The following is a 67,417-nucleotide window of genomic DNA, read 5'->3' on the forward strand; positions in this document are numbered from 1 at the left end:
TTCCCTCTCTCCTCTCCCTCTCCAGGTTCCCTGGTCCAGGCAGCGCTGACTCAGCCAGCCTCGAAGTTGGTGAACCTGGGAGGCACCGTGCAGATCACCTGCTCCGGGGGTAGTGGCAACTATGGCTGGTTCCAACAGAAGACCCCTGGCAGTGCCCCTGTCACCGTGATCTACTACAACGACAGGAGACCCTCGAGCATCCTTTCATGATTCTCTGCTTCCAAATCTGGCTCCACAGCCACGTTAACCATCACTGGGGTCCAAGCTGCGGATGAGGCTGTCTATGGCTCTGGAAGGCACGACAGCAGTGCTGGTGCTGGTATAGTGACACAGACTCCTCTCTCTCTTCAGGTTCCCTGGTCCAGGCAGCGATTATCCAGATGTTCTCGAAGTCAGTAAATCCGGGACACAATGTGGAGATCACCTGCTGCAAGGGTAGCGCTGTAAGTGATGGAAAATATTATTATGCCTGGTACCAGCAGAAGACCCCTGGCAGTGCCCCTGTCACTGTGATCTATAGAAACGACAAGAGACCCTCGGGCATCCCTTCACGATTCTCTGGTTCCTTGTCTGGCTCCACAAACACGTTAACCATCACTGGGGTCCAAGCCGAGGACGAGGCCGTCTATTACTGTGGGAGCAGGGACAGCAGTGCTGGTGGTTCAGTGACAGAGGGAGATGTGGAAGTGAGCAACAGACTGTTGCTATAGACAAAGTTTTTCTGCCCTCTTCCCTCAAGGGGGCAGCTGTGGACTCTTCTCTTCCAGAGATGTTGATCCCTTTCTTAGTACATGAAGGTTTTATGTGCAGGGCACTCACTGAGCCCCGTTTTCTCCTCTCTCTCCTCTCCCTCTCCAGGTTCCCTGGTCCAGGCAGTGCTGACTCAATTGGACCCAAAGTCGGTGAACCCTGGAGACACCGTGCAGATCAGCTGCTCCGGGGGTAGCTACGCTTATGGCTGGTATCAGCAGAAGACCCCTGGCAGTGCCCCTGTCACCGTCATCTACTGGAACGACAAGAGACCCTCGGGCATCCCTTCTCGATTCTCTGCTTCCACATCTGGCTCCACATCCACGTTAACCATCACTGGGGTCCAAGCCGAGGACGAGGCCGTCTATTACTGTGGTAACAGGGACAGCAGCACTGATGCTGGTACAGGGACACAGAGCAATGTGGAAGTGAAGGACAGCCCACAGGTTAAAATGGAGGCTTTTTGCCCTTATCCTTCAGGGCTGAGCAGGTCTGAGCAGTGATATTCAGCATTTGTGGTTCTGGCAGGTGTCCTTGCAAGGCTGTGGGGCTCTGCTCATGGGTCAGTGTTCAGGGCTGTCAGTCCCTCGGTGTTGTAAGAGCCTCCGGGTTTGAGTCTTGTCCAACTACTGTCAGTGAGGGCTGTGCGTGTGGGGCACTCTCTGAGCCCCATTTACAAACCCTCTCTCCTCTCCCTCTCCAGGTTCCCTGGTCCAGGCAGCACTGACTCAGCCAGCCTCAAAGACGGTGAACCCGGGAGACACCGTGCAGATCACCTGCTCCGGGGGTAGCGCTGCCGGTGATGGCAAATATTATTATGGCTGGTACCAGCAGAAGACCCCTGGCACTGGCCCTGTCACCGTGATCTATAGCAACGACAAGAGACCCTCAGGCATCCCTTCACGATTCTCTGCTTCCACATCTGGCTCCGTGTCCACGTTAACCATCACTGGTGTCCAAGCTGAGGACGAGGCTGTCTATTACTGTGGGAGCTACGACAGCAGCAGTGATGGTGTCGGGGTGTCAGAGAGCAATGAGGATGTGCAGGAAGTCCCTTGGCCCTGTCCTGCTGTTACGCATTGAAGTCTGTGAATGTGGGCCACTCGCTGAGCCCCGTTTTCTGCCCCCTTTCCTCTCCCTCACCAGGTTCCCTGGTCCAGGCAGCAGTGACTCAGCCGGCCTCAAATTGGCAAACCTGGGAGGCACCTCGCGGTGCGGTGCGAGTCCTGTGGCGGGCAGGAGGCGCTGCTGCAGTGCGGGGCCAGGGCCTGGCTTAATGCAGAGCCCCACGGGGAGCCCCGTGGAGGAGAAGGCAGCTCCTGCGGCCAGGCAGGGGGCAAAGCACTGCTGCCAGCCCTCAGCCCTGCTGGGAGGCTCGGCTGGGGCTCACCGAGGGCAGATGTGCAGAGAATCAGTGAGTGGTTGTGGTTGGAGAGCACCTCAGCAGCAACCAACGTCCCCTTACCACCAATGTCACCCACTGAACCACATCCCTAAGTGCCACATCCAGCTCCCCCAGGGCAGGGGGAGCGCTGGGGCAGGGGCTGCGCCTGGCGGGGGTTTAAGAGGGAGTCGGGGTCCGCGGCACAGCCCCGTCGGCGTGGGGACGCGCAGCTGGTGGGATCTCGCCATGGCCTGGGCCCCTCTCCTCCTCGCGGTGCTCGCCTACACCTCAGGTGCCCTGGACACATTCGCTGTGCCCGGCCGGGCCCTTTGGGCAACAGGGCCCTGGCCTCGTCCCGCTGCTGCATGCTGAGGGCTGTGCATGTGGGGCACTCACTGAGCCCCATTTTCTCCCCTCTCTCCTCTCCCTCTCCAGGTTCCCTGGTCCAGGCAGCGCTGACTCAGCCGGCCTCGAAGTCGGTGAACCTGGGAGGAACCGTGCAGATCACCTGCTCCAGGGGTAGCTACGCTTATGGCTGGTACCAGCAGAAGACCCCTGGCAGTGCCCCTGTCACCGTGATCTACCAGAACAACAAGAGACCCTCGGACATCCCTTCACGATTCTCTGGTTCCACATCTGGCTCCACAGCCACATTAACCATCACTGGGGTCCAAGCCGAGGATGAGGCCGTCTATTACTGTGGTGGCTACGACAGCAGCTGGAGTGCTGTACAGTGACAGTGAGTTACAAGATGTGGGAGTATCCAAAGCCCTAGGAAGGTTTTCTCTCCTTCCTGTTGGCCATACAGAGCTGTTGCAGTAGCCAGATTCTTATTCCGTCCCTATGTTCCTGACTGTGAACGTGCTCCCCAATGTCCCTTGTGGTATGGGAGGTGTCTTTGCAGGTGGTGTGCCTTGTTCCTGTTCCTGAAACAGGCACAGATTTATATTGTCCCCAATCAAACTGCCTGCTCCCGTTGGTGCCTTTCTTGCTGCTGCTTCCAACTCTCCTTTCAGTGGCCCTGTGTTGCAGGAAGAACGGCTGAAAACACAACAGCCACCAGTATGGTCGGATGATACTGTCTCTTTTTTACCTGAATAGCATGACTTTTATAACAAACTTAACAGGGGCGGATAGTGTTTCATTGGTCAAAAGGACTCAGCCAAACAACTGCACAAAAAAAAAAAAAAAAAAAACACCTGCAAGAAAACCACCCACTTGTGATTAGCAGTCACGTAGATCCCATCCTTGAAGACAGCTGCTGGCAACAATATTTTTCTAAATTCCTCAATTGGGTGATGTGGGAACACTGTCATGGGAACTTCTCATACTTGTCCTGGTAGCTTGGTTTGCTCAGCTGCAGCAAGCCATGGGATCTTTGCTGTTTCAAAAATCCCTCAACAGCCCTGGGACTCTGTTGTTTGTGTGTGGGGCTGTGGGTCCCTGGGTGGGTCCAAGATCTTTTGGCACTGGGACCATCCCCATCCTGCTGCGACATGGTGAGGGCTGTGCATGTGGGGCACTCGCTGAGCCCCATTTTCACAGAATCACAGAATTACAGAATTCAATGGGTTGGAAGGGAACTCGAAAGATCATTGGGTCCAACCCCTCTCTCCTCTCCCTCTCCAGGTTCCCTGGTCCAGGCAGCGCTGACTCAGCTGGCCTCAAAGTTGGCAAACCTGGCAGGAACTTTGCAGATCACCTGCTCTGGAGGTAGCGCTACCAGTGATGGCAAATATTGGTATGCCTGGTACCAGCAGAAAAACCCCGGCATTGACCCTGTCACCGTGATCTGTGAGAACAGCAACAGAACCTTGGGCATCCCTTTGCAATTCCCTAGTTCTTTGTCTGGCTCCACAGCCAGGTTAAACATCACTGGAATCCAAGCTGAGGATGAGGCTGTTTATTATTGTGGGAGTAGGGACAGCAGTGGTGCTGGTTTAATGATGCAGGACGATGTGGAAGTGAGCAACAGACTGGTGCTAATGGAGAAGGTTTTCTGCCCTCTTCCCTCAAGGGGGCAGCTGTGGACTCTACCAGTGATGTTGATCCCTTTCCCAGTACATGAAAATAGTTTTGTGTGCAGGGCACTCGCTGAGCCCTGTGTTCTTCCCCTTTCCTCTCCCTCTCCAGGTTCCCTGGTCCAGGCAGCGCTGACTCAGCTGGCCTCAAAGTCAGTGAACCTGGGAGGAACTGTGCAGATCACCTGCTCCGGGGTTAGCAGCAGCTATGGTTATGGCTGGTTCCAGCAGAAGACTCCTGGCAGTGCCCCTGTCACAGTGATCTACTGTGATCTAACAACAAGAGACACTCGGGCATCCTTTCTTGATTCTCTGGTTCGAAATCTGGCTCCACAGCCACGTTAACCATCACTGGGGTCTAAGCTGAGGATGAGGCCGTCTATGACTCTGGAAGTCAAGACAGCAGTGCTAGTGCTGGTATAGTGACACAGAGCAATGTGGAAGTGAGGGACAGGCCACAGCTAGAAATGGAGGCTTTCTACACTTCTCCTCCAGCGCTCAGCAGGGCTGTGGGGATGAGGCTGGTTTCTGGCCCCTCTGCATGACCACAGCTGTGAGTTTCCTCCCTTTCATGCCCCAGTGCCCTAGGGAGGTGTCTGGGCTGGGCTGGGCTCAATTCATCATAGTCCGGGCCCAATCCCTTCTCCACCATTTGTGGTATTCAGCATCCCCTTTTCTGGCAGGGTTCTTGTGAGGCTGTCGAGCTCTTGCAAGGTGCTCTATGTTCAGGGCTGTCAGTGCCTCGGTGTTGTAAGAGCCTCCAGGTTTGGGTTTGTCCAGCTACTGCGCGCTGAGGGCTGTGCGAGTGGGGCACTCGCTGACCCCGTTTTCTCCCCTCTCTCCTCTCCCTCTCCAGGTTCCCTGGTCCAGGCAGGGCTGACTCAGTCGGAGCCGCAGTCGGTGAACCCGGGAGGCACCGTGCAGATCACCTGCTCCGGGGGTAGTGGCAGCTACTATGGCAGTTACAGTTATGGCTGGTTCCAGCAGAAGACCCCTGGCACTGCCCCTGTCACCGTGATCTATGGCAACACCAACAAACCCTCGGGCATCCCTTCTCGATTCTCTGGTTCTGCATCTGGCTCCACAGCCACATTAACCATCACTGGGGTCCAAGCCGAGGATGAGGCCGTCTATTACTGTGGAGGCTACGACAGCAGTGCTGGTGCTGACACAGTGACACACAGCAATGGGGAAGTGATACAAAAACCTTCTAACATTGCAGGAGCACCTGGATCCCTGCTGTCCTCTCGGAGTGTGGCAAAGGTCCCCGTTTCATCACTTCCCTTGGAGCCCAGTGCTGCAAGTGGCAGTGCCTGCTGTCCCTGCTCTGCCCTACCACAGAACCCCAGAACTCTGCCCTTCCCTCAGGGATGGGATGGCCCCAGCAGATCCATCCCTGCCCCAAACTGCAGGGCCCAGGTACCCCGGTGCTCCCAGGCTGATCCCGGGGCCCTGATGGTTGCCTCCCTGTCCGGCTACAGCCACTGCCCTGGGGCATCACTGCAGGGACTTTAGCATGCAGAAAGCACCAAAAGACCAACCATCACTGGGGTCCAAGCCGAGGACGAGGCCGTCTATTACTGTGGTAGCTGGGACAGCAGTGCTAGTGCTGGCACAGTGACACAGAGCAATGGGGAAGTGATACAAAAACCTCCTGCCATCACAAGAGAAGCTGGCACCGCAGTGTCCCCTCAGATGATGGCAGATGTCCCTGTCTCATTGCTGCCCTTGCAGCTCTGTGCTGCAAGTGGCTGTAACTGCTCTCTCTGATCTGCTCTCCCACAGAAACCCAGGGATCTGCAATTCCCTCAGGGATAGGATGGCCCTAGCAGCCCTGTCCCTGCCCCAAACTGCAGGGCCCAGGTACCCTGGTGCTCCCAGGCTGCTCCCCGGGCCCTGATAGCTACCTCTCTGCCCAGCTACAGCCACTGCCCTGGGGCATCACTGCAGGGATTCAGCCTGCAGAAAGCACCAAGAGACCACAATGTGTGGATCACTAAAGAGCCAGGTGAAAGCTTCACCTTCAGACCATGACAGGGGATGTTTTGTGTGGATGCTGTACGAGGCTGCAGGGGCATCTCAGGGCTGGCCGTTTTGTGCTCCATCATGCCCCACAAGGACAGACCCCTGAGCTGCTGCAGCACTGGCTGTGTTTGCCCAGTGCCACAGCTTTGGGCTCATGCTGAGTCTGTGCAGGATCTCCAGCCTGCCCCTGGGGGACCTGGGCAGCCCCTGGCCCTGGTCCCTGCCCCAGCCACGTCCCCAGGGCCAAAAGGACTGCCCAGGACCCTGCTCCTGTCCTCATCCTGCTCCCTAACCCCAGCACTACCTCTGGGTCTGAGGCTGAGGGCTCCTGCACATCACCGGTTCCTGAATGTCCTGTGTAGGGACATTTGCTGCATTCCTGTGAGCATGCTGGGGCAGAGGGATAAGGGATCTGTGGGGGAAGTTAGAGAGGCACAAGTGCAGTCCCAGCCCTGTTCCCAGGACCTTGGTACACTGTGGGAGGGATGGGCAGAGCAGCACCGAGCACCTGCAGCCCTGGGGGAGATCTGCATTTGCTAACAGCCCCACTCCCTGCCCCACGTGCTGCTGCCCTTGCCTTCTGCATGTCAAGCTGCCCGGGGCTCTGGGGTGGCAGATAACAACCAGATGAGGAGCTAGGAAGCAGGCAAGCAGGGGCTCTGCTGCGGCCCTTTCCCAGCCCCCTGGCACAGGCTTTCCCCATGGCAGAGCCCAGTTTGGTGCCATCAGACCCTGTGGATGCTCCCCATGGCAGTTCTCTGGCAAGGATTAGTCCTTCCAGCCCAGCACGGGCACCGTCTCCTCACCGTATGGTCCCCTTAGCCCCTCCATTCCAGCTCTCCCCGGCTGTTTGGCCTCGTAGCCACAGGAGCTGGGGCGGGGGCTCCGTGTGCTCCACTTCTGGGCCTGGGTGCTGCCACGTGTCCCCAGCACGAGGCCGGGGACAACCCCCCTGTGCCTGCGGTGGAGGGGCCGGGCGGGGAGGAGGGGAGCGAGGCGCGGGACGTGGACGAGAGCGCGGGGCCGCATTTGCATGGAGGGGCCGTGCTGCGGCCGGGCGGGGGTTTAAGAGGGAGTTGGGGTCTGCGGCACAGCCCCGTCGGCGTGGGGACGCGCAGCTGGTGGGATCTCGCCATGGCCTGGGCCCCTCTCCTCCTCGCGGTGCTCGCCCACACCTCAGGTGCCCTGGACACACTCGCTGTGCCCGGCCGGGCCCTTTGGGCTGCTGCGCGCTCAGGGCTGTGCGTGGGGGGCACTCGCTGACCCCATTTTCTCCCCTCTCTCCTCTCCCTCTCCAGGTTCCCTGGTCCAGGCAGAGCTGACTCAGTCGGAGCCGAAGTCGGTGAACCTGGGAGACAACGTGGAGATCACCTGCTCTGGGGGTAGCTACGGCTACTATGCCTGGCACCAGCAGAAAACCCCTGGCACTGGCCCTGTCACAGTGATCTATGACAACACCAACAGACCCTCAGATATCCCTTCAAGATTCTCTGGTTCCTTGTCTGGCTACACAGCCACGTTAACCATCACTGGAGTCCAAGCTGAGGACGAGGCTGTCTATTTCTGTGGTGACTGGAACAACAGTGCTAGCGCTTACACAGTGATACAGAGCAATGGGGAAGTGATACAAAAACCTCCTGCCATCACAGGAGCAGCTGGCTCCCTGCTTTCCCCTCAGATGGTGGTACACGTCCCTGTCTCATTACTGCTCTTACAGCTCTGTGCTGCAAGTGGCAGTGCCTGCTGTCCCTGCTCTGCCCTCCTGCAGAACCCCAGGACTCTGCCCTTCCCTCAGGGATGGGATGGCCCCAGCAGCCCCGTCCCTGCCCTAAGCTGCAGGGCCCAGGTACCCCTGTGCTCCGAGGCTGCTCCCCGGGCCCTGAAGGCTGCCTCCCTGCCCTAGGGCATCACTGCAGGGGCTCAGCCCGCAGAAAGCACCAATAGACCACAATGTGTGGATCGCTAAAGAGCCAGGTCAAAGCTTCACCTTCAGACCATGACAGGCAGTGCTTACTCAGCTAGCCTCAAAGACGGTGAACCCGGGTGGAAACTTGGAGATCACCTGCTCTGGGGCTAGCCCTGCCAGTGATGGTAAATACATGTATTATTACGGCTGGTACCAGTAGAAGACCCCTGGCATAGCCCTGTCACCGTGATCTACCAGAACAACAAGAGACCCTCAGGCATCCCTTTGCGATTGTCTGGTTTTGCATCTGACTACACGGGCACATTAACCATCACTGGGGTCCAAGCCGAGGACAAGGCTTTCTATTACTGTGGGAGCTGGGACAGCAGTGCTGGTGCTTATATAGTGACACAGAGCAATGAGGGCATGAGGGATAGACCACACCTAGAAATGGAGGCTTTCTGCCCTTGTCCCTTAGGGCTGAGCAGGGCTTAGGTGCTGAGGCAGGTTCCTGGTCCCTCTGCATGACCACAGTTGTAAGTCTATTAATTTGTTGAGCCCCGTTTTCTCCACACTCTCCAGGCCCTCTCTAGCTTCCCTGGTTCATGGAACACAGAATCAGATGGCCTCTAACCTTGTGAGACCATGAGACACCATGCAGATCACTTGCTCTGGGAGTAGCTACAGTTATGTCTGGTACCAGCAGAAGACCCCTGGCATTGACCCTGTCACCATGATCTATGAGAACAGCAACAGACCCTCGGGCATCCCTTCATGATTCTCTGGTTCCTTGTCTGGCTCCACAGCCATGTTAACCATCACTGGGGTCGAAGCTGAGGACAAGGCTGTCTATTACTGTGGAAGTAGGGACAGCAGTGGTGCTGCTTTAGTGACACAGGGATATGTGGAAGTGAGCAACAGACTGGTGCTAAAGACAAAGTTTTTCTGCCCTCTTCCCTCAAGGGGGCAGCTGTAGACTCTTCTCTTCCAGAGATGTTGATCCCTTTCTTAGTACATGAAGATGGTTTTGTGTGCAGGGCACTCGCTGACCCCGTTTTCTCCCCTCTCTCCTCTCCTTCTCCAGGTTCCCTGGTCCAGGCAGGGCTGACTCAGTCGGAGCCGAAGTCGGTGAACCTGGGAGGCACCGTGCAGATCACCTGCTCCGGGGGTAGTGGCAGCTACGGCTGGTTCCAGCAGAAGACCCCTGGCAGTGCCCCTGTCACTGTGATCTATGGCAACACCAACAGACCCTCGGGCATCCCTTCTCGATTCTCTGGTTCTGCATCTGGCTCCACGGGCACATTAACTATCACTGGGGTCCAAGCCGAGGACGAGGCCGTCTATTACTGTGGGAGCTACGAAAGCAGCTATGTTGGTATCACAGTGTCACAGCGCAATGGGGAAGTGATACAAAAACCTCCTGCCATCACAGGAGCAGCTGGGTCCCTACTGTCCCCTCAGATGGTGGCACGGGTCCCCGTCTCATTGCTGCTCTTGCAGCTCTGTGCTGCAAGTGGCCGTGCCTGCTGTCCCTGGTCTGCCCTCCCACAGAACCCCAGGGTTGTGCTCATCCCTCAGGGATGGGATGGCCCCAGCAGCACCTTCCCTGCCCCAAACTGCAGGGCCTGGTACCCCTGTGCTCCCAGGCTGCTCCCTGGGACATGAAGGCTTTCCTAGGGCATCACTGCAGGGGCTCAACCTGCAGAAAACACCAAGAAACCACCACAATGTGTGGTTCACTAAAGAGCTAGGTCAAAGCTTCATCTTCAGAACATGACAGGAGATGTTTTATGTGGCCACTGTACGAGGCTGGAGGGGCAGCTCAGGGCTGGCAATGGGGAAGTGATACAAAAACCTTCTGCCATCACATGAGCAGCTGGCTCCCTGCTGTCCTCTTGCAGGGTGGCACAAGTCCCTGACCCAGCACTTCCCTTGGGGCCCAGTGCTGCAGGTGGCCCTGCCTGTTGTCCGTGCTCTGCCCTCCCACAAATCCCCAGGGTTTTGCCCTTCCCTCAGGGACGGGATGGCCCCAGCAGACCCATCCCTGCCCCATGCTGATGGACCCAGCTGTTGCGAGTAGCCTCAGCTATGGCTGGTACCAGCATAACACCTCTGGCACAGTACCTATCTCCGTGATCTATAGCAACACGAACAGTCCCTCGGGAATGCCTTCATGATTCTCTGGTTCCACATCTGGCACCACGAACACGTTAACCATCACTGGGGTCCAAGCCGAGGACGAGGCCGTCTATTTCTGTGGTGCCTGGGATGGCAGCGCTGGGCACGGCGAGTCCCAGCAATGGGGAAGTGAGAGGCCAAGCTGCTGTGGTACCAGGGCCCCTCGGGTGCCTGCTGCTGCAGCTTGGGCCTGGTCTAGGGCCAGGAAATGCCCCCGTGAGCTGGGCCTGCTGTGTGGCACGTGCCCCGTTCCTGCACAAGCCCTCTGTGCTGCCTGCAGGAGCCAGGGCAGAGGAGCAGCAGAGTAAGGGGGAAGCGCAGGTGCTGGGGCTGGGGAAAGCCCCAGACGGCTGGGGCTGGCGCTGAGCTGGAGATCGTCTCCTCCCACCCTGCTCCACGCTGGGCCGGCTGCTGCCGCCTGCCCAGGGCCTGTCCCGTCTTGGTGTGAAGGCCTCCAAGATGGAGGCTCGGCACTGTGGTGGTTTTACTCGAGCGGGCAGCCGAGCCCCAGCACAACTGCTGTCTCAGCCCCCCGCCCCTTCAAAGAGGAAGGGGGACAAATTACAACACAAAGAGCTCGAGGTTTGAGGTGAGAGTGATTTCATGGAATCATAGAATATCCCGAGTTGGAAGGGACCCGTGAGGATCATCAAGTCCAACTCCTGGCACCGCACAGGTCTACCCAAAAGTTTAGACCATGTGACTAAGTGCAGAGTCCAATCACTTCTAAAATTCAGACAGGCTTGGTGCAGTGACTACGTCCCTGGGGAGCCTGCTGCAGTGTGCAACCACCCTCTTGGTGAAGAACCTCTTCCTGATGTCCAGCCTAAACGTCCCCTGCCTCAGCTTAACACCCTTACAGCAGGTCCTATCACTGGTGTTTACAGAGAATAGGTCACCTGCCTCTGCACTCCCCCTTGAAGGAAGTTGTAGACTGCGATGAGGTCCTCCCTCAGCCTCCTCTTCTGCAGGCTCAACAGGCCCAGCACCCTCAACTGCTCCTCATACGTCTTCCCCTCTAGACCCTTCACCATCTTCGTTGCTCTCCTCTATACGCTCTCAAACACTTTAATGTCCTTCTTGTACTGTGGTGCCCAGAACTGCACGCAGTACCAGAGGTGAGGCCGCACCAGTGCAGAGTGGAGCAGGACAATCACCTCCCTCAACTGACTGGAGATGCTGTGCTTGATGCATCCCAGGATAGGGTTGGCCTTCCTGGCTGCCAGGAAGGGGCACATAGTGATAGGACAAGGGGTGATGGTGTTAAACTGAGAGCAGGCAGATTTAGAGTAGATACCAGGAAGGAATTGTTCACTCAGTGGCGGTGAGGCTCTGCACCAGGCTGCCCAGAGAAGCTGTGGCTGCCCCATCCCTGAAGAGCCCAAGGCCAGGCTGGACGGGCCTTTGGGACACCCGGTGTGGTGGGAGGTGGCGTGCCCATAGCAGGGGGCTGGGGCCAGAAGAGTGTTAAGTTCCCTTCCCACCCAACAAAATAGTGATTCTGTGATTCATCACCCTGTGCCTGTTGCCTCTCATGCCAGTGCCTGTTGCCTCCGGGAAGCGCCTGGCTCCATTTCCTTGGTGCCCCTGCAGGAGCGGTCCCTCAGCTAAGACACCTGCTGGCCTCTTGCTCTCGGGGCTGACAAACGCCAGCCGTCCCCGTGCGAGCGGCGCTCTGAGCCCTTCGCCATCCTCGGGGCTCCTGCTAACGCAGCCGCGGCCGCTGGGGGCCTCCTTAACCCAAGGCACTTTGCTGGCCCCGGTGTGCTGGGGGTCCTGCCAGGCCCTGGGGCCTCTTCTGTTGAGCCGCTGCCACCTGCTCAGCCCCTGTGTGCCTGGGCAGGCACCGGCTGTGTTGGGGACAAGCAGCAGTGGCCACGGACATGTAAAGCTGTGTGAGGGGAAGATGGGGCAATGGGGTGCTGAGGCCGGAGGTGTCTGCACCTCACAGCGGTGCTGTGGGAGCTGTGAGCGCTGCGTAGTACCCATAGTACCCGTAGTACCCATAGTACCCGTAGCACCCGCCAGCCCCTGTGTCCCTGCTCTCCCTGGCTGCTTGGTTCCGTGAGTGCAGGGCCCCGTCTGAGGCAAGGGGCTGCGTGCGAGCGCTTTGCGCCTGGGTGCTGCCACGTGTCCCCAGCACGAGGCCGGGGACAACCCCCCTGTGCCTGCGGTGGAGGGGCTGGGCGGGGAGGAGGGGAGCGAGGCGCAGGACGTGGCCGAGAGCGCGGGGCCGCATTTGCATGGAGGGGCCGTGCTGCGGCCGGGCGGGGGTTTAAGAGGGAGTCGGGGTCCGCGGCACAGCCCCGTCGGCGTGGGGACGCGCAGCTGGTGGGATCTCGCCATGGCCTGGGCCCCTCTCCTCCTCGCGGTGCTCGCCCACACCTCAGGTGCCCTGGACACACTCGCTGTGCCCGGCCGGGCCCTTTGGGCAATGGGGCCCTGGCCTCATCCCACTGCTGCGCGCTGAGGGCTGTGCGTGTGGGGCACTCGCTGACCCCGTTTTCTCCCCTCTCTCCTCTCCCTCTCCAGGTTCCCTGGTCCAGGCAGCGATTACTCAGTCGGAGCCGCAGTCGGTGAACCTGGGAGGCACCGTGCAGATCACCTGCTCCGGGGGTGGCAGCTACTACGGCTGGTACCAGCAGAAGACCCCTGGCAGTGCCCCTGTCACTGTGATCTATGACAATACCAAGAGACCCTCGGGCATCCCTTCTCGATTCTCTGGTTCGAAATCTGGCTCCACAGCCACATTAACCATCACTGGGGTCCAAGCCGAGGACGAGGCCGTCTATTACTGTGGTGCCTACGACAGCAGTGGTACTGGTGGCACAGTGTCACATTGCTATGGGGAAGTGATACAAAAACCTCCTGCCATCACAGGAGCAGCTGGCTCCCTGCTGTCCCCTCCGATTGTAGCGCAGGTCTCCATCTCAGCACTTCTCTTGGGGCCCAGTGCTGCAGGTGGCCGTGCCTGCTGTCCCTGCTCTGCCCTCCCGCAAAGCCCTAGGGCTGTGCCCATCCCTCAGGGACAGGATGGCCCCAGCAGCCCCGTCCCTGCCCCATGCTGCAGGACCCAGCTGCTGGGAGTAGCAAGAGCTATGGCTGGTGAGAACAGCAACAGACCCTCGGGCATCCCTTCACGATTCTCTGGTTCCTTATCTGGCTCCGTGGGCACGTTAACCATCACTGGGGTCCAAGCCAAGGATGAGGCCGTCTATTACTGTGGTGGCTACGACAGCAGCTGGAGTGCTGTACAGTGACAGTGAGTTACAAGATGTGGGAGAATCCAAAGCCCTAGGAAGGTTTTCTCTCCTTCCTGTTGGTTGTACAGAGCTGTTCAGTAGCCAGATTCTTATTCCCTCCCTATGTTCCTGACTCTTAACGTTCTCCCCATTGTTTCTTGTTGTATGTGAGGTGTGCCTTGTTCCTGTTCTTAAAACAGGCACAGATTTATATTGTCCCCAATCAAACTTCCTGCTCCCGTTGGTGCCTTTCTTGCTGCTGCCTCCAGCTCTCCTTGAAGTGGCCCTGGGACTCTGTCCATTGTCTGTGCGTGGGGCTGTGGGTCCCTGGGTGGGACCAAGATCTTTTGGCACTGGGACCATCCCCATCCTGCTGCTACATGGTGAGGGCTGTGCATGTGGGGCACTCGCTGAGCCCCATTTTCACAGAATTACAGAATTCAATGGGTTGGAAGGGAACTCGAAAGATCATTGGGTCCAACCCCACTCTCCTCTCCCTCTCCAGGTTCCCTGGTCCAGGCAGCGCTGACTCAGCCGGCCTCAAAGTTGGCAAACCTGGCAGGAACTTTGCAGATCACCTGCTCTGGAGGTAGCGCTACCAGTGATGGCAAATATTGGTATGCCTGGTACCAGCAGAAAAACCCCGGCATTGACCCTGTCACCGTGATCTGTGAGAACAGCAACAGACCCTCGGGCATCCCTTTGCGATTCTCTGGTTCCTTGTCTGGCTCCACAGCCACGTTAACCATCACTGGGGTCCAAGCCGAGGACGAGGCCGTCTATTACTGTGGGAGCAGGGACAGCAGTGGTGCTGCTTTAGTGACACAGGGATATGTGGAAGTGAGCAACAGATGGTGCTGAAGACAAAGTTCTTCTGCCCTCTTCCCTCAAGGGGGCAGCTGTACACTCTTCTCTTCCAGAGGTGTTGATCCCTTTCTTAGTACATTAAAAAGGTTTTGTGTGCAGGGCACTCACTGAGCCCCATTTTTTCACCTCTCTCCTCTCCCTCTCCAGGTTCCCTGGTCCAGGCAGCACTGACTCAGCTGGCCTCAAAGACGGTGAACCCAGGAGACAACGTGGACATCACCTGCTCCGGGGGTAGCACTGATAGTAATGGCAAATATTGGTATGGCTGGTACCAGCAGAAGACCCCTGGCACTGGCCCTGTCACCGTAATCTATAGCAACGATAAGACACCCTCAGGCATCCCTTCACGATTCTCTGCATCCACATCTGGCTCTACAAAGACGTTAACCATCACTGGGGTCCAAGCTGAGGATGAGGCTGTCTATTACTGTGGTGGCTACAGTAGTGGTCTTAAATTGGCACAGTGACACAGCGCAATGGGGAAGTGATACAAAAACCTCCTGCCATCTCTGGAGCAGCTGGCTCCCCACTGTCCCCTCAGATGGCACAGGTCCGCGACTCAGCAGTACCCTTGTGGCGTTGCCTGGTCTCTTTGCCCTACACTCCCGCAGAGCCCCAGGACTCTGCCCATCCCTCAGGGATATGGGATGTCTGCAGGAGCTCCATCACAGCCCCAAGCTGCAGGGCCCTGGTACCCCGGTGCTCCCAGGCTGCTCCCGGGGCCCTGATGGCTGCCTCCCTTCCCGGCTACAGCCACTGCCCTGGGGCATCACTGGAGGGACTCAGCCTGCAGAAAGCACCAAGAGACCACAATGTGTGGATCGCTAAAGAGCCAGGTCAAAGCTTCACGTTTAGACCATGACAGGGGATGTTTTGTGTGGATGCTGTACGAGGCTGCAGGGGCATCTCAGGGCTGGCCGTTTTGTGCTCCATCGTGCCCCACAAGGACAGACCCCTGAGCTGCTGCAGCACTGGCTGTGTTTGCCCAGTGCCACAGCTTTGGGCTCATGCTGGGTCTGTGCAGGATCTCCAGCCTGCCCCTGGGGGACCTGGGCAGCCCCTGGCTCTGGTCCCTGCCCCAGCCACGTCCCCAGGGCCAAAAGGACTGCCCAGGGCCCTGCTCCTGTCCTCATCCTGCTCCCTAACCCCAGCACCATCGGCGTGGCGACGTGCAGCTGGTGGGATTTCGCCATGGCCAACTCCTTGTCTGTGTGGTCCCCTTAGCCCCTCCATTCCAGCTCTCCCCGGCTGTTTGGCCTCGTAGCCACAGGAGCTGGGGCGGGGGCTCCGTGTGCTCCACTTCTGGGCCTGGGTGCTGCCACGTGTCCCCAGCACGAGGCCGGGGACAACCCCCTTGTGACTGCGGTGGAGGGGCCGGGCGGGGAGGAGGGGAGCGAAGCGTGGGACGTGGCCGAGAGCGCGGGGCCGCATTTGCATGGAGGGGCCGTGCTGCGGCCAGGCGGGGGTTTAAGAGGGAGTCGGGGTCCGCGGCACAGCCCCGTCGGCGTGGGGACGCACAGCTGGTGGGATCTCGCCATGGCCTGGGCCCCTCTCCTCCTCGCGGTGCTCGCCCACACCTCAGGTGCCCTGGACACACTCGCTGCGCCCGCCCGGGCCCTTTGGGCAACGGGGCCCTGCCCTCGTTCCACTGCTGCGCGCTCAGGGCTGTGCGTGTGGGGCACTCACTGACCCCGTTTTCTCCCCTCTCTCCTCTCCTTCTCCAGGTTCCCTGGTCCAGGCAGCGCTGACTCAGTCGGAGCCTCAGTCGGTGAATCCGGGAGGCACCGTGCAGATCACCTGCTCCGGGGGTAGCGCTCACAGTGATGGGAAATATTATTATGGGTGGTTCCAGCAGAAGACCCCTGGCAGTGCCCCTGTCACCGTCATCTACTGGAACGACAAGAGACCCTCGGGCATCCCTTCACGATTCTCTGCTTCCACATCTGGCTCCACAAACACGTTAACCATCACTGGGGTCCAAGCCGAGGACGAGGCCGTCTATTACTGTGGTAGCTGGGACAGCAGTGCTAGTGCTGGCACAGTGACACAGTGCAATGGGGAAGTGATACAAAAACCTCCTGCCATCACAAGAGAAGCTGGCACCGCAGTGTCCCCTCAGATGATGGCAGATGTCCCCGTCTCATTGCTGCTCTTGCAGCTCTGTGCTGCAAGTGGCTGTAACTGCTCTCTCTGATCTGCTCTCCCACAGAACCCCAGGGTTCTGCAATTCCCTCAGGGATGGGATGGCCCTAGCAGCCCTGTCCCTGCCCCAAACTGCAGGGCCCTGGTACCCCAGTGCTCCCAGGCTGCTCCCGGGGCCCTGATGGCTGCCTCCCTGCCCAGCTACAGCCACTGCCCTGGGGCATCACTGCAGGGATTCAGCCCACAGAAAGCACCAAGAGACCACAATGTGTGGATCACTAAAGAGCCAGGTCAAAGCTTCACCTTCAGAACATGAGAGGAGATATTTTGTGTGGATGCCGTACGAGGTTGCATGGGCAGCTCAAGGTTGGCTGTTTTCTGCTCCATCATGCCCCACATGGACAGACCCCTGAGCTGCTGCAGCACTGGCTGTGTTTGCCCAGTGCCACAGCTTCGGGCTCATGCTGGGTCTGTGCAGGATCTCCAGCCTGCCCCTGGGGGATCTGGGCAGCCCCTGGCCCTGGTCCCTGCCGCAACCACGTCCCCAGGGCCAAAAGGACTGCCCAGGACCCTGCTCCTGTCCTCATCCTGCTCCCTAACCCCAGCACTACCTCTGGGTCTGAGGCTGAGGGCTCCTGCACATCACCGGTTCCTGAATGTCCTGTGTAGGGACATTTGCTGCATTCCTGTGAGCATGCTGGGGCAGAGGGATAAGGGATCTGTGGCAGAAGTTAGAGAGGCACAAGTGCAGTCCTATCCCCAGCCCTGTTCCCAGGACCTTGGTACACTGTGGGAGGGATGGGCAGAGCAGCACCGAGCACCTGCAGCCCTGGGGGAGATCTGCACTTTGCTAACAGCCCCACTCCCTGCCCCACGTGCTGCTGCCCTTGCCTTCTGCATGTCAAGCTGCCCGGGGCTCTGGGGTGGCAGATAACAACCGGATGAGGAGCTAGGAAGCAAGCAAGCAGGGGCTCTGCTGCGGCCCTTTCCCAGCCCCCTGGCACAGGCTTTCCCCATGGCAGAGCCCAGTTTGGTGCCATCAGACCCTGTGGATGCTCCCCATGGCAGTTCTCTGGCAAGGATTAGTCCTTCCAGCCCAGCACGGGCACCGTCTCCTCGCTGTGTGGTCCCCTTAGCCCCTCCATTCCAGCTCTCCCCGGCTGTTTGGCCTCGTAGCCACAGGAGCTGGGGCGGGGGCTCCGTGTGCTCCACTTCTGGGCCTGGGTGCTGCCACGTGTCCCCAGCACGAGGCCGGGGACAACTCCCCTGTGCCTGCGGTGGAGGGGCCAGGCGGGGAGGAGGGGAGCGAGGCGCGGGACGTGGCCGAGAGCGCGGGGCCGCATTTGCATGGAGGGGCCGTGCTGCGGCCGGGCGGGGGTTTAAGAGGGAGTTGGGGTCCGCGGCACAGCCCCGTCGGCGTGGGGACGCGCAGCTGGTGGGATCTCGCCATGGCCTGGGCCCCTCTCCTCCTCGCGGTGCTCGCCCACACCTCAGGTGCCCTGGACACACTCGCTGCGCCCGGCCAGGCCCTTTGGGCAACGGGGCCCTGCCCTCGTTCCACTGCTGCGCGCTCAGGGCTGTGCGTGTGGGGCACTCACTGACCCCGTTTTCTCCCCTCTCTCCTCTCCCTCTCCAGGTTCCCTGGTCCAGGCAGCGATTACTCAGTCGGAGCCGCAGTCGGTGAACCTGGGAGGCACCGTGCAGATCACCTGCTCCGGGGGTAGTGGCAGCTATGGCTGGTTCCAGCAGAAGACCCCTGGCACTGCCCCTGTGACTGTGATCTATGGCAACACCAACAGACCCTCGGGCATCCCTTCTCGATTCTCTGCTTCCACATCTGGCTCCGTGTCAACGTTAACCATCACTGGGGTCCAAGCCGAGGACGAGGCCGTCTATTACTGTGGGAGCTACGAAGGCAGCTATGTTGGTGTCACAGTGACACAGCGCAATGGGGAAGTGATACAAAAACCTCCTGCCAGCACAGGAGCAGCTGGCTCCCTGCTGTCCCCTCAGATGGTGGCGCAGGTCCCCGTCTCATTGCTGCCCTTACAGCTCTGTGCTGCAAGTGGCTGTGCCTGGTCTCTGTGCCCCTTCTGTCCCCTCCCGCAGAACCCTAGGATTGTGCCCATTCCTCAGGGATGGGATGGTGCCAGCAGCTCCATCCCTGCCCCAAACTGCAGGGCCCAGGTACCCTGGTGCTCCCAGGCTGCTCCCCGGGGGCCCTGATGGCTGCCTCCCTGCCCGGCTACAGCCACTGCCCTGGGGCATCACTGCAGGGACTCAGCCTGCAGAAAGCACCAAGAGACCACAATGTGTGGATCACTGAAGAGCCAGGTCAAAGATTGGCCTTCAGACCATGACAGGGGATGCTTTGTGTGGCCACTGTACGAGGTTGCATGGGCAGCTCAGGGCTGACCGTTTTGTGCTCCATCATGCCCCACAAGGACAGACTCCTGAGCTGCTGCAGCACTGGCTGTGTTTGCCCAGTGCCACAGCTTTGGGCTCATGCTGGGTCTGTGCAGGATCTCCAGCCTGTCCCTGGGGGACCTGGGCAGTGCCTGGCCCTGGTCCCTGCCCCAGCCACATCCCCAGGGCCAAAAGGACTGCCCAGGACCCTGCTCCTGTCCTCATCCTGCTCCCTAACCCCAGCACTACCTCTGGGTCTGAGGCTGAGGCCTCCTGCACATCACTGGTTCCTGAATGTCCTGTGTAGGGACATTTGCTGCATTCCTGTGAGCATGCTGGGGCAGAGGGATAAGGGATCTGTGGCAGAAGTTAGAGAGGCACAAGTGCAGTCCTATCCCAGCCCTGTTCCCAGGACCTTGGTACACTGTGGGAGGGATGGGCAGAGCAGCACCGAGCACCCTGCAGCCCTGGGGGAGATCTGCACTTTGCTAACAGCCCCACTCCCTGCCCCACGTGCTGCTGCCCTTGCCTTCTGCATGTCAAGCTGCCCGGGGCTCTGGGGTGGCAGATAACAACCAGATGAGGAGCTAGGAAGCAAGCAAGCAGGGGCTCTGCTGCGGCCCTTTCCCAGCCCCCTGGCACAGGCTTTCCCCATGGCAGAGCCCAGTATGGTGCCATCAGACCCTGTGGATGCTCCCCATGGCAGTTCTCTGGCAAGGATTAGTCCTTCCAGCCCAGCACGGGCACCGTCTCCTCGCCGTGTGGTCCCCTTCGCCCCTCCATTCCAGCTCTCCCCGGCTGTTTGGCCTCGTAGCCACAGGAGCTGGGGCGGGGGCTCCGTGTGCTGCACTTCTGGGCCTGGGTGCTGCCACGTGTCCCCAGCACGAGGCCGGGGACAACCCCCCTGTGCCTGCGGTGGAGGGGCCGGGTGGGGAGGAGGGGAGCGAGGCGCGGGACGTGGACGAGAGCGCGGGGCCGCATTTGCATGGAGGGGCCGTGCTGCGGCCGGGCGGGGGTTTAAGAGGGAGTCGGGGTCCGCGGCACAGCCCCGTCGGCGTGGGGACGCGCAGCTGGTGGGATCTCGCCATGGCCTGGGCCCCTCTCCTCCTCGCGGTGCTCGCCCACACCTCAGGTGCCCTGGACACACTCGCTGCGCCCGGCCAGGCCCTTTGGGCTGCTGCGTGCTGAGGGCTGTGCGTGGGGGGCACTCGCTGAGCCCTTTTTCTCTCCTCTCTCTTCTCCCTCTCCAGGTTCCCTGGTCCAGGCAGCGATTACTCAGCCGGCCTCGAAGTCGGTGAACTTGGGAGGAACCGTGCAGATCACCTGCTCCGGGAGTAGCTACGGTTATGGCTGGTACCAGCAGAAGAGCTCTGGCAGTGCCCCTGTCACCGTCATCTATGGTGACAGCAACAGACCCTCGGGCATCCCTTCTCGATTCTCTGGTTCGAAATCTGGCTCCACAGCCACATTAACCATCACTAGCGTCCAAGCCGAGGACGAGGCCGTCTATTACTGTGGGAACTACGACAGCAGTGCTGGTGCTGACACAGTGACACAGAGCAATTGGGAAGTGATACAAAAACCTCCTGCCATCACAGGAGCAGCTGTCTCTCTGCTCTTCCCTCAGATGGTGGCACAGGTCTTCGTCTCAGCACTTGCCTTGGGGCCCAGTGTTGCAGGTGGCCGTGCCTGCTGTCCCTGCTCTGCCCTCCCGCAAAACCCCAGGGCTGTGCCCATCCCTCAGGGACAGGATGGCCCCAGCAGCCCCATCCCTGCCCCATGCTGCAGGACCCAGTTGCTGGGAGTAACAAGAGCTATGGCTGGTAATCGTACAAGACCCCTGGCACTGGTCCTGTCACCGTGATCTATGATAGCACTAAGAAAAACTCTGGCATCCCTTCATGACTGTCTGGTTCCACATCTGGCTCCACAAACACGTTAACCATCACTGGGGTCCAAGCTGAGGATGAGGCTGTCTATTACTGTGGTGCCTGCGACAGCAGCAGTGATGTCTGTGCCTGTGGGGCACTCACTGAGCCCGTTTTCTCCCCTCTCTTCTCTCCCTCTCCAGGTTCCCTGGTCCAAGCAGCACTGAGTCATCCAGCCACGAAGACGGCGAACCTGGGAGACACCGTGCAGATCACCTGCTCCGGGAGTAGCAACAGCTATGGCTGGTACCAGCAGAAGACCCCTGGCAGTGCTCCTGTCACTGCAATCTATAGTGACACCAACAGACCCTCGGGCATCCCTTCATGATTCTCTGGTTCCAAATCTGTCTACACGGCCACATTAACCATCAGTGAGGCATAAGACAAGTAGAAGGCCATCTATTACTGTGCTAGCTGGGACAGCAGTACTAGTGCTGGTATAGCAACAGAGGGCAATTGGGAAGCGAGGGTCAAGTCACAGCTAGAAATGGAGGCTTTTTGCCCTTGACCATCAGTGCTGAGCAGGGCTTTGGCTCTGTGAAATGTTCCTGGCCCCTCTGCAGGACCAGAACTGTGAGTTTCGTGAATCACTGAGCCCCATTTTTTCACCTCTCTCCTCTCCCTCTCCAGGTTCCCTGGTCCAGGCAGCACTGACTCAGCCGGAGTCAAAATCAGTGAACCCAGGAGAAAATAAAACAAAACAAAAAAACAATTATGTTGCACACAGCATCTGGGAGAGGGAGAGGATTGAGGAACAGCCTTGCAGGCACCAAGGTCAGTGAAGAAGGAGGGCGAGAGTTGCTACAGGCTCCAGAGCAGACGTCCCCTGTGACCTGTGGAGAGACCATGGTGCAGCAGCCGCCCCCCTGCAGCCCATGGAGTACCACGGTGGGGCAAGTTCCACGCTGCAGCCCATGGAGGAGAACACGGTGGAGCAGGTGGACCTGCCCCGACGCAGGCTGTAGCCTGTGAAGGACCCCTGCCAGAGCAGATTCCGGGCCGGAGCTGTACCCGTGGAGAGGAGCCCACACAGGAGCAGGTGACGTGGCAGGAGCAGGTGACGTGGCAGGAGCTGCTGCCCGTGGGGGAGCCAGGTTGGAGCAGTTTGCTCCTGAGGGATGGACCCCGTGGTACGGACCCATATCTGGAGCAGTTCTGGAAGAGCTGCTGCCTGTGGGCAGCCCATATTGGATCAGTTCATCAAGGACTGCATCCTGTGGGAGGGACCCCACAGCACAGGGGACGAGAGTGACCGAGAAGGAGTGGCGGAGAAGCGCTATGGACTGACCATAACCCCCGTTCCTCTCTTTCCCTGCGCTGCTTGGGGGGTGGAGGTGGAAGAGAGCGGATGGGGGGAAGATCACAGAATCACAGAATCATAGAATCACAGAACTGTAGGGGTTGGAAGGGTCCTCGAAAGATCATCGGGTCCAACCCCCCTGCCAAAGCAGGTTCCTCAGAGCAGGCTGCCCAGGTAGGCGTCCAGACAGGCCTTGAATATCTCCAGAGAAGGAGCCTCCACAATCTCCCTAGGCAGCCTGTTCCAATGCTCCGTCACCCTCACCGTGAAGAAGTTCTTTCGCATGTCAGTGCGGAACTTCCCGTGCTCTAACTTGCAGACATTGCCCCTTGTCGTATCCCCATAAACCTCTGAGAAGAGGTTGGCTACATCCTTCTGTCCCCCACCCCTCAGATATTTATATACACTGAGGAGATCCCCTCTCAGTCTTCTCTTCTCCAGGCTGAACAGACCCAGGTCTCTCAGCGTTTCTTCATAGGGAAGATGCTCCAGGCCCTGTATCTTCTTTGTGGCCCTCCACTGGACTCTTTCCAGGAGATCCCTGTCTTCCTTGTACCGGGGAGCACAGTACTCCAGGTGAGGCCTGACCGGGGCAGAGTAGAGGGATCACCTCCCTTCACCTGCTGGCCACGCTCCTTCTAATGCACGCCAGGATCCCGTTGGCCCTCTTGGCCACAAGGGCACAGTGCTGGCTCATGGTCAACCTGTCGTCCACCAGGACCCCCAGGTCCTTCTCCTCAGAGCTCCTCTCCAGCAGGTCGTCCCCCAGCCTGTACTGATACTTCAGGCTGTTCCTTCCCAGGTGCAGGACTCTACACTTGCTCTTATTAAATCTCATTTGGTTTCTTCCTGCCCATCTCTCCAGCCGGTCCAGGTCTCGCTGAATGGCAGCACAGCCTTCTGGCGTGTCAGCCACTCCTCCCAGCTTTGTGCCATCGGCGTACTTGCTGAGGGCAGACACTATTCCCTCATCAAGGTCATCGATGGAGATGCTGAACAAGACCAGACCCAGCAATGACCCCTGGGGAACACCGCTAGTCACAGGCCTCCAGCCAGACTCTGCTCCTCCAATCACCACCCTCTGAGCTCAGTCAGCCAGTTCCCAACCCACCTTGCTGTCCCCTCCTCTATCCCACACTTTCTCAGCTTTGCTATCAGGATGTCATGGGAGACAGTATCAAAAGCCTTGCTACAGTCAAGTAAGATGGCATCCACTGCTCTCCCCCCATCTAAGATTCTTTTCGTTTCTTTGCTTTGTTTCTCACTTCTCTAGGTTGTTAGTAATAGGCAGTAAATCTTACTATCTCCCTATGCTGAGTCTGTTTTGCCTGTCACAATAATTGTTGAGTGATCTCCCAGTCCTTATGTCATCCCTTGAGCCTGTTGCATAGTATTTTTCTCCCCCTTTCACTTTGAGGAGGGGGAGAGAGAGAGCGGTTCTGATGGAGCTCAGCCGCCCACCCAAGTAAAACCACAACAACTGCACAGATCACCTGCTCCAGGGGTAGCAGCAGATATGGTTATGGCTGGTACCAGCAAAAGACCCCTGGCAGTGCCCCTGTCACCGTGATCAATAGCAACATTAACAGACCCTCGGGCATCCATGATTTTCTGGTTCCAAATCTGCCTCCACTGCCACATTAACCATCAATGGGGTCCAAGATGAGGACGAGGCCGTCTATTACTGTGTGAGCTTTGACAGCAGTGCTAGCAATTACACAGTGACACAGCAATGGGGAAGTGATGCAAAAACCTCCTGCAATCAGTGACAAAGAGCTTGAGGTTTGAGATGAGAGTGATTTCATAGAATCATAGAATATCCCGAGTTGGAAGGGACCCGTGAGGATGAAGTCCAACTCCTGGCACCTAACAGGTCTACCCAAAAGTTTAGACCATGTGACTAAGTGCAGAGTCCAATCACTTCTAAAATTCAGACAGGCTTGGTGCAGTGACTACGTCCCTGGGGAGCCTGCTGCAGTGTGCAACCACCCTCTCGGTGAAGAACCTCTTCCTGATGTCCAGCCTAAACGTCCCCTGCCTCAGCTTAACACCCTTACAGCAGGTCCTGTCACTGGTGTTTACAGAGAATAGGTCACCTGCCTCTGCACTCCCCCTTGAAGGAAGCTGTAGACTGCGATGAGGTCCTCCCTCAGCCTCCTCTTCTGCAGGCTGAACAGGCCCAGCACCCTCAGCCGCTCCTCATGCGTCTTCCTCTCTAGGCCCTTCACCATCTTCGTCACCCTCCTCTGGACACTCCCCAACACTTTAATGTCCTTCTTGTACTGTGGTGCCCAGAACTGCACGCAGTACCAGAGGTGAGGCCGCAACCAGTGCAGAGTAGAGCAGGACAATCACCTCCATCGACTGACTGGAGATGTTGTGCTTGATGCATCCCAGGATAGGGTTGGCCCTCATGGCTGCCAGGAAGGGACACGTAGTGATAGGACAAGGGGTGATGGTGTTAAACTGATAGCAGGCAGATTTAGAGTAGATACCAGGAAGGAATTGTTCACTCAGTGGCGGTGAGGCTCTGCACCAGGCTGCCCAGAGAAGCTGTGGCTGCCCCATCCCTGAAGAGCCCAAGGCCAGGCTGGACGGGCTTTGGGACACCCGGTGTGGTGGGAGGCGGCATGCCCATGGCAGGGGGCTGGGGAAGGTGGGCGGTAAGGTCCCTTCCCACACAAACCATGCGGTGATTCTGTGATTCCCTGTTCTTCAACCCATGCCCATTGCCTCTCATGCCAGTGCCTGTTGCCTCCGGGAAGCGCCTGGCTCCATTTCCTTGGTGCCCTGCAGGAGCGGTCCCTCAGCTAAGACACCTGCTGGCCTCTTGCTCTCGGGGCTGACAAACGCCAGCCGTCCCCGTGCGAGCGGCGCTCTGAGCCCTTCGCCATCCTCGGGGCTCCTGCTAACGCAGCCGCGGCCGCTGGGGGCCTCCTTAACCCAAGGCACTTTGCTGGCCCCGGTGTGCTGGGGGTCCTGCCAGGCCAAGGGGCCTCTTCTGTTGAGCCGCTGCCACCTGCTCAGCCCCTGTGTGCCTGGGCAGGCACCGGCTGTGTTGGGGACAAGCAGCAGCGGCCACGGACATGTAAAGCTGTGTGAGGGGAAGATGGGGCAATGGGGTGCTGAGGCCGGAGGTGTCTGCACCTCACAGCGGTGCTGTGGGAGCTGTGAGCGCTGCGTAGTACCCGTAGGACCCGTAGTACCTGTAGTACCCGTAGTACCCATAGTACCCGTAGTACCCGCCAGCCCCTGTGTCCCTGCTCTCCCTGGCTGCTTGGTTCCGTGAGTGCAGGGCCCCGTCTGAGGCAAGGGGCTGCGTGCGAGCGCTTTGCGCCTGGGTGCTGCCACGTGTCCCCAGCACGAGGCCGGGGACAACCCCCCTGTGCCTGTGGTGGAGGGAATGGGCGGGGAGGAGGGGAGCGAGGTGCGGGACGTGGCCGAGAGCGCAGGGCCGCATTTGCATGGAGGGGCCGTACTGCGGCCGGGAGGGGGTTTAAGAGGGAGTCGGGGTCCGCGGCACAGCCCCGTCGGCGTGGGGACGCGCAGCTGGTGGGATCTCGCCATGGCCTGGGCCCCTCTCCTCCTCGCGGTGCTCGCCCACACCTCAGGTGCCCTGGACACACTCGCTGCACCCGGCCAGGCCCTTTGGGCTGCTGCATGCTGAGGGCTGTGCGTGTGGGGCACTCGCTGAGCCCTTTTTCTCCCCTCTCTCCTCTCCCTCTCCAGGTTCCCTGGTCCAGGCAGCGCTGACTCAGCCGGCCTCGAAGTCGGTGAATCCCGGAGGCACCGTGCAGATCACCTGCTCCGGGAGTAGCAACTACTATGGCTGGTACCAGCAGAAGACCCCTGGCAGTGCCCCTGTCACCGTGATCTATGGTGACAGCAACAGACCCTCAGGCATCCCTTCTCGATTCTCTGGTTCTGCATCTGGCTCCACAGCCACATTAACCATCACTGGGGTCCAAGCTGAGGACGAGGCCGTCTATTACTGTGGGAGCTACGACAGCAGTGCTAGTGCTGACACAGTGACACAGTGCAATGGGGAAGTGATACAAAAACCTCCTGCCATCACAGGAGCAGCTGGCTCCCTGCTGTCCCCTCAGATGGTGGCGCAGGTCCCCGTCTCATTGCTGCCCTTACAGCTCTGTGCTGCAAGTGGCTGTACCTGGTCTCTGTGCCCTGCCCTCCCGCAGAACCCCAGGATTGTGCCCATCCCTCAGGGACCGGAGATCACCATGCAGATCACCTGCTTCAGGAGCAGCTACAGTTATGGCTGGTACCAGCAGAAGACCCCTGGCAGTGCCCCTGTCGCCGTCATCTCTAGGGACAGCAACAGACCTTCAGGCATCCCGTCATGGTTCTCTGGTTCTGCATCTGATTACGCAGCCACGTTAACCATCACTGGGGTCCAAACTGACAATGAGACCATCTCTTACTGTGGGAGCTACAACAGCAGTGCTGGTGCTGACACAGTGACACAGCAATGGGGAAGTGATGCAAAAACCTCCTGCCATTGCAGGAGCAGCTGACTCTCTGCTCTTCCCTCAGATGGTGGCACAGGTCTCCGTCTCAGCACTTGCCTTGGGGCCCAGTGCTGCAGGTGGCCGTGCCTGCTGTCCCTGCTCTGCCCTCCCGCAAAGCCCCCGGGCTGTGCCTATCCCTCAGGGACGGGATGGCCCAAGTAGCCCCGTCTCTGCCCCATGCTGCAGGACTCAGCTGCTGGGAGTAGCAAGAGCTATGGCAGGTAATCCTACAAGACCCCTGGCACTGGTCCTGTCACCATGATCTGTGAGAACAGCAACAGACCCTCGGGCATCCCTTCGTCATTCTCTGGTTCCTTGTCTGGCTCCACAGCCACGTTAACCATCACTGGGGTCCAAGTTTTGGACAAGGCCGTCTATTACTGTGGGAGCAGGGACAGCAGTGGTGCTATTTTAGTGACACAGGGATATGTTGAAGTGAGCAACAGACTGGTGCTAATGGCGAAGGTTTTCTGCCGTATTCCCTCAAGGGAGCAGCTGTGGACTCTTCCCTTCCAGTGATGTTGATCCCTTTCTTAGTACATGAAGATGGTTTTGTGTGCAGGGCACTCACTGATCCCCGTTTTCTCCCCTCTCTCCTCTCCCTCTCCAGGTTCCCTGGTCCAGGCAGCGCTGACTCAGTCGGACCCGAATTTGGTGAACCTGGGAGACACCGTGCAGATCACCTGCTCCGGGGTTTAGCTACACTTATGGCTGGTACCAGCAGAAGACCCCTGGCAGTGCCCCTGTCACCGTGACTTATAGCAATACTAACAGACCCTTGGACATCTCTTCTTGATTCTCTGGATCCGAATCTGGCTCCACAGCCACGTTAACCATCACTAGGTTCTAAGCTGAGGATGAGGCCGTGTATGGCTCTGGAAGCCACGACAGCAGTGCTAGTGCTGGTATATGGACACAAAGCAATTTGGAAGTGAGGGACAGGCCACAGCTAGAAATGCCTCCATTTCTACACTTTCTCTTCCAGTGCTCAGCAGGACTGTGGGGATGAGGCTGGTTTCTGGCCCCTCTGCATGACCACAGCTGTGAGTTTCCTCCCTTTCATGCCCCAGTGCCCTAAGGAGATATCTGGAGCTGGGCTGGGTTCTACTCATCAAACATAGTCCGGGCCCAACCCCTTCCCCACTGTTTGTGGTATTCAGCCTCCCCTTTTCTGGCAGGTGTCCTTGCAAGGCTGTGGGGCTCTGGCCATGGGCTCAGTGTTCAGGGTTGTCAATGCCTCGGTGTTGTAAGAGCCTCCAGGTTTGGGTTTGTCCAGCTACTGTGGGGTGAGGGTTGTGTGTGTGGGGCACTCGCTGACCCCATTTTCTCCCCTCTCTCCTCTCCCTCTCCAGGTTCCCTGGTCCAGGCAGGAACTATTCAGCCAGCCTCAAAGACGGTGAACCCAGGAGACAACGTGGACATCACCTGCTCTGGGGGTAGTGCTGATAGTAATGGCAAATATTGGTATGGCTGGTACCAGCAGAAGACCCCTGGCACTGCCCCTGTCACCGTGATCTATAGCAACGACAAGAGACCCTCGGCCATCCCTTCAAGATTCTCTGGTTCCTTGTCTGGCTCCACAAACACATTAAGCATCACCGGGGTCCAAGCCGAGGACGAGGCCGTCTATTACTGTGCTAGCTGGGATGGCAGTACTAAATTGTCACAGTGACACAGCGCAATGGGGAAGTGATACAAAAACCTCCTGCCATCACAGGAGCAGCTGGCTCCCTGCCGTCCCCTCAGATGGCGGCGCAGGTCCCCGTCTCATTGCTGCCCTTGCAGCTCTGTGCTGCAAGTGGTTATACCTGGTCTCTCTGCTCTGCCCTCCTGCAGAACCCCAAGGTTGCACCCATACCTCAGGGATGGGATGGCCCCAGCAGACCCATCCCTGCCCCAAACTGCAGGGCCCAGGTACCCCGGTGCTCCCAGGCTGCTCCCGGGGCCCTGATAGCTACCTCCCTGCCCCGCTACAGCCACTGACCTGGGGCATCACTGCAGGGACTCAGCCCATAGAAAGCACCAAGAGACCACAGTGTGTGGATCACTAAAGAGCCAGGTCAAAGCTTCACCTTCAGAACATGAGAGGAGGTGCTTTGCCTGGATGTTGTACGTCGTTGCATGGGCAGCTCAAGGTTGGCCGTTTTCTGCTCCATCATGCCCCACAAGGACAGACCCCTGAGCTGCTGCAGCACTGGCTGTGTTTGCCCAGTGCCACAGCTTTGGGCTCATGCTGGGTCTGTGCAGGATCTCCAGCGGGCCCCTGGGGGACCTGGGCAGCCCCTGGCTCTGGTCCCTGCCCCAGCCACGTCCCCAGGGCCAAAAGGACTGCCCAGGACCCTGCTCCTGTCCTCATCCTGCTCCCTAACCCCAGCACTACCTCTGGGTCTGAGGCTGAGGGCTCCTGCACATCACTGGTTCCTGAATGTCCTGTGTAGGGACATTTGCTGCATTCCTGTGAGCATGCTGGGGCAGAGGGATAAGGGATCTGTGGCAGAAGTTAGAGAGGCACAAGTGCAGTCCTGTCCCCAGCCCTGTTCCCAGGACCTTGGTACACTGTGGGAGGGATGGGCAGAGCAGCACCAAGCACCCTGCAGCCCTGGGGGAGATCTGCACTTTGCTAACAGCCCCACTCCCTGCCCCACGTGCTGCTGCCCTTGCCTTCTGCATGTCAAGCTGCCCGGGGCTCTGGGGTGGCAGATAACAACCAGATGAGGAGCTAGGAAGCAGGCAAGCAGGGGCTCTGCTGCGGCCCTTTCCCAGCCCCCTGGCACAGGCTTTCCCCATGGCAGAGCCCAGTATGGTGCCATCAGACCCTGTGGATGCTCCCCATGGCAGTTCTCTGGCAAGGATTAGTCTTTCCAGCCCAGCACGGGCACCGTCTCCTCACCGTGTGGTCCCCTTAGCGCCTCCAATCCAGCTCTCCCCGGCTGTTTGGCCTCGTAGCCACAGGAGCTGGGGCCGAGGCTCTGTGTGCTCCACTTCTGGGCCTGGGTGCTGCCACGTGTCCCCAGCACGAGGCCGGGGACAACCCCCTTGTGCCTGCGGTGGAGGGGCCGGGCGGGGAGGAGGGGAGCGAGGCGCGGGACGTGGCCGAGAGCGCGGGGCCGCATTTGCATGGAGGGGCCGTGCTGCGGCCGGGCGGGGGTTTAAGAGGGAGTCGGGGTCCGCGGCACAGCCCCGTCGGCGTGGGGACGCGCAGCTGGTGGGATCTCGCCATGGCCTGGGCCCCTCTCCTCCTCGCGGTGCTCGCCCACACCTCAGGTGCCCTGGACACACTCGCTGTGCCCGGCCAGGCCCTTTGGGCTGCTGCGTGCTCAGGGCTGTGCGTGTGGGGCACTCACTGAGCCTCATTTTCTCCCCTCTCTCCTCTCCCTCTCCAGGTTCCCTGGTCCAGGCAGCGCTGACTCAGCCGGCCTCGAAGTCGGTGAACCCAGGCGACACCGTGCAGATCACCTGCTCTGGAGGAAGTAGCAGCTACTACGGCTGGTTCCAGCAGAAGACCCCTGGCACTGCCCCTGTCACCGTGATCTATGACAATACCAAGAGACCCTCGGGCATCCCTTCACGATTCTCTGGTTCCACATCTGGCTCCGTGTCCACGTTAACCATCACAGGCGTCCAAGCCGAGGATGAGGCCGTCTATTACTGTGCGAGCAGCTACACTAGTGATGGTTTTAAATTGACACAGTGACATAGTGCAATGGGGAAGTGATACAAAAACCTCCTGCCATCACAGGAGCAGCTGGCTCCCTGCTGCCCTCTTGGAGGGTGGCACAAGTCCCCATCTCAGCATTTCCATTTTCATGGAGCAGATCCTCTTGGGAGTCATCATGCGGCACTTGAAGGGCAAGCAGGCGATCAGGCCCAGCCAGCATGGGTTTATGGAAGGCAGGTCCTGCTTGACGAACCTGATCTCCTTCTACGACAAAGTGACGCGCTGGGTGGACGAGGGAAAGGCTGTGGATGTGGTCTACCTTGACTTCAGCAAGGCTTTTGACACCGTCTCCCACAGCATTCTCCTCAAGAAACTGGCTGCTCTTGGCTTGGACTGGCGCACGCTTCGTTGGGTTAGAAACTGGCTGGATAGCCGGGCCCAAAGAGTTGTGGTGAATGGAGCCAAGTCCAGTTGGAGGCCAGTCACTAGTGGCGTCCCCCAGGGCTCGGTGCTGGGGCCGGTCCTCTTTAACATCTTCATCAATGATCTGGATGACGGCATTGAGTGCACCCTCAGTAAGTTTGCAGATGACACCAAGCTAGGTGCGTGTGTCGATCTGCTCGAGGGTAGGAAGGCTCTGCAGGAGGATCTGGATAGGCTGCACCGATGGGCTGAGGTCAACTGTATGAAGTTCAACAAGGCCAAGTGCCGGGTCCTGCACCTGGGGCGCAATAACCCCAAGCAGAACTACAGGCTGGGAGAGGAATGGTTGGAGAGCTGCCAGGCAGAGAAGGACCTGGGAGTGATGGTGGACAGTCGGCTGAATATGAGCCAGCAGTGTGCTCTGGTGGCCAAGAAGGCCAACGGCATCCTGGCTTGTATCAGAAACACTGTGACCAGCAGGGCTAGGGAGGTGATCGTCCCCCTGTACTCGGCTCTGGTGAGGCCGCACCTCGAGTACTGTGTTCAGTTTTGGGCCCCTCGCTACAAGAAGGACATCGAGGTGCTTGAGCGGGTCCAAAGAAGGGCGACGAAGCTGGTGAGGGGCCTGGAGAGCAAGTCCTATGAGGAGCGGCTGAAGGAGCTGGGCTTGTTCAGCCTGGAGAAGAGGAGGCTCAGGGGTGACCTTATTGCTCTGTATAAGTACATTAAAGGAGGCTGTAGCGAGGTGGGGGTTGGCCTGTTCTCCCATGTGCCTGGTGACAGGACGAGGGGGAATGGGCTAAAGTTACGCCAGGGGAGTTTTAGGTTAGATGTTAGGAAGAATTTCTTTACTGAAAGGGTTGTGAGGCATTGGAACGGGCTGCCCAGGGAGGTGGTGGAGTCACCATCCCTGGAGGTCTTTAAAAGACGTTTAGATGTAGAGCTTAGGGATATGGTTTAGTGGGGACTGTTAGTGTTAGGTCAGAGGTTGGACTCGATGATCTTGAGGTCTCTTCCAACCTAGAAAATTCTGTGATTCTGTGATTCTGTGATTCCCTTGGGGCCCAAACCTGAAGGTGGCCGTGCCTGCTGTCCCTGCTCTACCCTCCAAAAGAGCCCCAGGGTACTGCCCATCCCTCAGGGACGGGATGGCCCCAGCAGACCCATCCCTGCCCCATGCTGATGGACCCAGCTGTTGCGAATAGCCTCAGCTATGACTGGTACTAGCACAAGACCTCTGGCACATTCCTGTCTCCGTGATCTATAGCAACACCAACAGTCACTCGGGAATACCTTCACAGTTCTCTGGTTCTGCATCTGGCACTACGAACACGTTAACCATCACTGGGGTCCAAGCCGAGGACGAGGCCGTCTATTTCTGTGGTGCCTGGGATGGCAGCGCTGGGCACGGCGAGTCCCAGCAATGGGGAAGTGAGAGGCCAAGCTGCCGTGGTACCAGAGCCCCTCGAGTGCCTGCTACTGCAGCTTGGGCCTGGTCTAGGGCCAGGAAATGCCCCCGTGAGCTGGGGCCTGCTGTGTGGCACGTGCCGCGTTCCTGCACAAGCCCTCTGTGCTGCCTGCAGGAGCCAGGGCAGAGGAGCAGCAGAGTAAGGGGGAAGCGCAGGTGCTGGGGCTGGGGAAAGCCCCAGACGGCTGGGGCTGGCGCTGAGCTGGAGATCGTCTCCTCCCACCCTGCTCCACGCTGGGCCGGCTGCTGCCGCCTGCCAGGGCCTGTCCCGTCTTGGTGTGAAGGCCTCCAAGATGGAGGCTCGGCACTGTGGTGGTTTTACTCGAGCGGGCAGCCGAGCCCCACCACAACCGCTGTCTCAGCCCCCCGCCCCTTCAAAGAGGAAGGGGGACAAGTTACAACACAAAGTGCTCGAGGTCTGAGGTGAGAGTGATTTCACAGAATCATAGAATATCCCGAGTTGGAAGGGACCTGTGAGGATCATCAAGTCCAACTCCTGGCACCACACAGGTCTACCCAAAAGTTTAGACCATGTCATTAAGCGCACAGCCCAAACACTTTTGAAATTCAGACAGGCTTGGTGCAGTGACTATGTCCCTGGGGAGCCTGCTGCAGTGTGCAACCACCCTCTCGGTGAAGAACCTCTTCCTGATGTCCAGCCTAAACTTCCCCTGCCTCAGCTTAACACCCTTACAGCAGGTCCTGTCACTGGTGTTTACAGAGAATAGGTCACCTGCCTCTGCACTCCCCCTTGAAGGAAGTTGTAGAGTGGAATGAGGTCCTCCCTCAGCCTCCTCTTCTGCAGGCTGAACAGGCCCAGCACCCTCATCCGCTCCTCATACGTCTTCCCCTCTAGGCCCTTCACCATCTTCGTCACCCTCCTCTGGACACTCTCCAACAGTTTCATGTCCTTCTTGTACTGTGGTGCCCAGAACTGCACGCAGTACCAGAGGTGAGGCCGCACCAGCGCAGAGTAGAGCAGAAGAATCACCTCCCTTGACCGAATGCTGATGTCGTGCTTGATGCATCCCAGGATAGGGTTGGCCTTCCTGGCTGCCAGGAAGGGACACGTAGTGATAGGACAAGGGGTGATGGTGTTAAACTGAGAGCAGGCAGATTTAGAGTAGATACCAGGAAGGAATTGTTCACTCAGTGGCGGTGAGGCTCTGCACCAGGCTGCCCAGAGAAGCTGTGGCTGCCCCATCCCTGAAGAGCCCAAGGCCAGGTTGGACGGGCCTTTGGGACACCCGGTGTGGTGGGAGGCAGCGTGCCCATGGCAGTGGGCTGGGGAAGGTGGGCGGTAAGGTCCCTTCCCACCCAAACCATGCGGTGATTCTGTGATTCCCCGTTCTTCGACCCATGCCCATTACCTCTCGTGCCAGTGCCTGTTGCCTCCGGGAAGCGCCTGGCTCCATTTCCTTGGTGCCCCTGCAGGAGCGGTCCCTCAGCTAAGACACCTGCTGGCCTCTTGCTCTCGGGGCTGACAAACGCCAGCCGTCCCCGTGCGAGCGGCGCTCTGAGCCCTTCGCCATCCTCGGGGCTCCTGCTAACGCAGCCGCGGCCGCTGGGGGCCTCCTTAACCCAAGGCACTTTGCTGGCCCCGGTGTGCTGGGGGTCCTGCCAGGCCAAGGGGCCTCTTCTGTTGAGCCGCTGCCACCTGCTCAGCCCCTGTGTGCCTGGGCAGGCACCGGCTGTGTTGGGGACAAGCAGCAGCGGCCACGGACATGTAAAGCTGTGTGAGGGGAAGATGGGGCAATGGGGTGCTGAGGCCAGAGGTGTCTGCACCTCACAGCGGTGCTGTGGGAGCTGTGAGCGCTGCGTAGTACCCATAGTACCCATAGTACCCGTAGTACCGGTAGTACCCGTAGTACCCATAGTACCCGTAGTACCCGCCAGCCCCTGTGTCCCTGCTCTCCCTGGCTGCTTGGTTCCGTGAGTGCAGGGCCCCGTCTGAGGCAAGGGGCTGCGTGCGAGCGCTTTGCGCCTGGGTGCTGCCACGTGTCCCCAGCACGAGGCCGGGGACAACCCCCCTGTGCCTGCGGTGGAGGGGCCGGGCGGGGAGGAGGGGAGCGAGGCGCGGGACCTGGCCGAGAGCGCGGGGCCGCATTTGCATGGAGGGGCCGTGCTGCGGCCGGGCGGGGGTTTAAGAGGGAGTCGGGGTCCGCGGCACAGCCCCGTCGGCGTGGGGACGCGCAGCTGGTGGGATCTCGCCATGGCCTGGGCCCCTCTCCTCCTCGCGGTGCTCGCCCACACCTCAGGTGCCCTGGACACACTCGCTGTGCCCAGCCTGGCCCTTTGGGCATCGGGGCCCTGGCCTCGTCCCGCTGCTGCATGCTGAGGGCTGTATGTGAGGGGCATGCAATGACCCCTTTTTCTCTCCTCTCTCTTCTCCCTCTCCAGGTTCCCTGGTCCAGGCAGCAATTACTCAGCCGGCCTCAAAGACGGTGAACCCAGGAGACAACGTGGACATCACCTGCTCCGGGGGTAGTGCTGATAGTAATGGCAAATATTGGTATGGCTGGTACCAGCAGAAGACCCCTGGCACTGGCCCTGTCACCGTGATCTATAGCAACGACAAGAGACCCTCGGGCATCCCTTCAAGATTCTCTGGTTCCTTGTCTGGCTCCACAAACACGTTAACCATCACTGGGGTCCAAGCTGAGGATGAGGCCGTCTATTACTGTGGTGGCTACAGTGCTGGTTTTAAATTGACACAGTGACACAGCGCAATGGGGAAATGATACAAAAACCTCCTGCCATAGCAGGAGCAGGTGGCTCCCTGCTGTCCCCTCAGATGGCAGAGGTCCGTGACTCAACAATGCCCTTGGGGCCCAGTACTGCAAGTGCCTGTGCATGGTGTCTCTGCTCTGCCCTCCTGCAGAACCCCAGGGCGGTACCCATTCCTCAGGGAAGGAATGGCTGCAACAGCCCTGTCCCTGCCCCAAACTCTGTACAGGTTCCTCTGTGCTCCCAGGCTGCTCCCGGAGCCCTGATGGCTGCCTCCCTGCCCAGATACAGACACTGCCCTGGGGCATCAATGCAGGGACTCAGCCTGCAGAAAGCACCAGGAGACCACAATGTGTGGATCGCTAAATATTGGTATGTCTGGTACCAGCAGAAGACCCCTGGCACTGGCCCTGTCACCGTGATCTATAGCAACGACAAGAGACCCTCGGGCATCCCTTCATGATTCTCTGGTTCCTTGTCTGGCTCCACGAACACGTTAACCATCACTGGGGTCCAAGCCGAGGACGAGGCCGTCTATTTCTGTGGTGCCTGGGATGGCAGTACTAAATTGTCACAGTGACACAGCGCAATGGGGTAGTGACACAAAAACCTCCTGCCATCACAGGAGCAGCTGGCTCCCTGCTGTCCCCTCAGATGGTGGTGCAGGTCCCTGACTCAGCACTTCCCTTGGGGCCCAATGCTGCCGGTGGCCGTTCCTGCTGTCCCTGCTCTACCCTCCAAAAGAGTCCCAAGGCTGTGCCTATCCCCCAGGGACGGGATGGCCCCAGCAGACCCATCCCTGCCCCATGCTGATGGACCCAGCTACTGGGAGTAGCATCAGCTACAGGTGGTTCCAGCAAAAGACACAGGCACTGGCCTTGTCACCGTGATCTACCACCACAACAAGAGACCCCTGGAAGCCCTTCATGGTTCTCTGGTTCCACATCTGGCACTACGAACACGTTAACTATCACTGGGGTCCAAGCCAAGGACGAGGCCGTCTATTTCTGTGGTGCCTGGGATGGCAGTGCTGGGCACGGCGAGTCCCAGCAATGGGGAAGTGAGAGGCCAAGCTGCTGTGGTACCAGGGCCCCTCGGGTGCCTGCTACTGCAGCTTGGGCCTGGTCTAGGGCCAGGAAATGCCCCCGTGAGCTGGGCCTGCTGTGTGGCACGTGCTGCGTTCCTGCACAAGCCCTCTGTGCTGCCTGCAGGAGCCAGGGCAGAGGAGCAGCAGAGTAAGGGGGAAGCGCAGGTGCTGGGGCTGGGGAAAGCCCCAGACGGCTGGGGCTGGCGCTGAGCTGGAGATCATCTCCTCCCACCCTGCTCCACGCTGGGCCGGCTGCTGCCGCCTGCCCAGGGCCTGTCCCATCTTGGTGTGAAGGCCTCCAAGATGGAGGCTCGGCACTGTGGTGGTTTTACTCGAGCGGGCAGTCGAGCCCCACCACAACCGCTGTCTCAGCCCGCCGCTCCTTCAAGAGGAAGGGGGAGAAAATACAAGACAAGGAGTTTGAGGTTGAAATGAGAATTGTTTAATTAAAGAGAAAGCGAATGTGTAGTAAAAGAAACAAAAGAATCAACAAGGCCGCGCGGAAGCACAGAGAGAAAGGAAAAATATTATCCCCTACTTCCCCTCAACAAGCAATATTCAGCCACGTCCTGGGAAGCAGGGCCTCAAAACGCGTAGCGGTTGTTCCGGAGGACAGCCCCCTCCCTGCCAGAGCCCCCTGTTTATTGCTGAGTGAGACATCAGGAGCTATGGGACATCCCTTTGTTGGGTTAGGTCAGCTGCCCTGGCGATGTCCCCTCCCCATCCCTTGCCCACCCCAAGCCTGCTGGCTCTAGGGGGCTTGGAGGGAGTCCTGATGCTGTGCCAGCACTACGCAGCAAGAGGCACCACACTGGAGTGATACCAGTGCCGTTTCCGCTACGAGTGCAGAGCACAGCACTGTGTGGGCTGCTGCAGGGAAAGGTGACTCCAGCCCAGACAGACCCAACACAGGAGGCTCTCCGGGACAGGCATTGCATGCGTTTCACGGGCCTCGCTGCAAAAAGGCTTTTTGCTCCACTGAACAGATTTTGACCAAAACGATCGGCGGGCTGGAGCACCTCTCCTGCAAAGAAAGGCTGAGGGAGCTGGGCTTGTTTAGCTTGGAGAAGAGAAAGCTCTGAGGAGGCCTTGTTGCGGCATTTCAGCATTTCAGTGTGACTTATAGGAAACAAGGAGACAGATATTTTAGAGGGGCACGTAGTGATAGGACAAGGGGTGATGGTGTTAAAATGATAGCAGGCAGATTTAGGGTAGATACCAGGAAGGAATTGTTCCCTCAGTGGCGGTGAGGCTCTGCACCAGGCTGCCCAGAGAAGCTGTGGCTGCCCCATCCCTGAAGAGCCCAAGGCCAGGCTGGACGGGCCTTTGGGACACCCAGTGTGGTGGGAGGCGGCATGCCCATGGCAGGGGGCTGGGGAAGGTGGGCGGTAAGGTCCCTTCCCACACAAACCATGCGGTGATTCTGTGATTTCCCGTTCTTCAACCCATGCCCATTGCCTCTCGTGCCAGTGCCTGTTGCCTCCGGGAAGCGCCTGGCTCCATTTCCTTGGTGCCCCTGCAGGAGCGGTCCCTCAGCTAAGACACCTGCTGGCCTCTTGCTCTCGGGGCTGACAAACGCCAGCCGTCCCCGTGCGAGCGGCGCTCTGAGCCCTTCGCCATCCTCGGGGCTCCTGCTAACGCAGCCGCGGCCGCTGGGGGCCTCCTTAACCCAAGGCACTTTGCTGGCCCCGGTGTGCTGGGGGTCCTGCCAGGCCCTGGGGCCTCTTCTGTTGAGCCGCTGCCACCTGCTCAGCCCCTGTGTGCCTGGGCAGGCACCGGCTGTGTTGGGGACAAGCAGCAGCGGCCACGGACGTGTAAAGCTGTGTGAGGGGAAGATGGGGCAATGCGGTGCTGAGGCCGGAGGTGTCTGCACCTCACAGCGGTGCTGTGGGAGCTGTGAGCGCTGCGTAGTACCCGTAGTACCCATAGTACCCGTAGTACCCATAGTACCTGTAGTACCCGCCAGCCCCTGTGTCCCTGCTCTCCCTGGCTGCTTGGTTCCGTGAGTGCAGGGCCCCGTCTGAGGCAAGGGGCTGCGTGCGAGCGCTTTGCGCCTGGGTGCTGCCACGTGTCCCCAGCACAAGGCCGGGGACAACCCCCCTGTGCCTGCGGTGGAGGGGCCGGGCGGGGAGGAGGGGAGCGAGGCGCGGGACGTGGCCGAGAGCGCGGGGCCGCATTTGCATGGAGGGGCCGTGCTGCGGCCGGGCGGGGGTTTAAGAGGGAGTCGGGGTCCGCGGCACAGCCCCGTCGGCGTGGGGACGCGCAGCTGGTGGGATCTCGCCATGGCCTGGGCCCCTCTCCTCCTCGCGGTGCTCGCCCACACCTCAGGTGCCCTGGACACACTCGCTGCACCCGGCCGGGCGCTTTGGGCAATGGGGCCCTGCCCTCGTTCCACTGCTGCATGCTGAGGGCTGTGTGTGTGGAGCACTCACTGAGCCCCATTTTCTCCGCTCTCTCCTCTCCCTCTCCAGGTTCCCTGGTCCAGGCAGCTCTGACTCAGCCGGCCTCGAAGACGGTGAATCCAGGTGACACCGTGCAGATCACCTGCTCCGGTAGCAGTAACTACGGCTGGTTCCAGCAGAAGACCCCTGGCACTGGCCCTGTCACCGTGATCTATAGCAATGACAAGAGACCCTCGGGCATCCCCTCACGAATCTCTGCTTCCACATCTGGCTCCGTGTCCACGTTAACCATCACAGGGGTCCAAGCTGAGGATGAGGCCGTCTATTATTGTGGAGGCTACTACAGTAGTGATGGTTTTAAATTCACACAGTGACACAGAGAGATGGGGAAGTGATACAAAAACCTTCTACCATCACAGGAGCAGCTGGCTCCCTGCTGTCTCCTCAGATGGTGGTGCAGGTCCCTGACTCAGCACTGCCCTTGGGGCCCAATGCTGCCGGTGGCCGTGCCTGCTGTCCCTGCTCTACCCTCCAAAAGAGTCCCAAGGCTGTGCCTATCCCTCAGGGACGGGATGGCCCCAGCAGACCCATCCCTGCCCCATGCTGATGGACCCAGCTACCTCGAGTAGCATCAGCTACAGGTGGTACCAGCAAAAGACACAGGCACTGGCCTTGTCACCGTGATCTACCACAACAACAAGAAACCCCTGGAAGCAATTCATGGTTCTCTGGTTCCACATCTGGCACTACGAACACGTTAACCATCACTGGGGTCCAAGCCGAGGACGAGGCCGTCTATTTCTGTGGTGCCTGGGATGGCAGCGCTGGGCACGGCGAGTCCCAGCAATGGGGAAGTGAGAGGCCAAGCTGCCGTGGTACCAGGGCCCCTCGGGTGCCTGCTGCTGCAGCTTGGGCCTGGTCTAGGGCCAGGAAATGCCCCCGTGAGCTGGGCCTGCTGTGTGGCACGTGCCCCGTTCCTGCACAAGCCCTCTGTGCTGCCTGCAGGAGCCAGGGCAGAGGAGCAGCAGAGTAAGGGGGAAGCGCAGGTGCTGGGGCTGGGGAAAGCCCCAGACGGCTGGGGCTGGCGCTGAGCTGGAGATCGTCTCCTCCCACCCTGCTCCACGCTGGGCCGGCTGCTGCCGCCTGCCAGGGCCTGTCCCGTCTTGGTGTGAAGGCCTCCAAGATGGAGGCTCGGCACTGTGGTGGTTTTACTCGAGCGGGCAGCCGAGCCCCACCACAACCGCTGTCTCAGCCCCCCGCCCCTTCAAAGAGGAAGGGGGACAAGTTAAAACACAAAGAGCTCGAGGTCTGAGGTGAGAGTGATTTCACAGAATCATAGAATATCCCGAGTTGGAAGGGACCCGTCAGGATCATCAAGTCCAACTCCTAGCACCTAACAGGTCTACCCAAAAGTTTAGACCATGTCATTAAGCTCACAGCCCAAACACTTTTGAAATTCAGACAGGCTTGGTGCAGTGACTACGTCCCTGGGGAGCCTGCTGCAGTGTGCAACCACCCTCTTGGTGAAGAACCTCTTCCTGATGTCCAGCCTAAATGTCCCCTGCCTCAGCTTAACACCATTACAGCAGGTCCTATCACTGGTGTTTACAGAGAATAGGTCACCTGCCTCTGCACTCCCCCTCAAAGTAAGTTGTAGACTGCGATGAGTTCCCCCCCCAGCCTCCTCTTCTGCAGGCTGAACAGGCCCAGCACCCTCATCCGCTCCTCATACGTCTTCCCCTCTAGGCCCTTCACCATCTTCGTCACCCTCCTCTGGACACTCTCCAACAGTTTCATGTCCTTCTTGTACTGTGGTGCCCAGAACTGCAAGCAGTACCAGAGGTGAGGCCGCACCAGCGCAGAGTGGAGCAGGAGAATCACCTCCCTCGACCGACTGGAGATGCTGTGCTTATGGCATCCCAGGATAGGGTAGGCCTTCCTGGCTGCCAGGAAGAGGCACATATTGATAGGACAAGAAGTGAAGATGTTAAACTGATAGCAGGCAGATTTAGAGTAGATACCAGGAAGGAATTGTTCACTCAGTGGCGGTGAGGCTCTGCACCAGGCTGCCCAGAGAAGCTGTGGCTGCCCCATCCCTGAAGAGCCCAAGGCCAGGTTGGACGGGCTTTGGGACACCCGGTGTGGTGGGAGGCGGCATGCCCATGGCAGGGGGCTGGGGAAGGTGGGCGGTAAGGTCCCTTCCCACCCAAACCATGCGGTGATTCTGTGATTCGTCAGCCTGTGCCCATTGCCTCTCGTGCCAGTGCCTGTTGCCTCCGGGAAGCGCCTGGCTCCATTTCCTTGGTGCCCCTGCAGGAGCGGTCCCTCAGCTAAGACACCTGCTGGCCTCTTGCTCTCGGGGCTGACAAACGCCAGCCGTCCCCGTGCGAGCGGCGCTCTGAGCCCTTCGCCATCCTCGGGGCTCCTGCTAACGCAGCCGCGGCCGCTGGGGGCCTCCTTAACCCAAGGCACTTTGCTGGCCCCGGTGTGCTGGGGGTCCTGCCAGGCCCTGGGGCCTCTTCTGTTGAGCCGCTGCCACCTGCTCAGCCCCTGTGTGCCTGGGCAGGCACCGGCTGTGTTGGGGACAAGCAGCAGCGGCCACGGACATGTAAAGCTGTGTGAGGGGAAGATGGGGCAATGGGGTGCTGAGGCCAGAGGTGTCTGCACCTCACAGCGGTGCTGTGGGAGCTGTGAGCGCTGCGTAGTACCCATAGTACCCGTAGTACCCGTAGTACCCGTAGTACCCATAGTACCTGTAGTACCCGCCAGCCCGTGTCCCTGCTCTCCCTGGCTGCTTCGTTCCGTGAGTGCAGGGCCCCGTCTGAGGCAAGGGGCTGCGTGCGAGCGCTTTGCGCCTGGGTGCTGCCACGTGTCCCCAGCACGAGGCCGGGGACAACCCCCCTGTGCCTGCGGTGGAGGGGCCGGGCGGGGAGGAGGGGAGCAAGGCGCGGGACCTGGCCGAGAGCGCGGGGCCGCATTTGCATGGAGGGGCCGTGCTGCGGCCGGGCGGGGGTTTAAGAGGGAGTCGGGGTCCGCGGCACAGCCCCGTCGGTGTGGGGACGCGCAGCTGGTGGGATCTCGCCATGGCCTGGGCCCCTCTCCTCCTCGCGGTGCTCGCCCACACCTCAGGTGCCCTGGACAAACTCGCTGCGCCTAGCAGGGCCCTTTGGGCATCGGGGCACTGGCCTCGTCCCTCTGCTGCTCGCTGAGGGCTGTGCATGGGGGGCACGCTATGACTCCGTTCTTCCCTCTCTTCTCTCCCTCCAGGTTCCCTGGTCCAGGCAGCAATTACTCAGCCAGCCTCAAAGTCGGTGAATCCGGGAGGCAATGTGGAGATCACCTGCTCTGGGGGTAGCGCTGATAGTAATGGCAAATATTGGTATGGCTGGTACCAGCAGAGACCCCTGGCACTGGCCCTGTCACCGTGATCTATAGCAACGACAAGAGACCCTCGGCCATCCCTTCAAGATTCTCTGGTTCCTTGTCTGGCTCCACAAACACATTAAGCATCACCGGGGTCCAAGCCGAGGACGAGGCTGTCTATTACTGTGCTAGCTGGGATGGCAGTACTAAATTGTCACAGTGACACAGCGCAATGGGGAAGTGATACAAAAACCTCCTGCCATTGCTGGAGCAGCTGGCTCCCTGCCGTCCCCTCAGATGGTGGTGCAGGTCCCCGTCTCATTGCTGCCCTTGCAGCTCTGTGCTGCAAGTGGTTATACCTGGTCTCTCTGCTCTGCCCTCCTGCAGAACCCCAAGGTTGCACCCATACCTCAGGGATGGGATGGCCCCAGCAGACACATCCCTGCCCCAAACTGCAGGGCCCAGGTACCCCGGTGCTCCCAGGCTGCTCCCGGGGCCCTGATGGCTGCCTCCCTGCCTGGCTACAGCCACTGCCCTGGGGCATCACTGCAGGGACTCAGCCTGCAGAAAGCACCAAGAGACCACAGTGTGTTGATCACTAAAGAGTCAGGTCAAAGCTTCACGTTCAGACCATGACAGGGGATGTTTTGTGTGGCCACTGTACGAGGTTGTAGGGGCAGCTCAGGGCTGGCTGTTTTGTGCTCCATCATGCCCCACAAGGACAGACCCCTGAGCTGCTGCAGCACTGGCTGTGTTTGCCCAGTGCCACAGCTTTGGGCTCATGCTGGGTCTGTGCAGGATCTCCAGCCTGCCCCTGGGGGACCTGGGCAGCCCCTGGCTCTGGTCCCTGCCCCAGCCACGTCCCCAGGGCCAAAAGGACTGCCCAGGACCCTGCTCCTGTCCTCATCCTGCTCCCTAACCCCAGCACTACCTCTGGATCTGAGGCTGAGGGCTCCTGCACATCACCAGTTCCTGAATGTCCTGTGTAGGGACATTTGCTGCATTCCTGTGAGCCTGCTGGGGCAGAGGGATAAGGGATCTGTGGCAGAAGTTAGAGAGGCACAAGTGCAGTCCTGTCCCCAGCCCTGTTCCCAGGACCTTGGTACACTGTGGGAGGGATGGGCAGAGCAGCACCAAGCACCCTGCAGCCCTGGGGGAGATCTGCACTTTGCTAACAGCCCCACTCCCTGCCCCACGTGCTGCTGCCCTTGCCTTCTGCATGTCAAGCTGCCCGGGGCTCTGGGGTGACAGATAACAACCAGATGAGGAGCTAGGAAGCAAGCAAGCAGGGGCTCTGCTGCGGCCCTTTCCCAGACCCCTGGGACAGGCTTTCCCCATGGCAGAGCCCAGTTTGGTGCCATCAGACCCTGTGGATGCTCCCCATGGCAGTTCTCTGGCAAGGATTAGTCCTTCCAGCCCAGCACGGGCACCGTCTCCTCGCCGTGTGGTCCCCTTAGCCCCTCCATTCCAGCTCTCCCCGGCTGTTTGGCCTCGTAGCCACAGGAGCTGGGGCGGGGGCTCCATGTGCTCCACTTCTGGGCCTGGGTGCTGCCACGTGTCCCCAGCACGAGGCCGGGGACAACCCCCCTGTGCCTGCGGTGGAGGGGCCGGGCGGGGAGGAGGGGAGCGAGGAGCGGGACGTGGCCGAGAGCGCGGGGCCGCATTTGCATGGAGGGGCCGTGCTGCGGCCGGGCGGGGGTTTAAGAGGGAGTCGGGGTCCACGGCACAGCCCCGTCGGCGTGGGGACACGCAGCTGGTGGGATCTCGCCATGGCCTGGGCCCCTCTCCTCCTCGCGGTGCTCGCCCACACCTCAGGTGCCCTGGACACACTCGCTGCGCCCGGCCAGGCCCTTTGGGCTGCTGCGTGCTGAGGGTTGTGTGTGTGGGGCACTCGCTGACCCCGTTTTCTCCCCTCTCTCCTCTCCCTCTCCAGGTTCCCTGGTCCAGGCAGCGATTACTCAGCCGGCCTCGAAGTCGGTGAATCCGGGAGACACCGTGCAGATCACCTGCTCCGGGGGTGGCAGCTACTACGGCTGGTTCCAGCAGAAGACCCCTGGCACTGGCCCTGTCACCGTGATCTATGACAATACCAAGAGACCCTCGGGCATCCCTTCACGATTCTCTGGTTCCACATCTGGCTCCACATCCACGTTAACCATCACTGGTGTCCAAGCCGAGGACGAGGCTGTCTATTACTGTGGTGACTACAGTAATGATTTTAAATTGACACAGTGACACAAAGCAATGGGGAAGTGATACAAAAACCTCCTACCACTACAGGAGCAGCTGGCTCCCTGCTGTCCCCTCAGATGGCACAGGTCCCTGACTCAGCACTGCCCTTGGGGCCCAGTGCTGCAAGTGGCTGTGCCTGGTCTCTGTGCCCTGCCCTCCCACAGAGCCCCAGGGCTGTGCCCATCCCTCAGGGGCTGGATGACCCCAGCAGCCCCGTCCCTGCCCCAAACTTCCCCCAGGTTCCCCGGTGCTCCCAGGCTGCTCCCCGGGCCCTGATGGCTGCCCCCCTGCCCAGCTACAGCCACCAACCGCAGCCTTCCCTGCGTGCAGCAGTGCCTGCACCCCTTTGCCTGTCTGTGCCCCTGCTGAGGTCCTGTGCCAGGACCACCTCCCCTGGGATGGCATGTCAGGAGAGTGCCTGCTGCCCCCCACACAGCCCACTGAGAAGGAGAGATGGACTTGCAAGATGCATTTTGTTGTCCTTCATTGCTGTCCAGTAAAATGGAACCCATTGACCCATCAGAAATACTTAGAAACTACTCATCCAATACAGGTGGTTTCAGCTTCAACTAAATGTTTTGTAAATAGTTTTGATGACTTTTTGTCATTTGCACCAGTGCCTAAGCTTTCACAGAGGCAAAAGAAACCTCTGAAACAGAAAGTATTTCCAACCACAAAGTCCTCGATGTATCATTTGTTTTCTACTGACTCAGGAGATTCACCAGCTATGTCTCTTTCTATAACCACTTGCACAAACCACAGCATTTGAATATTTTTGAGTTCATTTTAAGTCAGTGCCTTCATTCCAGCTGCTCTGGCTGGGCATCCACATCCCCTGCACATTTTCTTTTCCTCTATGGAATGATGCCAGCAGCTGGGACAGGGCAGTGGTGCTCCAGTGGGGTAAAGCTGGGCCCAGTGACCTCCCACCCCACCACAGTAATAGATGGGGTGGGAGGGATGGTGTACAGCCACCAAAGGCAGGCTGGCCAGGACTGGGGGGGCTGCACTAAAAGTGGCCAACAAGCAATCAATATTTGGGAGGTATCTGAGCGAGGGGTCTGACGCATGACTTCAGCCAAGACCTTGGCCAATGGTGGCACAGCTGCTGGATATCCCCTGGGAGAGATGGGGAGGATGCACAAATACCGTCCCCACTCCGTGACACGTAGCAAGCGGCTGGGCTTGGCCGCACACAGGGCTGGGCTCCCGCTTGGGCTGCATCTGCGCAGCCGTGCACTGCTGCGGGTGCTTCCTTGGTGGTGGGACCCAGCTGATCGCCCTCCATAAGTCGCTCCGTGTTCACCGACAGTCGTTCCCAGCAGAGGGTGAGTGCCCAGGTTCTTCCTGGGCTTTTTTTCATTTGTTTTCTGTTGGTTTTGTTTTTGTCCTCCAGCTTGTCTATTTGGTTGTGGTAGCATATCAGCAGTCTGTCGAGCCACACTGAAACGTGCTCATGTACCTTTCCCTGATGGGCAGGAAGGTTGCACAGGCTGCCTGCTCTGTGCTGCTTGCACAACTCTTTTGGTCCTTTGAAATCTGCAGAGTCCCTGCTGGTCACAGCCTGGGCTGCATTATTTGGGTCTTGTTCAACTTGTCTGAGTGCAGGAGCTCCTTGGTAAAGATATATTATAAAGATCTGTTTGCTGGGCAGTATGGTTATTTAGAGTTATGAAACAGAGCTCTTTCTCCTAAAGAAAGCTCCAGGTGTGCACTATGATTTGATGAGGGAATATACAGGGGGCTGAAGTGGAAGGCTTTGGGTCTGAGAAGACTGGCTGGTCTGGCTGGCCAAGGACAGGAATGCCTTGGCCAGTGGGGTGCTGGTGACTGGGAGTCCTGCCCTGGGCATCATCCAAATAAACACTGGGCCAGTGCTGCCCCTGCAAATGTGTCTCTGAGTCCTTCCTCCTTGGTCAAATATGACCATGCCACCGCCATGAGCTATGGCCCTGATCAGCTCGGAGCTGAACTGCTCACTGCCATGTCCTGAGCTCGCTGGGTTGGTGAATGTTTCCTTTTCTTATGCGAGGAGATTCCCCCACACTGCAGCGCTCTGTCCGGGGTCTGTCCCTGTGTTCAGGGGGCCAGGAGCCCTCCCTGCAGGAATGCTCTGGCAGCAGGGATGCTCTGGCAGAGCCAGGGAGTGGAGCAGGAGCCCTCTTGGGTGCTGGGGCTTGCTCCACGGGGGCCGGTTCCATCTCCTGCAGCAAACACAGGAGCACTGAGCATGGCTGCTGCAGGACCCTGCTGCAGTGGGGGCAAGGGAGCAGCCCCAGAGGGGACACGGGGACACATCTCCTGTCCTGGCCCCAAGCAGCACCAGCGGCTGGGCTCCAGCACCACCACGGGGGCAGTGTGACAACAGCTGGGGACATGAGGAACCTTCATTCCATCACTGCCGTCCCATCGTGTCCATCCTGTCACCTCCATCCCATTGTTTCCATTGAGGAACCTCCATCCCACCACTTTCCATCCTGCTGCATCCATCAGGACACCTCCATCCCACCACCTCCATCCTAACATCTCCATGGGACCCAGGACAGCCCCTGCCATGGCGTGGGAGGTTTTTGCATGGCCCTGTATCACTGTGAGGTGTATTTGGGGCCGGGACCACGTTGACCGTCCTGGGTAAGTCGCTGACCTCGCCTCGGTCTTTCATGGCCTGCCATGAAATTGTGACATTTTGTCGATTTTGGGTGATTTGGGGGTTTTTCTCGGACTTGGCGGTGGGCTGGGGTCTGTCGCCAGCGCAGGGACGGGCTCTCAGTGCGCTGTCGCGGGCTGTGTCTTGTCCCGGTGGACTCTGGTGTGCACCACGGAGGACTTGGGGTTATTTTGACAATTGAAAGATCTTAAAATTTGGCCAGAAAATGTGCCTGAGTTCTGTCTCTGCCAGAGACAGAACTTTTCAAAAAATCAGAAAATTTCAGAAAATCAGACTTAGGTTGATAAGAAAGTCAATTTTTGTCTTTGTCAAGAAATCAGTTTAATCTTTATTGTTAGACCTTTCCTCTTGTCCTAAGGACTTAGTCTTCAGGACTTAGTCCTCAGGACTAAGTACTTAGTCCTTAGGATTTAGGACTAAGGACTAAGACTTAGGACTAAGGACTTAGTCCTCAGGACTAAGTACTTAGACTAAGAGGACTTAGACTAAGTCCTGAAGTTCTTTGTCCCCGGTCCCTTCTTGCCGGGGACCTTGAAGTGGCCCCGGTGCTGTTGGTGAGTCCGGGTGACACTGAAATGACTTGTCCTTGGAAGCTGAAATTCAATTTTTCAGAGGTATTGAGCGTGCTGTTCAGGTAAGTGCTGTCAAAAAAATTGTTATTTTGCTAAAAAGCAGACAGGAATAACTTTATTGCTTCTGTGTTTGTAATTTTTAGAAGAAATTCGCAAAAAAAAAAAAAATCTGACACAAATCACTCAGCATAAGTCCAAGAAAAGTGTAGTTTACCAGTTTCATCAGCAGAAAAAAAAATTAATTGGAGGTTTCTCGTGTAGATAAAGATATAGATTTAGATATAGATACAGATGAGATGTGGCTATTGTACATTTCATGAGATAGCCATCTCAGAAAGTACAAATATCCTTTACCAGCCTTTTCCATGGTGATTTTTAATTGTACTTATTTCTGAAATGAGTCTGAACATTCCTTAAAGCGGAGCTGGCCAGAAAATTGGCTGCTTCGTCTTTAAAATTTTAATTAAAATTAAAAAAATAGCCACACAACAGGAAAGAAGTGGCATTATGGCAACTAACCAGAGTTCTAAAACTGAATCAGATTCAACAAAATATACATGGTTGAAATTGTGTTTGTGTGTATATATATATGTATAAACATACATATATTTATAAACTCATATATGTATATATAAATATATGTGTGTATATATATGTATATACATATATATATGTGTATACATATATATGTATATATACATATATATGAATATATATACACACATATATATAAAAGATAATGCTTATATACATTAATATATATATAATATACATTTATCATAATCATGTACATAATATATAATATATACATGTATATATGATGTATATTGCATAATTTATATATATTATATTAATATATATTTATATATTAATATATCTATATATGTACTATATGTGTGTATCTATGGATAATATATCTTTAATGTGTTTTATCTGAACACATCTATAATATATGTCTGTATATATATACACATAGAGTGTATATATGTAACACGAGGGTTTATGGATGTGTGTGTGTTTTACACATACAGCCTTACACACACACACACAGGTGGATGTGTGTGCCCTGTCTCTGCCTCCACTGGGGCTGTCAGTGACGCGCAGCGGGGCTGCTGTGGCGGGGTCTCACGGCCTTCTCCCCCTCTCTTGCAGGCCAGCCCAAGGTGTCTCCCACTGTCCACGTCTTCCCGCCATCCAATGAGGAGATCAGCTCTCAGAACAAGGCCACCCTGGTGTGCCTGATGAGCGACTTCTACCCCAGCCCGGTGACGGTGACCTGGAAAGTCGACGGTTCCACCCGCAGCAGTGGCGTGGAGACCTCTGCGCCCCAGAGGCAGAACAACAGCAAGTACATGGCCAGCAGCTACCTGACGCTGAGTGCTTCAGAGTGGAAGGGCGCCAACTCCATCGTCTGCCAGGTCACGCACGACGGCACTCCCATCGAGAAGACCCTGAACAAATCCGAGTGCTAGTAACCCCGACGGGGCACAGCCATGAAGACAGTGGCTCCTCACTCTTCCCATCCCTCTTGGCCACTGCTGGTGACAGCAGCCCCCTCTCCTCACCCGGATGTCCCTCTTCATGCCCCCGCCACCCCCCCATGCCTGTCCCCTGCTCCTGTCCCCCTCCGCCGGGTGTCACACAAATAAACACCAACACTGAACTAGCGCTGGCTCTGCATCCGTGTCTCTGTGTCCTTGTGCGCACCAACCGCCCCGCGTGGAGCGGGGTCAGCCCTGGTGTGGGGAAGGGTTGGGGGGGAAGGCACACACTGGGAGTGCTGGGAGTGCTTGGGGTTCCTGGCTGAGCACTGGGAACACTGATGCACCCCCCTGACACCTCCTACACCAAAGGCAGGGCACTCTGAGGCAGTTTGGGGCAGTCTAAGCACCGTGCTGGCACTGAGCGCTTGGCCATGGCCTTGTCCCTCACTCACTGGCATCTGGGTGCCGGGTCCCTCACAGGGACTTGCTGCCCTTGCTGCGTGTGCTGGGGACATGGCCAGTGCTGGCTCCGTCCCTGTGTGCTCAGTCACCCCGGTGTCCCGTGGGTAGAGCTGCCGGAGTGGCCGCTCACACGTTACGCTGTCCCCGTGCCTCATGCCTGCAGCAGCCTGGTCCCCACACCGTGTGCCCCTGTGTGTGTCCCATCCCCATCACGGCCTCAGGGAGGTTTTCCTGTGGCCCCCACAGGGCAGCTCTGGGCAGACACCCTTGCAGCCAGCAAGCAGAAAGATCTGTGTGGCTGTCGGCCCTGCGTGCTCCCACCAAGTCTGTCTTGTTTGCCTCAATGTCTCCATCCATCCGGCCCACCTCAGCACATCTGCCCATGCACCCCATTTACACCAACATCTCCACCCCATTTACACTCCATCTCCAGTCCATGCAAACACCTCCATCTATCACGTCCACCACAACACCTCCACACATTCATCCGTTTGTCCCTCTATCCCATCTACACCAACACCTCCGTCCACTCACCCACCCACACCAACACCTCCATCTGTCCCACCACCCTGCCCTCTGCCCACCCCACGTCTCCATCCAGCTGGTGGTGGGTGCAGGAGCAGGGGCCGGCCACGCTCTCAGGACAGAGATTTTTGTATGGCCTTAAACCGATGCTGGAGGAGGGACACAGACACCTGCACTTGGTGCAGAACTGAAGCCAAGTCTGGCTGTTTTCTTCACTGTGCAGTTGTGACATTTCAGTGATGTGGGGAACTTTTCTCCAGTTTGGAGAATTGCATTGATGTGCACTCATGGCACTGAGGACAGTGTTTGATGGATGGGATCGGTCTGAATTTCATTTTCTTCCTCCAGCAATTGAGTTTTGTCAGTGGAAGGTGAAATCCTGCTTTGTGCCCCGTGCCTCTTTGTTGGGATTTCCCCAGGGGCCGGCAGTTCTCCCCCAGCATGTGCCGGACTTGTGGCCTGCAGTCGCTGTGTCCCTGAGCTGAGAGCTGGGACCCGCCGAGGGGGTGAAGAGCTCCTACGCGAGGATTCCTCAGGAGATTAAGCCAAAACTACAGTACAAATACCCTGCCAAATACAAACTCTTACAAGATCCGAGGGGGCAAAGCTTCTGCCCACTGCCCTGCTCCTTGCCTGGCCAAACCTCCAAGGGGTCAGCGCCTGCTGGAGCAGCAACCCCAGACATGCCAGGAAAGGAAGGGCCTCAGACAGCCCCTCCGTGGCACCGGGGCTCTCTTGGGCAGCAGCTCCCGGCCACGCAGGTCCCCGCCAGCCCCATGTCCCTGCCCAAATCGCTGCCCCCATGGTCACAAAGCCAAGCCCCAGGGGCAAACTGCTGCAGGCTGCCCTGCTGCAGTGGCACAAGTGCCAAGATGGGCTGAGGGAGGGTGGCTTTTCTTTTCCTTCCCCTCTCGGGAAGCTGGAGGCTCCTGACAGATCTGGCAAATGGTGCCCTGAGGCTCTGGCTGGAAAATACCGTGCAGGGGCTCCCAGCTGTGAGCTGGGCTCTGGCTTTGGAATTCAGACTTTGGAGGGGGGAACTCACTAATTATTGATTAAAAGATTTTGCTAAACCATTTCCGTAAGCATCAGCCCACTGAGGAAAGCGTGCTGAATTATACATCACAGCGCCGTGCTGCCCTGCCTCCCACAACAGGGCCGCTTTGCACCCAAAACAGGGCCTTGGCATGGGGTGAGGCAGTGCCACCCGTGGGGGCACGGCAGCGCCCTGGCTGACCCCCCCAGGTTGACCCCCCTGCTGTGGTGGGACTTGCTAACGAGCAAACGTGCTGATGGAAAACAACCCTGGGGCTCCGCACCCAGCTGCAGCTCTCGCTCTCGATCTGCGGTGTCCTTTGGTGAAATTTTAAACAGTCGCCTTTTTTTTCTTTTTCTTTTTTTTCCCCAGCTTGCCATTAATTTCAAATCGAGGGGGACCTAATTTAGTAAATGACATGCTTCAGGAAGGCTTTAATTAGCTGCAGACGGAGGCAGCTGGTGCTCCCGCGGGGTCCGGATCGCACAGGGGGCTGCGCGCCCAGGCTGGGGGTCGTGGTGCTGGCTCAGCGGGGGCTCCGGGTGGGGGGGCTGATAAATGGGGGTAGTTTCTCTCTACCAAAAGGCCAAATCCCCTCCACATCTGTGCCCCCAACCAGCCGGGGCGTGCTCTCATTTCCCACCCATCACCCCAAATCTCACTGCCGGTGAGCCTGGGCATCCCCGCCAGCTCGTGGGAGCTCGGCGGGTCGGGGCGACGTGGCAGCAGCTCCTGCCATGCAGCAGCAGTGGGGCTGGGGCACAGCAGGGCGGGGGCGTCCCCGGCCCTGTCTCGGCAGCTGTGAGCCACGCAAATAGCCGAGTTTCCTGGAGGCAACAGGGCTGAAACTCGAAAGCAAGAGCCGGGCGCTCAGAATAGCCTCAGCTGGCCGGTGGGAGCAGGCAGAGGGGCAGCTCGGCTTGGGGTACAGGGTGAGTGTGAGGCCCTGGGGGCTGCCCGGCCCTCCCAGCTTTTCCAGGAAGGTGTGGGGCAGCGTCTCCAGCTGCGGGGGGTCTCCAGCTGCGGGGGCGCACAGTGCTGAGAGCCCCTGGCCCCACCAGCCCCACTGTGCAGCTGTGTGGGGTCGGGGCGTCCCCGAGCTAAATTTACTCCCCAGTCTCCAATCAAAACTTGCGCTGGGGGGCCCGAGCTGGCAGAAAAAAGGAAGTGAAACGGTCTCCAGCAAGCGCTGACGTGTGAAGCAGAGCGAGCGCCACGCCAAGCGAGCGCCGTGCCGCGCGCCTCGGGCTGGGCCGAGCTGGCCTGGGCTGGGTCGAGCTTGGCTTCTGCTTGGGGATGGCAGCACCGTGCCAGGGTGGGTGCCCAGCCTGGGCGACCCAGCACATGCACACACACACATGCACACACAAACACGCACACACACACATGCACACACACTCACACACACACCCTGCCTCACTGAGCGCACAGGGCCCCCAGGATGTGGCACCGCCAACCCCACACACCCGGGTCTGGGCGCGCTGCTCTGCCCATGGCCCTGTCCCCGTGTCCCACCCCCTGCCCATGCTGGGCCCCCTGTTCCCACTCCACCACTGGGTCACCCCGAATCCTTGCTGACAGACGGAATTACTCCAGTAATTCCTGCCTGCCTCCAGGCAGCACCATGGCTGAGCTTGTCCACGACACTGCGACCTGCCATGAAATGCACGAGGCAGACTCAAGAATCCCAAAATACGGAGCAGATTTCCCAGAATGTGTGAAATAAAATACATTAGGAATGTTCCCCCTGCAGCAGAGCCCTGGCTGCAGGCAGCTCAGAGAGCGCAGCTTCCATTGCACCATGATTAAAGGTGAATTAAATGAAATTAATAAATGCTTCAGGCGGGCTCAGCTGCAAGTACCACCTGACCGAAATCGCCCGCTCACAGAGAAGAGAAAATTTGCATGGCAGTGGCAAAACAGCAACCGCCCGCTGTACAGCTGGGCAGCCCGAGCAGCCCTGCCACTGGGATGTTTTTTTCTGGAGCCACGCACTCAGCCCGCGCGGAGGTAAATAGCAACAAATAGAAACTGCAAGGCTTGTCCAGGTCATAAACAAGCTGAGCCAACTCAAAAATAAACACCTCTGAGATGCTTAAAAATATTTGTCATTTCAAGTTTAGCGTGTTAATAAAGTAAAACTCCCAGCAGAGCTATGCACCTGTTCTGGAAAGGAAGCAAACACTTGTTTTCTGCCGGCGTTTACTGTAAAAAGCCGCGTTTCCTGATGCAGGTGCGCCAACAAAGCCATCTCTTGATGTCCTGAAAACAGCTTGTCTGAAAAATGAACGTGAGTTGAGCTTCATCGCTGTTTAAGACTCCCATGAGCGGGTTTGTAGCTCGCTGTTGGGACACATCGGGAGCAGGCACGGTGCTGGGGCTGGGGAGGTGGCGGCGGGGAGGCAGGAGTGGGGCCGGGCCCAGCGGGTGTGCGATGTGTGCGGCGATGTGCTCCGCCAGCCACCACGTCCCTGCCCCGGGCCCTCGGGCATGAGCAATGTGATTGTTTCACTGAGCCGTTTGGGGAAGTTTTTAAGCCAAATGCTGATTTTTCTCCCCACTTTGACAGCCTGACAGGGCCAGAGCTGTGGCATGGAGGGGAACTCACGGGAGGTGATGGGGACATGGTGTGCACCCCAGGGCTGGATCCTGCACCCCACACAGCGCTGCCCCTGCCAGCAGCCACCGTGCTCTGAGCACACCCCATCCCCGCACAGACAGACGGCCTTTCCCCAGCCCCCTGCAGCCTCCCTGGGCCAAGTGTTGTTTTTTAAGTGTTTCTGCCATGTTTTTCAGCATTTTTAGAAGGGCACCGCGGGCTGGCCATCGCATGTACGTGCAGCTGCACTTCACCAGCCCCACAGCTGGGCCCGCGCTCCCCCCTGGCCAGATGTGCTGACCGCAGCCACGGGGCTCAGGGGCAGCACTTTATCTTGCTAAAAATTGCATCCTGGCCAAAAACAAGTGGCCACTTTGGCCAAACACCAGCTGGCGGCCAGGAATAGCCGTGGCCACGGCACGCTCGGCTTCCTCGGAACAAACTTTCCAGCACGTGGCATCGCGAGCGCCGCTGCCTGGCATGGCAGCCAGCAGGGCCAGGAGCAGGAGAAGCTCATTTTGGGCTCCATTTTGGCAATGGCTCAGACAGAGGGTTTGCAGGCAGCTCCCCAGTGATGGTGACTGGGGTTTGGGAAAATGGGGGGTGAAGAGTTTTTGCCCCCCAACTCCAGAGCAGGCGCTGGTCTCATTTCGCTGCAGGGCACTGGGGGCATGTCAGTGCAGCGGTTTGTAGAAACACCTCCAACACTGCAAATGCTGCAAAGTCCAGTGGTAAGACAAGGCGTAATGGCCTTAAATTAAAAGAGAGTAGGTTTAGGTTAGATACCAGGAAGGAATTGTTCACTCAGTGGTGGTGAGGATCTGCACCAGGCTGCCCAGAGAAGCTGTGGCTGCCCCATCCCTGAAGAGCCCAAGGCCAGGCTGGACGGGCCTTTGGGACACCCGGTGTGGTGGGAGGCGGCGTGCCCATGGCAGGGGGCTGGGGCCAGATGAGCGTTAAGGTCCCTTCCCACACAAACCATGCGGTGATTCTAAAACTGGGCCATGAAAGCGCCCATCCTGCAGCCATGTTGAACACAGGCTGAACCATGGATGCAGTGAAATTGTGTGTGTGTCTGTGTGTCTGTGTGTCTGTGTGTGTGTGTGTGTCTGTATGTGTATGTGTGTGTGTGTGTGTGTGTCTGAGGGGGGCTCACATGGCCAGAGGGCTTTGTGCCGCACTCCCCAGAGCCACCCAGTGCCACTGTGGCCACAGAGACTGGTCCCCTCCAGCCACAGGCCACCAGTGCTCCTGCTGGGCCCAGGGCCGCTCTGTGCCACGCTGCTGCACAGTGCCCCACAGTTTCCTGGGGCCTCTGCTGTGCCCAGCCACACACAATGGGCTTCCTGCACTGCTCCTGGCCCTGTCCCCCTCCCCAGGCTCACCCACGGGCATGTTCAAAGCCCCTTAGTGTGGGGACACCACAGGGCACAGGGGACACTGCCCTAGGGCAAGGTGGCAGGGACCAGCCTGCAGCCCCCACACCGGCCGTGGCTCGCCAGGGCAGGCACACAGGGACGAGATTGGCCCCACACGTGCCGGCTGGCCCCGGCCCCAGCCGCCCTCTCACCCCCTGCACAGCACTCATGGAGCCCTTGCGGGCAGGTCAGTGCTCAGGGCCCCAAGCACGGCCGCTGCTGCAGGGCGGTGATGGCCGGAGCTCGGCTGCAGTGACCAAGCCGGGCCGTGCAGGAGCAGCACCAGCACCCCCGGAGCCCAACAAACTGCTCCTCCAGGAAGGTCTCAGGCCGGACCCAGCTCGAGCTTGTCCCCTGCTCTGGTCTGCAGTCAGTGCACGGGGTCATTGCCAGACACCTTCCAGGCCGCCTGCCTGAGATGTCTCTTCCCCTCTGTGGACCTCAGTGGGAGCCCAAAGGCCAGACGTGGGGGATACTCAGGCACCCTCCTGCACCCATGGGTGCTGCAGCCCCCCAGGAAGCTCCATCTCACCAGGGGTTCCCATCCGCCCTGCCGTGGCCCTCTCCCAGGGGCTGTCCCGAAGGAGCCAAGCTCGGGCAGTGGCTGTGGGGGCCACAAATGCTCTGTGGCTGCCAGGGGTCCCCTGGGCTCCCTGGATCTGCAGCGCACCCACACCCCAGCCCTGGCTGGCTCCGCGCAGGCCTGCAGCATCATTTTCCCCCCAGAAATGAAGAAAAGCCCAGGCAGCCCCCCTCTGCTGCTGGCCAAGGACCTGTGCTCTTACTCCCATAACTTCAGAAGAGGCTGGAAGGGCCTGGAGCATCAGCAGGGTAAGGATGGGTCACCGCTCTGTGTGGCTCTGCCCCGAGGCGCGGGCAGGGCAGCGCAGGCACAGCTGCAGCAGTTTCTGCTGGCCTAAAATTAGCTTCTGGGAAAGGGCCACAAATTCCCCGTGCTGCACCCCGCGGGGCTGAGATGTGCCACGTCCCCATGACAGGGCCCGGGGGAAGGCAACGTGGCCACGTCTGCACACACGGCGACCACAGGGACACGTGCTGGGCCAGGATTCGGCCCCTGGGGCTCACGGTAGAGCCGGGCACCATCACAGAGCCAGCCTGGCCCCATCCTGCCGCCCCCAGCTCCCTGCAGCCCCCCGTGCCACGTACCCGTCACCATCACCACTGAAGGGACACGGAGCCGGAGGCAGCGACGGGGCCGGGAGCTCACCTTTATTCCAGCCCCAACAGGCCCCATAGCCCTGCAACAGGGTGGCTGAGCCCCACGTCCACACCAGCCAGGGCTGCAGCACCCTGGCCCAGCTGCTGCCCCGAAGTGCTTTTTTTTTTTTTTTTCTTTTTTCCCCATTTCCTATGAATCAGACGTCGCCTTGCTTCTTTGCAAAGATTTTGGGGGCCAGGAGGCGACGGGCGGGGGTGCCGGACCCTATGGGGATGGAGAGAGGGGGCTGAGCAGGGCCAGCAGGAGCAGCGGGGACAGGAGGTGGCCAGGGCAGCCGCGGCTGGAGGTGGCGTCCCTGGAGGCGAAGACCTTGCGGCTGTGGAGCGGCTGCGGCGGGCGGTAGTTGTTGGTCATCTTCAGGGGCACGGCGCCCGAGACCGGGAAGTAGACGGTGTTCACGAACTCCCGCAGCTGCCGGGGGGAGAGGCGTGGGGTTGGGAGCCGTGCCACCTCATGTCCCAACCCTGGGGTACGCGTGGCTCAAACACGGGGCCAAGTGAATTCATCCACCCACCCCACTCAGCTCCCCCAGACCCACAGCCCAGCCCGGTGCCCCAGGAGCAGACATCCCCTTTGCCTCCCCCGTGCTATTGTTCAGGTGTAAGGAAATGCACAAGGAGCAGGATGCTCATGGCACAGCTTTTGGCCACCTGAGGCTCTCCAGCCCCACGGCAGGGCCGCCCACGCTACCTGCGCCCAGCTGATGTCCACGGGCTCCTCGAACACGGTCCAGACGACGGCCTCGCTGCAGTCGGGGGTGGTGAGGGAGCCCTGGTAGCGGTAGTACCGGGAGAGCCGGCTGGCACGTGGCAGCAGCGTGCTCAGGCGGAAGGTGGAGGCCAGGTCCACAGATTGCCCTGCGTGGTGAGACACGGGCACTCAGCCCACACCAGGACAAGGGACAGCGGGGCCACCCCCATCCGCTGCCCCACAACCCCCCCATTGCCACCAGCCCACCCCCAGGCCTCTCCCCTCCTGCTTGTGCCCCGGGGCAGGAGCACGAGGGTGCCTCACCGGCGTGGGAGATGTTCCTCAGGCCGCTGACGATGGTGTTATAGTTGGGGTTTAGGGCTTCAGAGACCTGCAAGGCAAGAGCAAGCAGCTCAGGTGGGCAGAGCCCATCCCGCAGCCTGGCAGTGGGGTGGAGGAGTTTGCAGTGGGGCCCCTGCTTTATACAATGTTGGGGGGCTCTCAGGCAGGGATCGCCCAGAGCCGGCATTTCCCAAGGAGCCTTTGGGAACACATACGGGTCCTCTGGGGACACTTGCCCCCTGGTTGCAGCAGTGCTCTGCTTGAACCCACGGGTGCTGGAGGTCACCAACCCCATGAGCCACCACCAGCCTACCTGGAAGAAGCAGCCCAGGACGGCCAGCCCGTTCGGGTGCCCCTTGGCCTCCCCCAGGGTGCGGTACTTGGCATTGATGTGGACGATGTGCAGCTGGGGAAAGACAGAGGGGCTGAGCGTGGGCACCCAGCCGAGCCCCCACCTCACCCTGACCTCGCCAGGCACTGGGTTGGGAGAGCAACGTGCCCGGGGCAGAGGTGGGAAAGGGGATGCACAGCCCGTGTGCCCGAGCACCTGCTCCAGCCGCAGTGAGTCAGTTTTGCTCTGCTCTGACAGACCATAAATACCTTACAGGCACAGAGGCTCGTTTGTCCAGGAGCATCCCAAGGTGTTTGGTGGAGCCGCACTCACACCCGCCCTCCCTCCCTTCCCCAACTTGAGACACGATCCCTGCGGGCACCGGGGCTGCTCCCCGCCTACCTCCATGGGGAGCTGGTGCCCGTCCAGGGTGTGCTCGGAGCCGTTCCCGGCCGGGCTGCCCCAGTGGAAGTGGAGCTGCAGCGCGCGGTACCGGCCGGGGAGGCCCCCGCCGCTGATGGCGATGTGCTCGGAGGCCGGCTCACCCTCCAGGCTCAGCATCACTGCAAGGGACGGGATAGGGACAGGGCTGGCCCCGCGGGGACACCAGAGAGCTGCAGCACCGGAGGGGGGCTGAGCCCATTGTGGGGGCAGAGCACCCACCCGTGTGCCCGTTGTTCACCAGCCTCCACTTGCCCGGGGGGGCCTGGTCGTAGCCCTCGAAGACGATGTCCCCGAGGCCGCTGTCCCTCTGCAGCCGGCGCCTGTCGATGTTCACTGGGGACTGCTTGCTGCCGCCGCACGTGGCCTTCAGCTCCTTCCAGTGGCTGGGGCCTGCGGGGGGGCACAGCCGTGTGAGCCACCTCCACCCCAAGGGGGACACAAGGATGAGGGTGGCCAGGCCCCCAGCTGGCCCCGCAGTCTCCATCCCTTCTCTCAGTACCCTGAGGAGGTTTTTGGCTGGAAATCTTGGGAGCTGCAGCCCCCCCATGCTGCCCACCCCGCAGGCTCCCCATTACCCGCTGCCACCATTAAGGAGCAGTCCCCGCAGCCCTGCCGGGACATGTGGCCGGCTTTGTGCGGCCCCGGCTGCCCCCCGCCAGCCCCGCTCCTCAGCCAAAACCAGCCCTGGCCGCTGCCCGCCTTGGTTGAATTGTTGTGAAGTCAAATCTCTGCGGGGCAGCAACAAGCAGAGCCCGTCCGCTCGCGCTCCTGGACACGGCTGACCTGCTGTGGTGGCCGGGCACGGTGCACGTGCACCCAAGGGCTATAAAGCAGCTGGGCTGTAACAGCTGATTAAATGCTCCTTGAGCCTTAATTAACCTTTTACAAGCTATTTGTGTGCTTCCAAACAATGTGCCCCCAGGCGTACCGAGGGCAGGTGCCTCTCAAGGCAGGGCACCGAAACAGAGCCATGCCCTTGTGCCGGGGCTGTCCCCACTCACCACATTTGGGGTCCTGCGAGTCGTAGCACCACTGCCCTGCGGGAGAGAGCACAGGTCAGGGGGGCCGCGGGGGCACCCCAAAACCCCTCTTGTTGCAGAGAAACCCCCCTCAGCCACCTGAGCCCCACTTGGTGTTGGCATTACCACACGCTCACCCCCTCTCTGCCTTCCCGGGCAGCTCTGTGCGATTTGGGTCACCCCCTGGGGGTGGCCGGGCCCCATCTCCGCAGCCCCAGCTCGAGGGGGGAGGCAGTCACGGGGGGCTGCAGCACCCTCAGTGCCCCTGCGGCTGGTCAGGCAGCAGGAGGTGGCTGCAGCACGCAGGGGTGGCCGTGGGCAGGTCTGCACCCACGCCGCAGGGACAACGCTCGCCCCATCGCCTGGAGCATCCTCATCCGGAGCCGCTTCCCTCCCACCAGCGCTGCTGTCAGCGCTCGGAGGCAGGCAGCACGGGGACTCGCTCCACACCGGGCTTCGGTGCGGCAGGGAAGCGGGAACACCGTGGAGCTGGAGCTCCCAGGGCTGCGGGCTTTGCTCCCATCAGAGTCCCACCAACCGGCCCCAAATCCCTGCGTGGCAGCACGGCCCCCCCAGCATCACACGTAGCCCCAGGGACTGGCTGCAGGGTGCGGATGCTGTGCTGGGGGAGCAGTGGCACAGCGCAGCCCCCGGCCTCGGCCCTTCGCAGCCACCCGCGGGAATGGGCCAGGCAAGTAGCCCCCACTGAGCCCGTCCTGCACCACCTGTGCTGCTGACAGCCCGGCCTGCGGCCCCACGTCCAGATCCCTGCTGCACAGCAGCCTCAGAGGGTCTGGAGCGGGATGATGCCAGACTCGGACTGTCCCCAGGACAGGGATTTGGGGCTTTTCTCCCCATGCAGTGGGAGCTGAGCTCCTCGGGATCCCTCAGAGCCGCAGCATGCTGCCCTTGCCCCACCACAAGCATCCCCTGGCAGGAGCCAGATGAGTGCCTGCTGCTGCCGGTCTCATCCCAAAGCAGGGTGCCCGCATGCCCCAGCCCAGCACAGAAGCCCCAGGCTACTTGGAGGTTTCACCCACGGTGACATTCCCTGGGTTGCATCCCAAATCCTGAGTTCCTAAATGCCCACCCGACCCAAGCGGCACCCACCCAGCCACCTCCTGCCAGGGCCAACACCTCCCCAACCCGGTGGCACAGCAGGGACAGGGATGTCCTGCAGGGATGGGGCAGGACCAGGTCACCCAGTCCCGAGCTTTCTGGACCCATATCCACTCCCTGACAGGTGGAAGGGGAACAAACCGCTGGCACCCGCGCCCCACGCCCATCCCTCCGGCCACCCCAGGCACCAGCAGCGCAGCGGGCAGGCAGCGCATCTCACCTCCCGCAGCTGCTCGGATGACAAGAGGCAAAGTCACAAAAGTTATCCCCAGCCCCTGCGGCCCCATGCCAGCAGCAGGGCCGTGCCGGCCACCCCGCCGTGATGCCCCGTCCTCCTCTGCAGTGCGCCCGGGCGGGCAGCAGGGCTGGGGCGGGATGCAGCGCTGCCAGCCCCGGAGAAATCCTCAGCTCCAGCCTGAGCACTGCTGTTAAATATTCATCACAAGGGCTGAGTTTTTAACTCCTCGCCTGCTAGGAGGGAGCAGGGAGCGCCCGGCCCCCAGCCAGCCCCTGTGCGCAGTGCCAGGCCCCTGCCCAGGCTGGCACGTGTGGGCAGCCAGGAGCAGCAGGGCAGCGGCAGCCTCCCAAAGCCCTGGGGCTGCACCGAGCTGCCCGGTCTGCTGCTCTCCTGGGGGCCAAGAGGGCGGCAGGGGTGCCGCAGGCATCCCATCCCCTTAGGGATGCTCTCCATCCCTAAAGCAGGGGCTTGCAGCATCCCCACTGCACCCCCAGCCCTGTGCAGGGCCACAGACAGGCTCCTGCAGGACCATCGGTATTCAGGGAGGGTTGGGGCTGCCCCATCCTTTCCCCACTCCTTGCATGCACACACACTCGTGCAAAGGAGCTTGCGACAGCCTTCACCCCCAGCACGGCTCTGGAACCCACCAGGACCTGCCTGTGGTGCTGCCCCCCTGCTAGGGGGCTCACGGCAGGAGCTGGGGCCAGGCAGGGCCATGGGGACCCACGGGCCAAACCCAGCTCACCCCCGCAATACCTCTGCCAGGGCTGGTTTGGGAAGTGGCCACTTTCCTGAGTGGGGCCGTAGAGGCAGCACCTCACAGCCTGTGCCTCCAGAGCCCCCATGGGGGGGGGGGTCACGTCCCAGAGGAGCTCTCATCCCAACGAAAGAGTTATTCTCCTGCAGAGGGTAGGTAGGAAGGGGAGTGAACGTGCAGGATTGTGGTGCTGTCACATTATCCTAAAATATCCCAGCTTTCTTCAGACAGCAGTGAAAAAGGAGGCCACAGGGCTCATCCCTCATCTCTTGCAGGTACTCACGTCCTGGCTCAGAGCTCGGCGGTGCTGCCAGGATAAATAAACCTCGGCACCGACACAAGGGCCGCAGAAACAAGCGTCCTGCTGGTGGCTTGGCCGGGGACTCACTGCAGCTCAGCTCTGCCACTTGCTGCAGGGACAACGTCAAAGGCTGGGCTCACCTCTATGGGGCTCTTTGGGGCATGCTTGTCCCCCTCCCCAGGCAGAGCCACTGCCCCACCATACCCAGTGTCACCCAGTGTCCCTCTGCCCCTGGCCATCACCGTGTCCGCAGCAGGGGGTGGCTGCCCTGCACACCCCCTCCCCTCCATGCACCCTCCCTGCCAATGGGCCTGGGGCTATTCCCCACCCTGGGGCATTCACCAGGGCACAGAGTTTCTCTGGTGCTTATTTCTGGCAAGGCAGGCAGAAGCAGAGATGCTACCACAGAGGACACATGGCCAGGAGCACCACGCGGAGATGCCCAGCAGGGACGAGCCCCCTGTCCCACGATGGCCCCACAAGAAGAGGCCGTACCTGCTGCCACCCGTCCCAGTGCCCTCCCGCTGCACCAGGCTGGAGCAGCCTGCAGTTTCTATAGGAACCAGATCAAACCTTCCCGGAGCTGCTTTGTGCTTCCCAGCCTGCTGCTGCTGCTGCGATGGTGGCGGGGGGCTCACAGCTGAACCCTGCAGCTCTGCGCTGTCCTCACGGAGAGACCACGTCCATCTCCCTGCCGCGCAGGAGCCAGCAGGAGGTGAGCTCCCGCTGGCATGCGTGCACACCAGCATGAAGGGAGAGAGCCATTATAGGAAAAAAAAAAAAAGGCTCTGAAAAATAAAAATAGTTTCTGAAGCTGCAGCCATCGATCAGACGTGGGCACGGTGCCACCCTGCTGGGAACCCCCGCCACAGGCATCATCAGCGAGCGTTGCACCAACACGCGGCAGTGCCAAGAGCAGCTCCCGGCGGTGAATCCTGCGCTGAGCCCGGCCTGGGGACGTGGGGTGAGCAGGACAGCGGCAAGACAAGGACTGGAGTAGGCAGAGCGGTGCTGCGTGGGTCAGGCAGCCCAGAGATGGGTGCACAGAGCGTTGTGTGAGAGCAGCAGGGAGATGGAGCCCGAGCAGAATAAATACCCTGGTGGCTCCTGACTTTGCTCTGCTGTTGGCAGTGAGCTGGTGTGGCCGGAGAGCCGGGCAGGGAGCGCAGCAGCACCCGGTGCCCGCACAAAGGCGGCAGTGTGGGCAGCAGCTGTGTGTGGCCCCATCGCCCCCCTGCACTGCCTGGCACCCCGGGGCCGAGCGCTGCGTCTGCCTGTGGCACCGGCAGCGAATGCCACCTCGCCTCCTGTCACCCCAAAACTCTGCGGGCAGGGGACGGCGAGCGGTGGCACGGTGGTGGCAGTGACACCGTGTGCTGGCCGGCGTTCAGCGATGAGCGCATCCTGCGGCCACCGAGCCACCAGCAGAGCTCGGGCACAGCCCGGAGCATCCCGCAGACCTCTCGGCAGGCACCGAGCCCAGTGACCGAGCGTTTCCATGAGCTCAGCCCCAGCCCGGAGCCACATCACTGTCCCCTCGGCCAGGGCTGGACCACGCGCTAAGGAGCCACAGCTCCTTCCCCAGCCCCGAGAGCAGCTCCCTGGGGCCTTGCTGGGAGTGGGAGCTCCGTTCTTTGGTCACCTCCCCCAGCTAAAGGGGATTTGACCCCACACAGCCCTAGGAATGGAGCCCAGTTTGGGGCTGGGATTGTGTTTCCAGCCCTGAGGAGGCCAGAAGGCCGCAGAGCGCTGACACAGGGATGGGGGCACGCGGGCACCGGGGGGCTGCAGGGCTCAGGGGATGGCAGGGGAAATCCGTGCTGCAGCGGCAGGCTCGCATCCCTAAAGCCACACAACAGCTTAAAGGGACTTGTTTTTTCCACCAAGGCCTCCCGGGCACGGCCCTGCCGCCAGGCGGCCCCGTGAGGGCGGTGAGGGGCCTGCAGGGACAGGGACAGGGACAGGGACAGGGCCCGGGCCCTGCGGCTCGCTCCTGCCCCCTGCTGCCCACACGAAGCCCCCTGCCAAAACCCCGCCGCTGCCCCAAGGCTGCTCCGGGCCCCCCGAGGCTCCCCCTGCACAGGATGAAGGCCGGAGCTCGCCCTGCAGCAGGGCCAGGCCCGGGGCACGGCCCCAACCTTCCCTTTGGAAGCTTCAGGACAAAGGGGCGCTTTGGAATAGCTCGAGGTTGGGACAGGGGAGCTCCCATCTGGCTTTTCTGTCAGTGATACACAACTTGTGGCAACAGATCAGTCCTGACAAGGGGCTCTGGAGGCCCTGGGCACGTAGCTGTGATCCCTGCTGGTTAAATATCAGTCCCCAGGCAGGATCAGGCACCGAGTGCTGCCTGAGGGCCCAGCTGCCCCATGCAGGCCGTGGCGAGCTGCAGGGCTCAGCTCCCTCCTGTCCCACCCACCGCTGCCTCATACAGCTCCTGCCCCGCTTCTGCTCCTTCCACAGGCTCCCAGCAGCTCCAGGAGGGCAGCAGGAAGGGGCTGCACCTCGCCTTATGGGTTATCAACACCAGACTTTCTTCAAGTTACATTATTACAGGTAAACATCGCTGGTATTTGTACACAGACATGTCTACAGCCACCTTGTTTGAAACCAAACGAGTCTGCTGATCTTTTGGCAAGGTCACGGTCTGGAAGTGCACCTAACAAGGCTTCCTTCACGCTGCCAAAGAACCACGCCAGTGCGAGAAATCAGGAAACGGCGAAACGGACAGTTTGTCTTACAGAACACAATTTATTTGGCATTTGGATGAAATGTTTCTCACAGCATCTTGAGAAAAAGAAAGATTAGTGCCAACCCCAAAGAAAGAAGTTAAAACAAAAAAACAGTGTCACAGGGACTGAATTATCATAGTATCAAATTTAAATTCTACATGGTATTTCACAGAATATCAAAATCTTTTATACACTGCCACAGTTAAATCCAGTCACAAACCAACTACACAGGAGAAGCCTGCAAATGCAGCGTTGGCTAAAATTATTTTCCAAGAGAAGGTAAAAAGCAGTGTCTCATTCTCTCTCTCAGCCTCCCAGGCATACACAAGTCTGACATTCAGATTACAGTGCAGCATGGCCATGCACGCAGGCTGCAAGTGCAGCATCTCTGCTGGCATCAACTCCAACCCACTCAACGTTCAAGGTGCACAATACTGGAAAATTAAAGCTATGTCGTACCGTAGCAGGCAGCTAATGCAGAATATTGTTAGGGGAAGCAGATCCTCACCGCTGAATGCATCTATTCCAAAGAAACACAGATTTCGTTTGGAACTGGGTAACGGTGGAAGCAGAATGTATGAACTTTGATTGATTTGCCTCCTCTACACTGATCTGTTCTAATTTTAGGGTCCAGTTCCCAACTTGCAAGGGATATTTAAAAGAAATTTCTGTATATTTCATGTTCTTTAGCTAAGTAGAGAGGAAACAATACATTTCAGCAACTGAAAAAAAAAGAGAAGTTATGGATCATATGAGAAAACATGAGAACTTCAGGGCTTTATCGCTGAAAAAAATGACTTCTGAAAGATAGAAACAGTTTTTAAAACAGCTTCAAATTCAATTAACAGATGGGAAAAGAACAGTAAGTTACTGGTCACAAAAACAATTTCTTCCCAGGTGAAACTTCAGAGACGCATGAATTGGGCAGCCCTGTGCCACCGGCTCAGGCAGAGCCCAGTGACTTCCAGGAATGCTGCCTGTGCACAGACCGTAAGATTAAGCCTTCAGGAAAAAAATTCACCTGCTTCTTTTTTCTTCTCGACCAGCGCCCTGTCACAAATGGATAAAGGAATCGTCTGAGACTCAGGACTAGACACAACCGAACATTACGCAGACAAGTTCTTTGTACATCTGAATGACAATTTTGATCTTCTAGCACAGAACTAAACCCACTGTCTTTCTAACATTACAATATTCTACAACTCACCTATTAAAAAAAGAGAGGCTGCTGTGAGACTGCGTACATGTATCACTGATAACACCGATACAAGTGAATATCTATGACTGCCCGTGAAGGAACAGCAGAGACCTCAATATGGCACCACAGTACGTAGTAAGGAAGGGGAAACTGAGGAACGGTTTTGTTAGAGGCCACAATGGGATGCGTGAGCCCTGCACAGGACAGAGTACTGACACCTGACAAGATAGATTGTGGTCAGGAACATTCAAAGAGAAATGCCCTCTTTGCTCATTTGTGCTGCAAGGAACGATAAGGTAATGGAACCTCCCCTGCTGTATCTGCAGGAAGATTGGGGATGCACCAGTAGATAAGAAAAACATCCAGAGAAGTGAATGGTGATGGGGAGAAAAAAAAATAAAAATCAATGCACAAAATAACTCTAAAAGATCTCATCAACCTAATGGCAATCAAAACAGTAAGGTCTTCCTCAGGCAAGCATCAAGCTTCAACCCCTTTAATTGGCGCTCAGAACAAAGTTACGTACCAGTCACCTTGCCAAGGGCAAGGAATTTTTGCTGAGGAGTCAACTGCTGTCAAGAAAACTAACCCTTCCCCAGTTGGTCCAGAAGTCTTAGCAGTTGTGACGTTCTCTGCTCCAAGAGAGAATACTCAATGTGAAAAAGCTATGTTAAAATGGGAAATAAATGACATTTTTATTGCAAATTAGAAGCTCACTGAGAGGTAAACAAGAGCTGTACTTAGTGAGCTGCTCCATTCAAGGCAAGATCTCCCTCGTTTACAGTTAAGATGAAGAAGGATAGGGAAAAAGAGAGAAAGTTGCAGCCTCTGTGCCAACATAGAAGCGGGAAAGGCTCAGAAGCTATAGGAAAAATATTACACTGAGGCTTCTACAAAGAAGCCCGCATTTGGAACAACTGTAGCCGGGAGCTATCATGAAGTTACGAATCGTAACAGAGCTTATTTTCAATAAATTCACCACAGAACCAAAAGTAAAATAAAAAAATATATATTGAACAGATTCCTGCAGTGTTATGAGATGTGTGAGGTAAGGTATCTGTTCACCTCAACCACAAAACACAGCTTCAGAGACTAAACCAAGCAAAAGGCTTTTTGTTATTGCGCTAGGATACTACAGAGAATGAATGTTCCATCTGGCTTCAAAAGGAATTAGAAATTTTCTAATTTGCACTGCTAACAAAATATTTTCAGGAACAGATTGTAGTAGCATAGACTTTGCATCCTACTTAAGTGTACACTATCACATCCTGTCCTACAACAGAGTGTAGCCAGCTTCAGAGAAGTATTAACCCTAAGAGCCTAGTTTATATCCCAGTGCTTAGCTTCACCTAGCTGGACGCAGCACAAAGGGTACCGTCTACAGTGTATATATATTTTTATATATATATCGCCACCCAGAGACACACGCACGCACGCACACGCATTCGTACCTATAAAACTAAAGAAAAATCAGTACATACAATGTATAAAACGTATGAATGTGCTCAAAAATGCACAAAACCCGCTTTATTTTCATACTTCAGAAATGCTCAATTTGTATGCATGGTTCTCACTACTGCTATCCATCCACTTCGTTAGACCAGGACTTGATCTCAGAGGAGGAGATGGTAACAGATCCCCCAGGGTGGAGAATTGCTCCTCTCGTTTCGTGCTGCTCACGTTAGAGCCAGTCAAACCAGAGAACAGGACGCGCCGTGGTGGTACAACTCCAGGCGAGAGGCTTCCTAACAGTGCTTCCTCCTACTCGCGCGGCAGCAGCGCACACGAGAACTGTGATTCACTCTCCAATGGATTCAAGATCGTTAGCAAGTGTCTGAACGTCAAGACTCCAGATATGATCTCAATAATGAAACTCACAGTTTTCTGTGCAAAAGGAGTTGAATTGTCAAGACCAATCCTCAAATACAGTATAAGCCTATAGGCAAGACACAGAATAGAAAGTAGCAGCATATTCAGTAGGGAAAAGTCAGCTGCACTGGGAAACCACAATAGTGGGTTAGGATTTGTCATACAAGTATGATTTCTCATCATTACTAGAAAAATAATTCACATATACACCCCCATGCAGTGTTTTCTTCCTGTCCCTCTAGGCTTGTACCCTTCATAAGGTAATAGGAGAACACTCACAAGGGGCATTCTTTACATATTCCTTATAATTTATCTCATCTGCTGACTGCTACAATAAGTCA

General features: G+C 58.6%; 1 protein-coding gene and 1 gene segment (V, D, J or C); one reads left to right on the plus strand and one right to left on the minus strand.

The window, feature by feature from the left end:
• Positions 1 to 12,593: 12,593 nt before the first annotated feature.
• LOC137841396 (immunoglobulin lambda-1 light chain-like) lies at positions 12,594 to 48,955 on the plus strand. The segment is given in 4 exon segments: positions 12,594 to 12,654; positions 12,797 to 13,087; positions 46,631 to 46,666; positions 48,428 to 48,955. Coding segments are annotated over 4 exon segments (693 nt in total).
• A 7,048-nt stretch (positions 48,956 to 56,003) lies between these two features.
• Positions 56,004 to 60,644, minus strand: LOC137841401 (carbonic anhydrase 15-like). The gene is made up of 8 exons (XM_068654254.1): positions 60,205 to 60,644; positions 58,848 to 58,883; positions 58,066 to 58,236; positions 57,805 to 57,965; positions 57,385 to 57,477; positions 57,054 to 57,120; positions 56,730 to 56,896; positions 56,004 to 56,450 (listed from the first exon to the last, which is right to left on the minus strand). The coding sequence occupies exons 1-8, from the start codon at positions 60,269 to 60,271 to the stop codon at positions 56,244 to 56,246; spliced, it is 969 nt and encodes a 322-aa protein (XP_068510355.1). The 5' UTR covers positions 60,272 to 60,644; the 3' UTR covers positions 56,004 to 56,243.
• Between the last annotated feature and the right edge of the window lie 6,773 nt (positions 60,645 to 67,417).

This window comes from Anas acuta, chromosome 17 (assembly GCF_963932015.1).
Source record: "Anas acuta chromosome 17, bAnaAcu1.1, whole genome shotgun sequence".
Lineage (NCBI taxonomy): Eukaryota > Metazoa > Chordata > Aves > Anseriformes > Anatidae > Anas > Anas acuta.

Bases quoted from the DNA above. Each gene is read 5' to 3' on its own strand.
- LOC137841401 (XM_068654254.1), bottom strand. From the start codon at position 60,271: ATGGGGCCGCAGGGGCTGGGGATAACTTTTGTGACTTTGCCTCTTGTC. The intron at 57,121-57,384 runs GTAGGCTGGTGG...CTTGCCTTGCAG, and splicing joins TCCTGGGCTGCTTCTTCCAG to GTCTCTGAAGCCCTAAACCC. The intron at 56,897-57,053 runs GTGAGGCACCCT...CTCACCACGCAG, and splicing joins GAGGAACATCTCCCACGCCG to GGCAATCTGTGGACCTGGCC.